The sequence below is a fragment of the Tenrec ecaudatus genome, chromosome 1, assembly GCF_050624435.1.
Source record: "Tenrec ecaudatus isolate mTenEca1 chromosome 1, mTenEca1.hap1, whole genome shotgun sequence".
Classification (NCBI taxonomy): domain Eukaryota; kingdom Metazoa; phylum Chordata; class Mammalia; order Afrosoricida; family Tenrecidae; genus Tenrec; species Tenrec ecaudatus.
Window position 1 is genome coordinate 58,118,421 of NC_134530.1, and position 72,089 is coordinate 58,190,509.

The window sequence follows — 72,089 nt, forward strand, 5'->3', positions numbered from 1 at the left end:
TTGACTCGACAGCACCTAACACTTCCATGGTCACCACTCAACTCTCAGTTGTGGCTTAGCCTTGTGTGTTTCTGCGACAGTGGAATCTATTCCACCAGCATTTCAACTACCAGCAGGGTCTTATATGGTGGATAATTTCAATGGTGCTTCCAGATGAGGACATGCTAGAAGGACATAATGGTCTACTGATAAAATATCGGCCAGTAGAAACCTTATGAATAGCAGAAATCATTGTCTGATATAGTGCTGCAGGTAAGCCCTTTGGGCTGCAAAACACACAAAATATAACTGGGAGGAGCTTCCTGTTGAAATCAGCATTGACCATGTGATGTGGATGCAGTAACGGGTTTGAGACCTCCATCTAATCAAGTAGCATGACTCAAAATGAAAAGGAATAGTTACAGACATACATTCATAATCAGAATATGGAATGCACAAAGTATGAAGGTAGGAAAACCAGAAAGTGTAGAAAATGAAAATGGCATGCATAAAAATGTATATCCTAGGCATTAGTGAACTAAGAAGAATCATTTCTTACTGGTCTATTATATGGTCTACTGTGTTGAAAATTGAAGAGAAATACATTGCTTTTGTTGTTAGAATGAATATTTCAAGAAATACCTGAAGTAGAGCATTTTCAGTGAAAAGATAATATCTACATACCTCTAATAAGCAAGACCAGTCAATATGACTACAGTTCAAATTTACGTATCAACCACTGATACCAAAGATGAATAAATTAAAGATTTTATCTGCTCCTGCAGTTTGAAATTGATCACAAATGCAATCAAGATGCTGTGATAATTACTGGTGATTGGAAGGTGAAAGTTGGAAACCAAGAATGATCAGCAGTTGGGAAATGTGGCCTTCGGGATAGAAATGATGGCTGGAGATCACAGCATAACTTTTGCATTGCCAATATCTCTTTTTCAACAATATAATTGGCAATGATTATTGTGGACTTCACTAGATGGAACACATGCAAATCAAATTGACAACATCTATGAAATGAGGCAATGGAGGGCCCAATAACTTCAGTGACAGCAAGGCTAGGGGTCAACTGTGAAACAAATGATCAATTGCTCATATAAAAGCTCAAGTTGACACTGAATTATACAAGTAGAATTTGTAGAATTGGAAAATGTCTGGTGTGTTCATTTTTTCCACAATTAGAAAAAAATGCATGACTACAAGGAAGAAGAAAATGTACTAGACTTGAATATGGTGATAATTGTATAACTCTTTTGACATATTTATTGAATTATATGACATATGAATGAAATGGTCACAAAACTGTTAAAGAGAGAGAGAGAGAGAGAGAAATCAAGTTGGAGCTGAAGAACATTAAAACAAGTCCATGAAAGCCAACTGCTACTTTGAGTACAGCCTACCGAAACTCAAGAACCACCTGAAGAATAGGTTAAAGTGTTGATGTTAATGATTGAAGACCAAGCTAGCTGTGGGATGATATCAATATCATGATACATAAAGAAAGCAAAAAGCCATTAAAAAGATAGGAAAGAAAGAAAAGACTAAAACGTATGCCATAAAAGAATCTGAAACTTGCTCTTTAACATAGACTGGCTAAAATTTAAGCAAGAAATGATGAAGTAAGAGCTCCTCTTCCCTGAGGGATAGGCCATGGAAAAGTGGGTGAGGGGAGACATTGGACAGTGTAAGACATGACAAAGTAATAATGATAATTTATGAATTATCAAAGGTTCATGGGGGAGGGGAGGGGAGAGAGAGGAGAAAAATGAGGAGCTGATGCCAAGGGCTCAAGTAGAAAGCAGATGTTTTCAGAATGATGATGGCAACAAATGCACAAATGTGCTTGACCCAATGGCTGTATGTGTGGATTGTGATAATAGTTGTACGAGCCCCCATTAAAATGAATTTTTTTAAAAAAGGAGAAATATTTATAACTACACTATAATAAAAAATCTTCAAAGGGTTCCTCAAGAAGACAAAATAAAGCATTATCATGAAATCTACAAAGACCCAGAGTTAGAAAACCAAAGGAGAAGAATAGAGTTGGTATTTCTCAAGCAGAAATAAGAAAAAAGTCAACCCTCAAGGTACAGTATTAGAGGATTCTATGGGCACATGCATTGTACTTCCAGATAGATCTTGAGATGTCCTTTTTGGTGATGAATGCAATGCCATTGCTCTTGATTGCTCCATTCCCAGTGTAGTGAACCATATGCTTCTTTGGTTAAAAATGGCCTATACCAGTCCATTTCTGCTCGCTAACATTTAGGGTATCCATCTCTATGTGCTGCATTTCATTTTTGATGACTTCCAGTAACTTGTATTTTATTGACTATGCACTTTGTAGATCATAACAAAATATGGATAGCCTTGAGAAGAATTGGCATTCCAAAGCAACTACTGTGCTTATGTGGAATTCTGTACATGGATCAAGAGGCAGCTGTGAGAACAAAACAAGGCTATACTCTATGCTTTAAAGTTAAGAAATGTGTGTCAGGCATGCATCCTCTCACCACACATATTTAATCTGTATGCTGAGCAAATAACCAGAGAAGCTGAGTTGAATGATGAAGCACGTGGCATCGGGATTAGAGGGAGGCTTATTAACAACCTGCAATATGCAGATGGCACACCTTGCTTGCTGAGTATGAGAGGACTTGAAGCACTTGCTGATGAAGGACAAGGATTGCACCCTCAGTGTGGCTTGCGACTCGATATAAAGAAGACCAAAATTCTCACAACTGGATTGTCAAGGTAAACGGGGAGAGAATTGCAGTTGTCAAGGACTTAGACTGCCTTCGCTCTCCACAGTCAATGCTCATAGAAGCAGCAGTCAAGAGATCAAAAGATGAGTTGTGTTAGGTACATCTTCTTCCCTAGACCTCCTTAAAGTTTTTAAAAGAAAGGAGGTTACTTTGAAGATTGGAGTGCTCTTGACCCAAGGTATGGTACTTTCTTCTTTTTTTTGAATCATTTTATTGAGGTTCATACAACTCTTATCACAACCCATCCATCCATCCATTGTGTCAAGCACATTTGTAAATTTGTTGCCATCATCATTCTCCAAACATTCACATCCACTCATGCTTTTCCACTCCTGATTTGTAAATTATTAATATTTTTTCATGTCTTACACTGTCCGATGACTCCTTCACCCACTTTTCTCTTGTCTGTCCCCCTGGAGGGGGCTATATGTAGATCCTTGTGATCGGTTCCCTCTTTCTACCCCACTTTCCTGTTTCTCTCCTGGTATTGCTACTCTCATTATTGGTCCTGGGGGGGGTTATCTGTCCTAGGTTCCCTGTGTTTCCAGCTCTGATCTGTGCAAGTGTACATGCTCTGGTCTAGCCAGATTTTTAAGGTAAAATTTGGAACATGATAGTGGGTGGGAGGAAGCATTTAAGAACTAGAGGAAAGCTGTATGTTTCATTGGTGCTATATAGCACCCTACTGGCTGGTCTCCTCTCCATGACCTTTATGCAAGGGGATGTCCAGTTGCCTATAGATGGGCTTTGGGTCTCCACTGCCATTCACTCCCCCTCATTCACAATGATATGATTTTTCGTCTTTGATGCCTGATACTTGATCTCATTGATACCTCGTGATCACACAGACTGGTGTGCTACTTCTATGTGGGATTTATTGCTTCTGAGCTAGATGGCCCCTTGTTTATCTTCAAGCCTTTAAGACCCCAGACACTATATCTTTTGATAGCCAAGCACCACCAGTTTTCTTCACTACATTTGCTTATGCACCCACTTTGTCTTCAATGATTGTGTCAGGAAGGTGAGCATCAAGGAATGCCAGTTTAATAGAACAGTGTTCTTGCATTGAGGGAGTACTTGAGTGGAGGCCCAATGTCCGTCTGCTCCCTTAATATTAAACCTATAAATATATGCACACAGATCTATTTCCCCATCATCATATATCATTCTATCAACATATGTACACGCCTGTATTTAGACCTCTACAGATGCCCTTTGCCTCCTCATTCTTTCCTCTATTTCCTTTTAGTTTCCTCTTGTCCCACTATCATGTTCAGACTTCATAGGGGTTTCAATAATTCCTCTCAGTTATATTGCCCTTGATGATCATGCCCTACCAGGATTCCTATACCCCCTTTACCATCGATTTTGAATCACTTGTTGTTTCCTTGTCCTTGGGTTTGTTAACACCCACTTCCTTTCCCCCACCTCCCCATCTCCCAGGTCCCCTGGATCCATAGGTCCCATTATTTTCTCCTCCAAATTGTTCATCCCACGTATCTTCTCTAGATAGACCTGCAGAATAATAATGGCATGGCATTTCCAATTGCCTCATATGCATGTGAAAAGCATTGAATGAGGAAGACCGGAGAAGAATCAATGGGTTTGCATTATGGAGCTTGAGAAGAATCTAGAAAGAGCAATGGACTGCCAAACGAATAAAAAAAAAAATCTGTCTTGGAACAAGTCCAGCAGAGTGCTCTTCAGAGGCAAGGATGGCGAGACTTTGTTTCTCGAACTTTGAACATGTTGTTAGGGAACATGAGTCCCTGGAGAATGACACCATGCTTGGTGAAGTTGCGAGGCAGTGAAACAGAGGAAGGCCCTCAACAGGATGGATCGACACAGTGACTGCGGCAATTGGCTGGACTATAAAAGCAACTGTGAGGCGGATGCAGGGCCAGGCAGTGTTTCCTTCCTTTGTACGTAGGATTGCTATGAATCAGAGCGGACTTGACAGCACCCAGCAACAACCACCCCAAAATGGGCAAAATATCGCATGATGCAGGAATCATTTAAAGAAGGTGGAAGAGTCACTGTACCAAAAAGGACTGGTCGAGTTTCCACCATTTCAGGAGGTAATATATGATCAATAGCTGATAGTACTGACATAAGGAGTCCAAGATGCGCTGAAGGCATTGTTGAAAACAAAGCCCTAGAAATGGACAGAAGAGTTCACCGACTTGTTTCGACAACTGGATGCTGTGCTGTGGTGCTCACTCACCGGTGCCAAGACATTTGGAAGACAGTTGTCCGGCTAATCGAATTTAAGACATCTCTATTTGTGCCTATTCCAAAGACGGCGATCAAACAGAGTGCAGAATTAATGAGTAATATCACAAGTAGATTTTTGCCCAAAGCAATTATAAAGGGTTAGAGCAATACAGCAAGTGGGAAGTGCCAGAAGTTTAAGCTGGCTTCGGGAGAGAATGTGGAAGGCATGCTATCAGATGGATTTTGCCTGAAACAGAGACTATCGGAGGGATCATTTATTGATATGCAGAAGCATTCCACTGTTTGGTTCATAACAAATTACACATAACATTGTGCCCCATGGGAATTTCAGGACCTTAATTGTGCTTATGTTCTATAAGTTGTGCTATAGACCAGCATTCCCCAACGTGGGCAGCGCTACCCTTGGCGGGCGCCGGAACAATCCAGATGGGGCTGAAAAAGCAGATATCTACACTTGATTTTGGATTTTGGGCTATGACACAAAAGTTTTTAAATTCCAGGGAGGAGGGGTGCTGATTTTTTTTTTAAGCTATGCCAAATAAGTTTGCTAGACACAGACCAGAAGCAATTGCTGCAGGAATAAAGGGGCCATGAAGGTTTTAAAATCAAGAGAGGTGTCCCTCGGGGTTGCATCCTTACACCTGATTTGTTCCTTCTGTTTGCTGAGCAAATCGTCCTAGAAGTTGGATTCTCTGAGGACGAATGCAGCATTGTTATGGAAGGGAGACTCATTAACAACCTGTGATATGCAGCTGACAACCTCGGTTCCTGAAAGTGAAGAGGACATGACACACTTACTGATGAAGATTAATGACAACAGCCTTCAGTGTGGATTACACCTCAACAGAGAGAAAAAAAAAAAAACAACATCCTCACAACTGGGTCAAGAATCAACAGGATAAGGATAGAAACTATTGACATTGATTTTCCTTGCATCCATACTCGATGCCATTGGAAGTCGTTGCGGTTGGGTATCGGCCTTCTCCGCTACAACCTGTCCCCCGTGGGTGACCCAGCAACAAACTGACACATGCGTGAGTGAAGTCCCAGTAGGAACCATTAGGCTATCCTCCCCAAGCCCGAGGTCCTTGTTGATACCAACCCCTCCCTTTGCCAAGCAGCAGCCCACTTGGATCCTCTGTCCCTGCAGACTCTGCCCCAAGTCAATGAAATAAATTTCTTATGAGACCCCATAGGTTAGAGACAGGATAAGATGAAATGCTTATATTGGGTTAGTGATTATGATATTGAGCTAAATTTCATCACACTCATAGAAGGCTTTTGTGTATTTGTATCAGAAAATGGATACCTCTGGAATTCACAAATGAAAGGATGACTGGGAATAAATTCAACCAATGCAGTGTGTGGAGTGGGAAGAAGGAAGGTGAGATGATTCCTTCATAGCATGAAGCTATGACATGGGTAAGCGCTGGCAACACTGAGCTGGGAAGAACTGCTGGAACAGCCTAAATGCTGGTTACAATCCAATTTCCTGTACAACAGCAGGCAGAGTGTACTGTCTACACACTCTTCCCTGTTGTCTTTCTGTTTCTCTCTAAATTCTGATGACAGTCTGCCTACCCGTGAGCTCTGCCCCTGCAGGGTCTGAGGCCGTCATGACCCGCTCAGCCTGGCAAGGAGCCCACAAGCCTCTGGATCCACAGTCAGCTTTGCTGCCTTCCACCCAGGTCGTGCAGGCCTAGAATGGACCCCGACATCTAGACTCCTTGTCTCCTGCTATAAATGAAATGATTATCCTAATGTTGGGGCTAGACATGGGCAGCGACACCTCTAATAACACACCCCCTTTCATTATCCTTGGAAGGGAGCTCTGGTGGCCTTGCTGGGTAAGTCTTGTACTGCTAACTACAAGGTTAGTGATTAAAACCCACCAACTGGTCCCCATGAAAAAATGAGATTTTCTGCTCCCATAAAGACACAATCACTGAAGACAAAACGGGTACACAAGCAAATGTAGTAAAGAAAGCTTATGGTGCCCTGTTATCAAAAGATATAGCATCTGGGGTCTGAAAGACTTAAAGGTAAACAAGCAGCCATGTAGCTCAGAAGCAACAAAGCCCACATGGAAGAAGCACACCAGCTTCTGTGATCACGAAGTGTTGATGGCATCAGGTATCAGGCATCAAAAAACAAAAAAATCTTATCATTGTGAATGAGGGGGAGTGTGGACCCAAAGCCATTCTGTAGGCAACTAGACATCCCCTTGCATAAGGGTCACGGGGAGGAGATGAGCCAGTCAGGGTGCGATGTAGCAATGACGAAACATATAACTTTTCTCTAGCTCTTTAATGCCTTTTCCCTCCCACCCCCCACTATCATGATCCCAATTCTACCTTACAAATCCAGCTAGACCAGAGGATGTATATTGGTACAGATAGGAACTGGAAACACAGGGAATCCAGGACAGATGATATCTTTAGGACCAGTGGTGAGAGTGGTGATACCTGGAAGGTGAAGGAAAGGTGGGGTAGATAGGGGGAACGGATTACAAAGATCTACATTTAATTCCCTTCCTGGGAGATAGAAACAGAAAAGTGGGTGAAGGAAGATGTCGGACAGTGTAAGACATAACATAATAATAATAATAATTTGTAAAATATCAAGGGTTTATGAGGGAGGGGAGTGGGGAGGGAGGGGGAAAATGAGGTTCTGATACCAAGGGCTCAAGTAGAAAGCAAATGTTTTGAGAATGATGATGGCAACAAATGTGCTTGACACATGAATGGATGGATGGATTGTGATAAGAGTTGTATTATCCCCCAATAAAATTATTAAAAAAAAAGATTACAGGTTGGTTTCATAATTTCTGGTTGGTACTATTGGAGAAAGATGGGGCTTTCTACTCCCATAAAGAGTTACGGTCTCAGAAACTCACAGGGGCAGTTCTTCCCTGTTCTATAGGATCACTGTGAGTCAGAACTGACTCAATGGCAATGAGTTTTTTTGGTGTGTATGGTTAAAGCACTCTGTTACTAACCAAAATATCAGTGGTTCAAATCTACCCAGAAGCACCTCAGAAGAAAGGCCCGATGATATAGTTCTGGAAAAGCAGCCACTGAGAACCCTATGGAATCCCACTCTACTGCCACGGGGTCAGGGAAAGTGCGACACTTGGGTACAAGGGTACATGGTGCTAACCTGGCTCAAGAAGACAGTCTCAGACCACGGTCCAATGGCTGGTGGAATTCACCCCATCCCAGGAAAGGCTGGAATGGTGAGGGCAATTGGGAACAGGTCATCTGAATTTGCTGATGGTCAGAAAAGGTGGGACAAACATGGACAAGAAATTCTGGTCCCATGGGACAAAGGACCAAACCAAATAAATAAACTCACTGCCATCAAGTTGATGCCGACTCATAGAGACCCTATAGGACAAGGTAGAACTGGCCTTGTGAGTGTTTGAGACTACAACTTTGTACAGGGGTAGATAGCCCCATCTTTCTCCCAAGGAATGGCTGATGGTTTTAAACTTCAGACCTTCATGATCGCGGCCTTGTGTCTAGCCACTTTGCCACCCGGGCTCCTGCTGGGAAAGGCCCATTGATCCTCATGGGGTCTTCAGTCAGATCCCTGACTTCTGTCATCCAGCTGTTTGCTGACACACCCAGCTCTGTCTGGCTAAGACTCCTGCACTTCGACGGGATTGATTAGGTTTTTATCCACTAATCCTTTCGTGTGTTCTTCTTTTGTGTGGCGCCACGGTGGAAGTCTATTTACTAATCTGCTCAATTTTAACTCAATACTGCAATCATCGTGGGAGGGGCGGGGTGGCTGTGGCTGCTGTGGGGCCCTGCAGGGAGCACATAGAGATCCCAGCTGAGCCTGCATCGGAAAGCAACTTGAGCTCAGTGGGTCTGGGGAATTTTTTTTTTTTAAGCATCTGAAATAAAGAAGGAAAGATTTTGAAAGAGACGGTGCCACTTGAATTTCCCCGTCTCAGTGGCCACATTGTGGGGATCTTGCCTGCATAACTGGGGTAATTGCCTCTGTTCTTGGTTGTTCTCAGTGGGAGTGAGCAGGGGGCCCTCCTGCTGGGCCCTCAAGGGCCAAATGAAGAAGTTCTTATCTTGTCCCTGCCACAGTCAGTAGACAAATGACAAGTCTACCAACAGGTATCCCATCACTTGTCTTTTGCCAGGGACTGGCCCCTCCACCAGTGTGTGGGTGTCAGTGTCTGTCGGCACATGCTGTCTGGCTCCAGGCCCTCAGGGAACATCAGCCAACTGGGTTCTCACAAGACATCAGGAGACTGGAAGTGGGGGGAGCGGTCTGCTAAGGCTGCAGCTCCCCAGGATCTGGTGTCCATGGGCCCATCAGGCCTGAGAGAGGGCCTTGAGCCTCCTTAGGTAACCCAGACCTTCACCCAACCCAGCCCCACTCTCCCATCTGTGGAGGCTCCCTTATCTGCTAGGTCTTTATCCCCAGCTATCCCTGAATCAGGGTCATGGTGAGCAGCTTGGCCTCTGGGATAGTTCCTCATTTTGGTCAGGGAGAGTCCAGGGCCTCTGCTCATGAGCTCTGGGGCTTCCTCAACAAGCCTGTGTGGCCACTATGCCATGTCCAGCTTCATGACTGGGCCCTGCCTTACCTCCTCCCAGGCAACACAGGAGCTTACGATAAATACAGTACATCTTCCGTTTAGACTCCCTCGGGGACCCTGGCTCTTCTACCGCTGCCTCTAGCCTGCTTGATGGATGACTCATGTTAGAGACTTGACTTAGCTGGACGCTTTCTTGTAGGGACCCAATTCTGGTGCTGCTGTGTTCAGGTTCCACAGCTGGGGACCATAAAGCTCCCCTGCTTCCTGCTCTGCCTAATAGACTGAAGGGCTGGGATTCCCCATTGGGCAAGAGGGAGGAGCCCTTTTTCCAAAGAAACAGTTCCTTAGCACTCTCCTGGTTGACCTAGCAGTGGATCCACTTGTGTCTTGCATCCAGACAATGCTGTCCACTGCCATTGGCTGGGGTCCATTGTAATCCTGGCTGACGTCTAAACACATGACCGGCATTGTTCCTGACTGCCCTCCTCCTTCGCATGTCTTTGGAAACATTGAGTTTCCTTTCCATAAGTCTGGCAGTGGCAAAAGTGATGAGGGGTGCCTGATGCCTCTATCCATACATGCCTACAGAGAAGGATTCAGGGATGGGACAGTGTCCCATTGAGCTCCCGAGTCCTGCCTGTTCCCCAGGGAGTTGAATTATGGGAATGATGACCACATGCCAGATGCAGAAAAGCTTCTGGGCAGAAAGGGTTACACTGGCTGAAAGACAAGACGCAGCAACCAAGCCCAGATCCCTCTGCCAACTTCCTTGAATGCACAGGTGAAGATAAAGGCTGGTGCTAGACTTGGGTGCTGTGCTGAAGTGGAGACGACCCCCATCCAGCCAGTGACACACGGGGAAACAGTGTATGCAGTGTGCACTCTACAACGTAGACCTTTTGTATCTCCCCTTCCCCCCGCACCAGCTTTATCTGCACCCCTCCTGCTCCCTCTGCTCTGGGAGCAGTAACCCATGACACATACTTTCAGGCTCTTCACAGCTGCCTCGCCTCACTTCCAAGTGGGGAATCATACCAGATGGGGGCAGACTGAGCTCGGCCCATATACTCACGGTGGCATTCTGGGGCCTGGCATCTTGATGCTGTGCCTTGCTGATGATGAACCACTGTGAGCTTGCCCGTGAGCGGTTGGGCTGCAGTTCCACCAGGCCTGATGCTACTCTGTGCTTGTTGTGGTTTGGTGACATTGAGGTGATTCCGACTCATAGCCATCCCGTGTACAGCAGAACGAAACGCTGTCCAGTCCTTTGCCATCCTCGCAATTCTTAGGCAGGAGCTTAAGGTTTGCAGCCCCTGTACCAATCCATCTTTTCAAGAGCCTTCCCCTTTTCACTTCCCTCTATGCTTCGAGGCATGAAACAATCATGTTTTGGACTTAGTTCTGAATTCATATTCTCTCTGTTATTCACCTTTGGCAAGTCACTTTGAGCTTTACATCCACCCCCACTTAATTGCACTTACCGTATATACTTGAGTATAAGCCAACCCGAGTATCAGCGGAGGCGCCTAATTTTATCACAAAAGCTGCGTGAAAATGTGCTAAAAATCTCAGCTTATACACAAGTATATATGGTAATAATACCTGTTATACAGGAATTCATCTTAAGCTTAACATTAAAAGATCGTCACTACAGACACAGGTAGCACAGGGCTGGTACCTAGCACTTTGTCCTTGTTAGTTGATTTCCTTTTCTATCAGTGCTCACCATTGTGATGCCAACACCTGGCTCACGTATCATCTATCGTGAGCACAGAAGGCCTATTTGTTTAATGAATAACTGGAAGGGGGAAAAAAAGCACTAGCAGACAAAGACATTAACTGAGAGCTAAGTCCCCCAACAGCCCCAGGACAAGGAAACTGTAATTTCAAGTGTGAGATTCACTCATCAGACACCCATTTCCTGAGAGCCTGCTGTGCACTAACCATAGCTCTGTGTGCTCGGGCAAAACCCGACACCAGCCAATCTGCTTCAAGGAACTGACATGCCAGCGGAGAATGGCAGTCAATATACAAATCAGAAAGTAAACCAAATAGAAAATCGTAGCTGGAAAGGGCAGAGAGGGGTGTGGGTCTCAATCTGAAGTAAAGTAGGCAGGGTAGGTCTCCATGGTCAAATAGCACTTGAAGCATAAATGAGTAGAGCCACAGCATCCGACTTGGCGGTCTCTAGGCAGATATTGTAGTACGCTAAGGAGTCTGAGGGTGGGGTGGGGGAATGGAGAATTTGAGTGGTTCAACCAGTTTCACACTCAGCTGCTAACTGGAAGGTTGGCAATTGGAGTCTTTCCAAAGGCATGTCTGAAAGACCAGCCATTGAAACTCTGATGGATCACAGTTCTGCTCTGATACCCCTGGGGCCATAATGAATCAGAGTTTACTCACCAGCAACTGGTTTGGATAAAGGGCAATTCTTGTCTGGAGTGGGCAAAAAAGGTGTAGGTACCCTCCCTGTCTCCCTGTTCCTGATAGCCCTGCACTCCTGTTAATGACCATGTGAAGACAAAGGAAAGGGAGTCAAACCTGCAGACAGTGGACAGGACAAAGAACTCAACGGTGACAGGATCAGGAGTGATTGTGGTGACCAGGAGATCGGACATCTCTTAAGAATATGTTAGGTAGCTTAGCCTAGGGAATTGGGAAGTCCATTTACGCATGCCCAGGAGAGCCAGCAAAAGACAAAAGCTGGATTTTCCCACCGGTGGGCTTGGATGGGCGTTACACCTGGAGCAGCCCACCTGGGCTGGGTGATTGCAATTCAGCCAATGGGATCGACCTGGGGTCGATCACCACACATCCCCCAGGAACCCTTGAAAAGGCAGGGACTGGAAGGGAGAGGGGCTCTTGGGCTCTTGGTCTCTTGGTCTTGTCTTGCTTGGGCGGTCTGGTGGTCTTCGTGGGAGGAGAGAGATCCTTGCGTGTCCCGGATCAGTCTCTGCCAGGCTGCATGGTCAAAGGAATCCTATGGGTGCCGTGTAAAACCTGATGCTTCTTTGAACTTTCATTAAATTCACTTGGATCACGAGCCCGGCTTCGGCGTGAAATCTTTCTCGCGTGGAGCCAAGGACTGAGGCTGAGATTTAGGCCGGAGAGAGAAACCTAACAAATACTCAGATCTCTTGGGAAGGAGCTGGAACCAGTTACTGTAAACAATGAAGGAAATGGTGGCCCCAGAAAGCCAGGGGACTTGAGGGAATCGACTTGCAAATGAATGACAGATCCCTAGTGGACCTTGCTGGTGCTGGAGACCTTCCCAGACTCATCTTCATACAGCGCATGATCCCGTCCTTCCCCAGAACTGGTGTCCAGCCCTCCATGTCAAAGGACAAATGAGACTCCAGTCCTGTCACCCAAATCTGGTACCCAGCATCTCATCCTCTTGAATATTTGGAAAATTCTTCTCCTTTGAGTCCTTCCTGGGAGCAAAAAGGACCTCTGATTAGATCTTGGCCTCTCCACCACCCTCACAGTACAGTCACAGATATGTGACCAAGATTTCACACTGAGATTCACCCAAGGCAGAACACACAGGACACTCTCATCTCTCTCACTGACATCCCCGCCCACCACCACCACACCCGTCCATCTCTATCTTCTCCCCGTCTTCATCTCCATCATCTGCATCATCTCCATCTCCACAGCCATCTCCATCTTTCTCTTCTTGGCAGTATAGTGGTTGAGGGTCATGCTCCTAGCACAGAAGTGATTCAAAAGAGGAAGCTGTCTTATCTGATATTAAGAGGTGGCAGCATGCGGTTCCCTCATCAGACTAGGTCTACAACACTACTTATGGAAATCCAGCCTCAAGCTCCAGTCTCCACTCTTCCTCACAGTTCTGTGAACTATTTTTGAATAGTTGTATGGGCATATACTTCACATATCAATCAATTTAATTGTTCAGTCATATTAGGAAATCTGTGCACTCATTAACACAATCTGTGTTAATCTGGGTAGACTAGAGACACAAATTCATAGAAACTTGTATGCGTATGAGAGAGAGTTTAATATAAAGGGTAATTGTACATTAAGAAGGCAGCCCATCCCAGTCCAGTCCAAGCCCATAAGTCTGATATTAGCCCATATGTGTGATACCAATCTATAAAATCCTCTTCAGATTCACAAAACATATGCAATGACGCTGAATGCAGGATGATGAGAGGCCAGTGGGTAGAAAGTCTTGTGGATCCAGTGGTGGTGTAATCACCTCCACGCTGGCAGGGGTCTCCTCATGGTTTCTCCAGTTCCCAGGGCTGCATCAGGGTGGGTCTATATGGCTTCTCCTCAGGGATGTCTCGCAGAGTCAGCAGAGAGAGCAAGTGTCCCATGTTTCTAAGGAGGAAAATACAGCAGTTCCCAGAATCCTCAGGAGAAGGCCATGCCCACACAGAGGTCTCATTGGCTATCTCCGGATTGACAGGCCAGACTCCACCCCTACACTCTTAATCCTCAAATTGACACCAGATTAGGTGACTACAACACAATCCACTCAGAAACTTTTCTTCCCGTATTCATTGTTGTGAGCCCCCCATTTCTCCCCATCCTCCCCTGCCATGCCCCTAGGCAATCATCAATCAAGTTTCTCTATATATAGATTTTCCCATCCTGGATTTTATATACAGAAAATTATACAAACCATAAACAGGAATCAAACAAACACCAAAATAATGACTAGACAAAACAAAAAAACTCTCAATATAAAAGAAAACAAAATATTAAACGCTGCAACAACTTTAAAATTGGTCAACAGGGAGATCAATGAGAAGGCATTATATTTTGACCGAACTCCATCTGCCATCATCGACTTTTACAATATTCTCGCTGTCTAAATGCAAGGCTATTCAGGTCCCAATTTATGTCCCTCCTTCAGATTTAGATTCGATTGTTTACAATACTTGGATCATATAGGCTGGTGTGCTTCTTCCCTGTCAACTTAGTTGATACCTCACTTAAATGGCTGCTTACTTTAAGCCAAGCCCTTAACACTCCAGATGCTATTCTTTCTGATAGGCAGGCACCATCTTTTTTGTTCATGACAGTATATTATAGCACCCATATCTTCAGTGATCAATTTATGACGGCGAGCGTCGAGCAGGGCTATATCATAAGAGCTAATTGCTGTGAACCATTTTTAGGATAGGCTCTTTCTTGAGTTATCCATCAAGAATCAGACACATCTGTACATCTCTCATGCAAGCCCATTGTATCTGGTGAGTGAGCAGTTCCCAGATGTCTGGAGGAACCCTGTCTTGATCATCTAGGGTACTTTCTTGCTCTCTGTTTATGGTTTCAGTTTCTCCTTGGCTTCAACCTATCTGGTTCCCAGCCCAGGTTTCATTCTGGAGCCTGTGCCCACTCACACTCACTTCCAAATCTCTTCTCTCTTTGGATCCTGTATTCTAAATCTGCCTGGAGCCTCCCAGTTCCCAGAAATGCTCCATCCTTCCCAGCCTGAGCTTTCCTGAGCCAAGTGATATGGATGGACATGGCTGCAAGTGACAGAATACTGTTGTTGTTGATAGTTTCCATGAACCAGTTTCCCGACTTGCGTTATCCCCTTGCACACCAGAAACTCTTTGATCTAGCACAACCAATTACAGTACATACTGCTGTGAGCCATAGACACAGTCATCAGGGGATTTTTTTTAGAAGCAGCTCACCAGGGCCTTCTTCTTAGTCTGAATTAATCTCCAAGCTCTGTTGAAACCTGTTCTGTTTCATAGCAACATGCAAGCCACCACTGATCACAAGTGTGGTGACTTGTTAAGGCACGTTGTTCAAAGATTAAACCAGGGTCTCTGACATGGGAGGTGAGAATTCTCGCAGTGAACTACCGTTAATTCCAACAAAATACTAACAATAGCATAGCAAAAACATTTACGATCTCAGAAACAGATGATCCACAGGTGATTCAATCCCTCCATTGACTTATTCATCAAGCACTAAGTCACCACGTCTGAGACCTCTTGACCTTTCCTCTTGTGTTCACAAGGCAACTGCCCCGACACTCACATCTCGCACAACTTCAGGAAAAACAGCAGGTCAGGGAAAGAAAAAAAGCAAAAGGCCTCCCCCACCCAATTTGATATTTTTAGAAAGGTAAATATATCCCAGAAGATGCTCCTGAAGTCCAATTGGCCAGAAAGAGATCGCGTGTCCACCTCTTGACCAGTGATTGACACAGGCATGAGATTACCATGATTGGCTTAGATCAGTCATGATACCTCCCTGGAAGGCTGACCCCATGCCAGAGGGAACAAAAACAAGGGGTGAGGGTCTATTCACCAGGAAGAAGAGGAATGGCTGTGAGGGAACACCCAACAGTGTCATCCTCAGATGCTGCCCTTCTACCTCGTGACCCAGTCAAGCCCCAGAATGTGGCCTTCCAGTCACTGCCCAATGATGAGGAGATGCCAGCAAGCACCAGCTCTTGGCATAGTTGAATGAGAACATGAGCCTGGCTGTCAGAAGCAGCTGGTGTGCTTTTCTGAGCTTGGGAAGGGCTGACCCAGGAGAGCCTCATCCAATTCTGCAGTAACTAAGAACTGCCGGCGTGTGTGCTGAGTTGCCCAGCCCATACATGCCAGTTGCGGATGCCCCATGTGGAAACACTCTTCATTTCAATCACGGATCACATCCCCATCAGATAAAGCCAGCTTGCTAAATCAGGCTCCCTGCACAGTCCTGATGTGTGCCCTGGCATATAAAATCAATCGCTTAAAGGCAAATCGATGAGCCAAATGAAGTCTCCAGCCTCGGGAATTAGGCTCATTGCCTCTGTCTCAATTTTTCAGATTCCAATTCAACTAACATTTAGTGAGCAACTAGATTTGCCGCCAGCAAGCTCGGTACTTTCCCATATGCTGTTTTATGAATGGTCACAAAAACACTGCACGGGAGTTCTATCATGGTCATGGTAACAGTGAGGAGGTATGTGACCACCTTCCAGCTGCCAGGGCAGGGCTGTGCCAGGAGCTGGGAATGTGTGCCTTGTTTAGTTGCTTTCAACACTCGAGAACCTTAGGGTTGGACTGAGTGCTTGCTGTGAGGGCCTGTGGCCTCTGATGTTGCAGTGGCTCAGGTGGAAACGCAGAATTTAGTTCAGTTCCCACCGCCAATCTGCCCACACTCATGGGACACAGGTATCCAGGCATCAGAGGCCCTGTAGTCAGATAGGACAAATTGGAGTTGCTGCTGCTCTGTTGTTGTTGATGATGATGATGATGATGATGATGACGATGATGATAGGGTAGTGCTGGTGGCTCAGCTGCTCTGAGTTCCTGTATCTCACATTGTGAATGTGAGATATCTCTCTGTGGTTGTACAGTAGACTGTACAGGAAGAGAGTCTATTATAACATGAGTTCATGAGAGCAGAGCATCTGCCTGGTAATTCCACTGCTGTATGGAACCCTGATTAGTGGTTATGCACTGGGCTGTTAGCCACCAGGTCACCAGTTCGAAACCACCAGCTGCCCCATTGGAGAGAAACGAAGCTTTTCTACTCCTGTAAAGAATTACTGTCTCAGCAACCCATAAGGGACAGTTGTACCTTGTCCGATCAGATTACTAGGATGAGGAATTGACTTTATAGCAATGAGACTGTTTCTTCAATTTTGTTGTTGTAATTTTAAGGAGCCCTGGGGGTGCTGTGGCAAACGTTTTTGGCTGCTAGCTGCAAGATCAGTGGTTCAAACACAACAATCCCTCAGTGGGAGAAAGATGAGGTTGCTTGTTCCCATGGGATTTACAACCTTTAAAACCCATCTAGGGAGAGTACGTTGCGAGTAGGCATGTCAAGAGTCCTGGGGGTGTAGCAAGGTTTTGCATTAGGCTGCTAACTGCAAGGTCAGCATTCAATACCACCACCAGCTTGTGGAAAGAAATAAGAAGCTTTCTACTCTTGTAGAGAATTATGGACTTAGAAACCCACAGGGACAGTTCTACTCTGTCCTGTAATGTTACCGTGAGTCAGAATTAACTCGACGATAGTGAGATGAATGGGGATGGACTCAATAGCAGTGGAGTTGGTGTGGTTTTATCCACAGCTGCAGCTCCAGTGCTAGGACAGCACTTGGCACATAAAACACCAAAGCCTGTCTCCTTCAGGTCAATTCCAATATTTTCAAATGAGTTTCAAAGGCTGTAATTATTTATGAAACGCCACATCTTCCTCCAGTGGGGTGGCTGGTGAGTTTGGATTACAGGCTTTTTGGATAGCAGCTGAGCAATTAAGCAGTGCACCACCAGGGCTTCGGAGTGGCACACAGGAAACTAAAAAACCAAACCAGTGACCAATCAGGTCAAGTTTGACTCATGACGACCGCATGTGTGTCTGAGTAGAATTGTGATCTGATGGGATTTTCAATGGCTGGTTTTCCAGTAGATTGTCACACTTTTCTCCCAAGGCACCACTGGGTGGATTCAAACGGCCTACCTTAAGATTAGCAGCCAAGCACAGTAACCATTGTCATTAACCTGCCATGCAATAAAAACCAAACCCATTGCCATTGACTCCATGCCCCCTCTTTGCGACCCTGTAGGACAAAGTACAGCTATGCTCCATTGTTTCAGAAGTTATAAATCTTTATAGGAGAAGACTTCCTCATCTTCCTCCTGAAGTGCAATCGAGGACTCAAACTGCTCACTTTGTGGTTAGCAGCCTATTCTGGACCCACTTTATCACCAGGGCTCCTCGTGCCAAGTACTAATCACTCACAAATATCTTTTGTCCATGATTCACATGCATCAATTCTTCTTAGGGATACCCTATTCACTCTCCACCCTTCATATGCATACAATACTATGACTTTGGGCTGGCACGCATTAATTTTTTAATAAAAATCCTTGCTCTTCAACACTCTAAAGAGATATTCCAAATACAAAAAAATACACATTCTTTTCAAGTCCACATGGCACATATTCGAAGATAGACCACATGCTAGGTTATAAGGTGAATCTGCATAAATTTAAGCACATTGATATCATGCAGACTTCTCTCTCTGACCGCTGTGCCATAAGGCTGGAAATCAACAAAAGGAAGACGAAGGAAACAAGAGCAAACAATTGGAGGACGAATAACCCTCTACTGCAAAAGGAGTGCGTACTGGCCCAGATCAGAGATGAAATTAGGAAACTTTTAGAAGACAACAAGAATGAGAATACGACATATCAAAACTTACGGGACACAGCAAAGGCACACATGACAAAGGAAGAGAATTATGAGTGCTATCCTGGCACAAAATTCACAGCAACTAGAGCAGAGTCAACAGGACAATCCTACTAATAGCAAAAGAAAAGAAATAAAAATCAGGGCTAAAATTCAGGAGAGGGAAAAAATTTAAAACTATGGAAAAATTAATGCTGCTAAAAGTTGGTTCTTTGAAAGGATAAACAGAATCGACAGAATGCTGGCAAACCTAACCAGAGAAAGGAGGGAACACATTTCAATATCAAGGATGAGGGATGAAAGAGGGGACATTGCAACAAAGGACTGTACGCCAATGAATTCAACAACTTGGAAGACATAGGCAAATTCTTGCTAAAACAACCCCTCCCTAGACTATCCCCGTAGCCAAAGAAGAACTAGACAAGGTTATCAAGGGATTACCATCAAAAAAATCCCCTGGACCAGATGGTTTCTCTGGAGAATTCTACCAAGCATTCATGGAAGAACTGACACCAATCCTACACAAATTCTTCCAGAACATAGACAAAGATGGTAAACTCCTGAACTCCTTCTATGAAGCTTGTATAACTCTGATACCTAAACCGGGCAAGGATCCCACAAGAATTGAGAACTACAGACCAATATCCCTATTGAACATTGATGCAAAAATCCTTAACAAAATCCTGGCCAGTGGAATACAAAAGTATATAAAACAAATAATTCACCATAGCCAAGTGGGATCCATACCATGGATGCAGGGATAGTACCATTTGTCACATTGACATGAAAAACTATAAGAACCACATGATGATATCGATAAATGTGGAAAAATCATTCGACAGCCTCCAGCACCAATTCCTGTTTAAGACACTAAAGAAGCTAAGAATGGAAGAAAAATTCCTCAAGACAATACAAGCTATCTATGAAAAACCAACAGCCAACGTGGTAGTCAATGGAGAAAAGACAAACTCAATCCCACTGAAAAGGGGACCAGACAAGCATGACTCTTGTCCCCACTCTTATTTAACATCATACTGGAGGTCTTAGCTAACAGCATAAGGCAAAGAAAAGACATAAAAGCTATTCACCTATGGAAGGAAGAGGTGAAACTGTCATTATTCACTGATGATATGATTGCATATATGGAAAACCCCAAAAGTTCCACAAGAAGAGTACTGGAAACAATAGAGAAATATGGCAGAGTGGCAGGATACAAGATCAACAACCAGAAATCTATTGGACTGCTATACACATTGGATAAGACCAAAAAAGAAGAGATTAAAAGGTGGTATCCTTCACAATAACCATGCACAGATTGAAATATCTAGGGATATACCTGACTAAAAAAACCCCAAAAGATTTATATAAGGAAAACTACCAAAACACGATTACAAGAGAACCACAGTGACCTAAACAAATAGAAGAAAATCCCATACTCCTGGGTTGGAAGACTAAATATAGTAAAGATGTCAGTTCTGCCCAAGGACCCACATAAGTTTAATGCAATACTAATAAAATTACCCCCATCTTTCTTCAAAGAAATGTAAAAACTGGTTACCAACTTCATGTAGAGAGGTAAGAAGCCCAGAATTAGCAAAGAACTCCTCAAGAAGAAGGATAGAGTGAGAGGACTTGCTTTCCCTGACTTTAGTGCATATTATACAGCCACAGTGTTCAAAACAGATGTATAATGACAGATACTCAGACCAATTTAAAAGATCTGAAAACCCAGGAATAAAATCATCAGCACATAGATAAGTGATCTTTAATAAGAGCCCTCCCCTCCCCCCCAAAATCAATTGGTAAGCAGAAGCCCTTTTCAACAGGTGGTGCTGGACAAAAAAAAAGGATCTCTACCTGAAGAAAAATGAAGCAAACCCTTATCTCACTCCATGCACAAGAATAAACTCAAGGTGGATCACAGACCTCAAGGAAAAACTCCCAACTATTAGGGCCATCAATATGGAACTGGGACCAACTTGAGAACTTTGGCGCAGGGAATACATAGGCTATCAGAAATAGGGAAGGATACAAATACAGATGAGTCACAAATTGACAAGTGGGATATACTGAAGATAAAATACCTGTGTACATTGAAAAAGTTCACCAAGAGAGTCCAGGGACTGGGAAAACATCTTTAGCAATGACACATCAGACAAAGGCCTTATTACTAAAATCTACAATACATTGCTGTCTTACAAAAAGATATAAACTAATTGCCTACTGAGGAGGTGGGCGAAGGACCTGAACAGAAGTTTCCCAAGGGCAGAAATTCGAATGGCCAATAAACATATGAGAAAATGTTCCTGACCATTAGTCATAAGAGAAATGCAAATTAAAACAACAATGAGATACCACCTAACACCCTCAAAGATAGCCCAATTTAAAAAAATAAGAAAGCAACAAGTGTTGTAGGGGCTGGGGGGAGACAACAACTCCCATCCACTGCTGGTGGACATGTTGGTATGTACAGTCACTATGGAAATCGATTTGGCGATATCTAAAACAGATGGAAATTGAGCTACCATATGACCCAGCAATCCGGCTACTGAGCATATACCTAGAAGAGGCAAGAAAAAAACCATGGCCAGACATCTGTGCTCCAGTGTTCATCGCGACATAGTTCATAATTGCAAGGACTTGGAAACAACACAAATTTTCATCAACAGACAAATGGATTTTAAAATTGTGGTACATGTATAATGGAGTACTACACATCGCAAAAAAGCAGCGATGAACGTATGAAGCACATTGCTTTATGGAAAGAACTGGAGGAAATCATGCTAAGCGAAGTAAGCCAAGCACAAAAGGACAAAGTACAACGCAAGTCCACTGAGGTAAGCTTAAAAATTGTAAAAGGGTCATAGGGAAAAAGCTACTGAATACAAACATTCTTGGGCTGAGGTCCAGGTAGTATGGCAGGGACCGGACCAAATTCGGGGATACATGTGGTAGGCAACTAAGAAGGAGCAGGGATAAAGAAAAAGAAAGAAATGGGTAGCAGGGAACAGGGCCCTAACCCACCCAAGGGGAGGGTATTGTTTATATCTCCACAGGGAAAGAGGGAGCAGACTTCAACTCAGTGCTCCAAGAGGTGAATGCAACATACTGGCAGGAAGCAGGGAATCAGTGGTGAGGTCTGAGGTGCAGGACCCAATCCCAACTATGTGGACAGTCTCCCCTCCCACCATAAGAATTAACTTCAGAGTACAGCACTGAAGCTACAGCTCAGGGAGAGAGACATGTCTGATCAGAGCACACAGGAGCAAATGAAGGGCTAGAAGAGAGAGTAGAGCACATCGCGCCCTACCACCCCTTGAGAATGATATCCCTGCTCAGAGCAGCCAATGCACAGAAAAGACCATATGGCTGGCTCCACTACAAGACACGACATCCCTCACTGACCCATAGTCCTACAGGGGACAACACTGGAGAAAGAGTATGAGAATTGCGCCTGATCTGACCCCACCACACAGAGGCAAAACACTAAGGCCATGCGACAGAATATCAAGGGGAGCAGAGCAATGAAGTCCCAAGGGAATATCAACAAAAGACTTTGGCCAGGAAACACAGGGAATCCACGGCAGATGATCCCTTCAGGACCAGTGGTGAGAGTGGCAATACCGGAAGGGTGGAGGGAAGGTGGGGTGGAAAGGGGGAACTGATTACAAAGATTTACATGTGACCTTCTCCCTGGGGGATGGACAACAGAAAAGTGGGCAAAGGGAGACGTTGGACAGGGCAAGATATGACAAAATAATAATTTATAAATTATCAAGGGCTCATGAGGGAGAGGGAGCAGGGACGGAGGGGAAAATGACGACCTGATGCCAGCGGCTTAAGTGGGGAGCAAATGTTTTGAGAATGATGAGGGAAAATGAATGTACAAATGTCCTTTATACAATTGATGTATGTATGGATTGTGATAAGAGTTGTATGAGCCCCTGATAAAATGATTAAAAAATAAAACAAATAAATAAATAAACTGGCATAGCATCATGCTCACCTTCCCGACACAATCGCTGAATACAAAGCAGGTGCATAAGCAAATGTGGTGATGGGAGCTGATGGTGCCCGGCTATCAAAAGATATAGCATCTGGGGTCTGAAAGGCTTGAAGATAAACAAGCGGCCATCTAGCTCAGAAGCCACAAAGTCCACATGGAAGAAGCACAGCAGCCTGTGTGATCATGCGTTATTGATGGGATCAGGTATCAGGCATCAAAGAACAAACATTCATATCATTGTGAATGAGGGGAGTGTGGAGTGGAGATCCAAAGCCCATCTGTAGGCAACTGGACATCCCCTTACAGAAGGGTTTCGGGGAGAACATGAGCCAATCAGGGTGCAAGGTAGCAATGATGAAACACACTTTCCTCTAGTTCTTTGTCTATCATGATCTTAATTCTACCTTACAAATCCATCTAGACCAGAGTATGTACACTGGTACAGATAGGAACTGGAAATACAGGGAATCCAGGACAGATGATCCATTCAGGACCAGTGGTGAGAGTAGCGATACCTGGATGGTGGAGGGAAGGTGGGGTAGAAAGGGGAAACAGATCACAAGGTTCTACATATAATCTCCTCCCTGGAGGACAGACAATAGAAAATGGGTGAAGGGAGACCTTGGACAGTGTAAGAGATGATAAAATAATAATAATTTATAAACTATCAAGGATTCATGAGGGAGGGGGTGGCAGGGAGGGAGGGGAAAAATGAGGAGCTGATACCAAGGGCTCAATAGAAAGAAAATTTTTTGAGAATGAAGATGGTAACAAATGTATAAATGTGCTTGACACATGGATATATGTATGGATTAAGAGTTGTATGAGCTGCCAATAAAATGATTTTTTTAAAAATCACGACTGACTCATAGTGATCCTATAGGACAGGATAGAACTGCCCCCTTTGAATTTCTGAAACTATAATTCATTATGGGATTAGAAAGCCTCATTTTTTTCTCTCACAATGTTACTGGTGACTACTGGTGGTGTGTGTGTGTGTTTACACATATATGTGTATGTGTATGCATATGTATATCTCATGAGGTGATAACAAAAGTAGATTAAATACATGTTAATAGTAGATACTAGATAGAAAACCAAGCCCACTGCTATCAAGTAGATTCTAACTCACAGCCACCCTACATATTGTTTCCAAGTTTGGAAATCTTTATGGGAGCAGACAGCTCCATCTTTCCTCTTCTTTTTAAAATCATTTTATTGGGGGCTCTTACAGCTCTTATAACAATCCATATATCCATTATGTCAGCACATTTGTACATATATTGCCATCATCCTTTCAAAACATTTTCTTTCTACTTGAGTCCTTGATATCAGCTCCTCATTTTTTTCCTCCTTCCTCCACACTCCCTTCCTCATGAACCCTTGATAATTTATAAATTATTATAATTTTCATACCTTATAACAACCACTGTCTCCATTTACTCACATTTCTGTTGTTCATCCCCCTTGAGGGCGGGGGGAAGTTATACATCAATCATTGTGATCAGTTCCCCCTTTCTCCCCACACCTTCCCCCACCCTCATGGTATCCCTACTCCCACTATTGTTCCTGAGGGATTTGTCTGTCCTGGATTCCCTGTGTCGAGAGCTCTTATGTGTACCAGTGTACCTACTCTGATGTAGCTGGATTTGTAAGGTAGAATTGAGGTCATAATAGTGGTGGGGGAGGAAGCATTAAAGAGAAACAGGAATGTTGTGTGTTCTGTCAGTGCTATACTGCACCCTGGCTGACTTGTCCCTTCCTTGTGACCCTTCTGTGAGGGGATTGTCAACAGATGGTCTTTAGGTCTCTACTCCGCCTAAGCCCCTGTGCCCACCCCGTATCACATTGATATGATTGTTTGTTCTGGGTCTTCTGATGCCTGGTACTAGTTCCCATGGACACCTCATGATCACACAGGCAGCTGTGCTTCTTCCATATGGGCTTTGTTGCTTCCTAGCTATATGGCTGCTTGCTTATCTTCAAGCCTTTAAGACTCCAGGCGCTATATCTTTTGATAGCCAGGCACCATCAGTTTTCTTCAGTACATTTGCTTATGCAGCCGATTTGTCTTCAGCAATTGTGTTGCCAGGTTATTGCAACAAAGTTTTCTTGCATTGAGGGATTACTTTAGTAGAGGCCCAATGTTCATCATAAGGTCCGTTCTAATAAGATCTGTCTGCTACCTTATTATTTGATATACAATATATGTACATAGAACTATGTTCTGATCATTAAATATAAAGATATTTACATATGTACATGCCTGTGTTTATACTTCTATAAATGTCCTTTGCCTTCTAATTCTTTCCTCTATTTCCTTTTACTTTCTTCCTGTCCCTCTATCATGTTTGACATTCATTTGGCTCCCAGTAATTCCTCTTGGCTACATTGCACTTCATCGAGTCCCACCAGGCATCCTACCACCTACCTTTCCCCCACCTCCTCGCTCCCTTATGCCCCCAGAAACATCTAAAGGAGGGATTGGTGAGTCTGATGTGCCAAACTGGTAGTAAGCAATCCAACATGTACCAGACAGTGCCATGAGGTTTCTCCATAGATATCAATAGTAAATTAAAATATATCAATATAATTAATGCTTGATATATAGATATGGATATGGAAATAGATTATAGAGATTTATATTCCGCCACTGTTGTAAATCCTTAAGGCAGCAGATAACCTCGTCTATCTCCTTTGAGTTCACACCGCTGCCCCTGCTCCTAGCAGTCCCCCTCATAACTCACTCATTGTGCCATTAGGGCTCCAAAAACATAAATGTGGTGGAATATATCTGCATCTGTGTGTATTTGTGTGTGCGTGCATTCTTCTCTTGTCATCACCTCATTAAGAAATGACATTTTAACAGTGAAATTTGGGAGGACATAATAGCAAAGTACGACCCCTTTTCAGGAACAAATGTTGGGAAGCTTCAATTAACATTGAAAAAATACACAAAAGGTTGTACTTTAGGACGTTTTGACCACAGAACAATTACAGTGTGAAGTTTTATCATGTCACACGATCATTTTTCCTGATATGTTTATAAACTGAAGAAGAACCTATCATCAAAACAGAGTGACAATATTAATGACAGAAAACACTCAGTGAGTATGCCCTGTGACCTCTATTTACTGGCAAACCTTGCCTCATTTAGCTGGGGGGTTACATATGGGGTTGCCAATTGCAAGGTCTGGAGCTCGAAAGTACCATCAGCTCTGAAGGAGAGAGATGAGATTTTCCACTCTTATTAAGAGTCGACAGCCTCAAAAGCCTGGGAGACCAATTCTACTTTGTCCTGTCGGGTTGTTGCTATAAGTCAGAATCGAATCGATGGCAGTGTGTTTGGTTTTGAGGGAGGTGGCAACTGTGATGAACTCAGATTTGGGGAGCTTGAAGTTCCTGTCTTCTCCTCCACTAGAGGCTGCCCACTCATCTGACCCACTGAAAGCCACAGGAAGGGGCCTCAGTGGCTCACACCCAAGTAGCACTTGCTGGAGACCACTTTAGCTCATCCGTATCTGAAGAGGGGTTCAGGTCAGGATGTCCCTGGTCCCACTACCCACAAATTGCACCAAGCCCCACTGCCCTCCATTGCTGTCCACCCACAGAACAGGAGAGCCTGGCAGCTCTTTCCAGGACCTACAGAACAGAGACCATGGAGGCCCACAACCCTCCCAACACCAGTATATCACTCCAGGGAATCCTGAGGTCAGAGCAGGTACTTATTAAAGAAAAGCTGATCTAATCGCTAGTAAAAAGGTACCACAATGGGCTTATTGATTTTTATTTTTTTTAAAAAGGTTACATTTTTAAGAAGAAAAATACCAATTCCACAAGCAATCTCTAGTCAGATTCTGGGTCCTTGAGATAGCTCACGGCAATTCTGGTAAATAGATACATATATATTGAAAAGGATTTTTTTCATATAGACATACAAGCGAGTGACTAAAATCAATTGGAAATAGTAACAGAGAGCAATTCATTTTGTTAAGTGCTATAAAAATGCCAAAGCAGGCAACCTCCTCCTCAGGTTCCAGGACCCCGGGATGTTCGTTTTTTTCTAAAACTGACATCTATTAGGAGGAAAACACAAATAACGAGGGGTGGAAAAAGATCAACACCATTTTTTTTAAAGGTCCTAAAGAATGGTCCTAGGATGGCAATGACTGAATCCCATTGACTGTGCAGCAGTCTCCTTTTTCTTCCCTTTCTTGGGTTGTGGCCATCATGACCCGTGGTCTCTTTGTGGAGAACCTTCTGGACCGAACAGTGTCCTCCTTGGGATTCAAAGATGAACCTTGCAACCACAATGCTCAGCCAGTCAACATGCTTAGGTTCTGGGTACTAGTAAAGGCTCCAGCAGAAAGTATGTGGGACACTCAGCTTGGATGAGTGAGGGCTTGCAAAGGAACTATTTATCAAGGGTGGAGTCTCTGGGTAGAATAAATAACTAAGCACTCAGCTATTAATGGAAAGGCTGAGAGTTTGAATCCACCCGAGGTGGCCAAATCAACCTTTGAAGGACCATTAGAACCCCTATATAGCACAGTTCCACGCTGAAATTCATGGCATTCCCATGAGTCAGACTGGACTCAGCAGCCACTGGTTTGGGTTCATTTACATAATGGTGGGCAGGGCATCACAAACTACCAGGGAACATGGCCTTCCTGGGCTCCTCATCCAGGCCGGATGAAGGAAAGGAGCAGTTAGAGGGACCTAGAGAAAGAGCGATGGCTTGCTTTCAAGGGTCTAGGCAGTTCATGATGACCCCACATACTGGAGAGCAGGAGAAAAACCCGCTTCTCCTTTCATGGGATCCCCTACTGGATTGGAGTTCCCAAATAGCCACACCCAACCGGAAGTCAGAGGGTAAAAATCCAGCTGCCCACACAGGTCAGCCTCCCAGGCCTAGAGCCAGGGGTCTTGGAATAAAGCGTGTCTAACTAGGCATTGAGGCTTTTGAGTTATATTGACACTGAAGAAATTAGCTATTAACGGCTACTGTTAGTTGCTGTCTAGTTTACCTTGAACCATGAAAAACAGAGAACACTATACATCTGCTCTATCCCCACAATCAGTTGCAGATCATTCAGTTGTGATCTATAGAATTTTCATTGGCAGATGTCCATAACGAGATTGCCAGGCCTTTCTTAAGCTGCCATGCTCTGGAAGCTCCACTTGGTCAGCATGCACTCTTCCACTGACATACATGGGGTGTATCGCCTAGGAATCAAATCCAAGTCTCCCGCATGGAAGCTGAGCATTCTACCACTGAACCACCAATGCCCTGTAGATGCTAATATGTTCTTTAAAATGGATGTGTGGCTTGGATTTAACTAGAAGGCTATTTCTCATTGGTTATTTCTGGCTGAATTGAGAGATGGGCTTAAAATGTACATCGGATCTAGTATTGTGTGGACACCACACAGGTTGTCCTCAAGCCTGTCTGACAGGGAATAATTCCACGTTTCTGCAGAAAAGGATCATTCCAGACCTAACCATTCACATCTATTAGAAGTTTGGGGACTTAGAGGCACCCTAAGAAATTGAGAACTGTAAGGGCCTCCCCATGCCCTTGAGAGCAAGATGGTCATTGTAACAGTCAGAGAGCATGAGCAGAGCAACCAGATGTTCAGGTCAAGGCCACAATAGGTTGAGTGTCAGCTAAACCCAAAGGATGTGGGGGGGGGGGGGGAGGGCGAGGACTCCCATGGCCATTAAAGAGATGCTTGAGGGACAAACAGGTCATGAGAATTTAGGGACCCAGAGAATTCAGAGTTGGATGTCAAAGCCAGACCATATGCCCCGATTCCCATCTTTTTCTTCTCTCTGTCTTTCATACACATATTGGTTTGGCCTTGAAAGCAGAAAAGACACTGAAGCACCAGGGATCAGTGGGTGCCATAGCTAACTTTGGGAGATATAACAGTACTCACAGAGCCTTTAAACTAGTTTGGTCTTAATTCACCAACCTGTGTCTGCCTCTTCTAAGCCTCATCAACTCCAGCTGACTCTGCCTGGCTCCCATTGCGGTCAAGTCAATCCTGACTCACCGAGAGCATCTTTATGAGAGGAACCACGCACTTCAACCACTGCACTACCAGGGTGCCTGCTGAACTCCCAGAATGACTTCCAAAATAAATCAACAAACTTGTTTAGCCATCCCCCAAACCCGCAGACACACACTGTATGTATGTATGTGTATATATATATATATATATATATATATATATATATATATATTCTGCTATTTCAGTGTTTAATATGAGAACACAGAGATGCAATTCATTAAGCAAACTAGGATTCAAAGACAGTTTTCTGATTCCAGACCTAATTCCTTCTTTATTATTCCACAACTCCCATTATAATCAGAAGAAGACTGACTCCATCTCCTCTGGGAATTATTGCTTTGAGTGCCCAGGCAAATTATGCTAGTCGGGAGGCATGCACTGTTCCCAGACTGCTGAATGGCAGAGCAGACCTTTGGCCCTCTTGTCTTTACATGTCGTTCAAGATGGGGACTGGTATTTCTGAGAGACAAGTGAAGGAGGGGCACTTCTGCATTTGTCTTTGGAGGAGCAAAGCAGCAGCTCTCTCTGACCCAGTATTCCACTGTTCCTTTCAACTTGGGAACCAAGCTGACAGGTCCCCAGGATCCATGCCTCCTCCATCCATTCACACCCCCAGAGAGGGCTCCTGGGAAAAACGAGGCCAACGCTAGTTGGTGTAGACACAGAAGTCCTGATGGACAGATCTAATGGAAAGCAGGTGGATTGGGCCAGGCCTCTCCTGGACCAGACCTGAGACAAGGATTAGACACAAGTCGTTTATATGTGGAGGCAGTGGTGATTTGGGGGGATAGAATTCTTTTCTTTGTTGAGAAAGACTGGGGTTCAATTCCCCATCATTTCATCTCATGCATAGCAACCGGAGTTCCCAGACTAAGATGGACCAGGAAGAAAGGCCTGAGAGAACTGCTTCCTAAAATCAGTCAATTAAAAACCCTACAGAAGCCAATCGTTTGAAATGTAACCAATCCTGAAGATGACATAAGTAGAACTGACTGGCCACTGAGTCTATTGTGTATCGGATTCCTGTGAGTTGGGGGCCAACTGGATGGGAGCAGACAACAAATTATTCGGGAGGTGAGCCCAGATAAAGGAGTGGGAAGGTAATATAGAGACGGAAAGAAGCTGCTGCAGATTACGTGGGCAACTGGGATCTCTGGCACACTGCAGAGAGAATTACCCCGCCTGAAGGTGAATAAGCTAGGGCATTCATTCATCTACTTGTCCCTCGTTGGAGGCTATTTCTTGGGGTGTTAACTCCCAGACAGTCCCGCCCTCCAGAGAGCACGGCTGGGCAGAGAGAAGCGGGGACTTACTCTAGAAAGGCATTGCAAAGACGGGAATTATGTGGGTGGAGAGGGTAAAGGTTGAGTATCTATTTTCTGCTACCCCAGAGTGAGTTCATACCAGGTCAGTTAGGAAGTGAAGGAGAAGAAAGACAGAGAGACGGGGAGACTATGAGGAACATGGTGGGGTCCATCTGTCCATCTGGAGACACTGGACAGGAAATTCTTGTCGTTGCCTTCCTGGCACCCGATTTTGTGTGTATGGGAGAAGGTGGTAGCACTCTTTAGGCCAGGAGCCTGGCATAGCAGCACATGAGCGCTGATGTGTGAAGCACTTGGGACAGAGGCTGGCATTTAGTGCTCAATAACTGACTCGACTTTAACTGATCCTTACCATCGAGAAAACATCCAAAGCTCCATCCTCAGCCATAATGACAAGATCACTCGGAATTCTCTGATCCTGGGCTTGGGAATCCTGGGAGACTTCTGACTTAGTAAGTTGAATACACTTCAAGCCCTTGGATAGCTGGCTTGGACAACACCTACTTCCTTCCCACAATAATCACTCCTGTTGAGTGAGGCCTAGCTGCTGCTGGGGCGTGCTGCCCAGGGTTGATTCTCCTGCTGGGTCTGGAGCACCGTGTGCTGCAGCCCCGGCCATGGATCCAGGTGTAGGACTCTGAGCTCTATTACCTGGGCCCTGCGGGGATGGACATTCAGCCTGGCCTTTGCTGAAGACTGCTCCAAAGGGACGATGCTCATCTCCCTTCTAGTGTCGCCAACCACTGGATATCTCAGCTGTTCATATCACCCTACCACAGCCAGTCTTGCCTGGAATCCCCGAAGTATGAAACTGAATTTAGGACATGGGCAGTTAACAGAGGTCACAAAAGCTCCCATGCCCAATCCCCAAACCGGAGGCACACAAGCAGGAAGGAGAGGGATCAGCAATGGCAAAAGTTTGGCAAAGAGTGCGTTAAATGGCACGATAAACCCAGAGTTGAAACCTCCTCACCCAGTGCTACAGTTGCTCCAGGCAACCAGGCTCTGCCAGATCTCAAGACCCAAGGGGAGCAGGAACATCCTGATGGAATGAGACAGTCCAGATAATTCTGGAACCTGCTCTGGACTCTGGGAGACTGACCTCAGTACTCTCTGCAAGGACAAGGCCCCAGGATTCAAAGGTCCTGGCAGGGTGATAGCATCAGGGGACATCTACCTGGGGCACCCCAAGGGAGCTGGGAAGACGGGAAGCCCAGCATGAGCATCTGAACACCTCTGGCCTCTTCCTCTGATCCCATCTCTGAGGCTCCCAGAGAAGGGCTCTATCTATTTCAGTACCCCAGGTGCTACCAGCCCTACCCCTCCTCTCAGTCTCTCTTGAATTACACCTGGTAAGACCCAGCGAGCTCTCCCTCTGGCATTTGGACCACCTCTGCTTTGTCTCCAAGGTCCTTCCTGTAGCCCTGAGCTGGCCTACAGTTGGCTTTTCCTAGGGTTGCCCCTTTCCTTAGGGATCAGTTGCTTCCAGCAAGAGCTCTTCCCAGGCCAGGGAAGGCATGGAGGCAGGCAGGGTAAATGTGGGCCATTGTTGGAGAGCATCGTTTCCAACTCTGTGGCTCTTCGGCTGCTCAGATTTTTGAATTCATATTTGCTGCTGCTAGTCTTTGGAAATTCACCCGCATTCGCAGGGACATGATAATAGACAGAAATGAGCTATGCAGTGAGCTGTTGGGGAAATGCAAGGGGTGATGGATTCTCTTAGGGGCACGTGGCCACCAGGAGGCGGGGCCCATACCTACTGCATTTAGCATCTTTATTAAGGATCTGGTTGAAAGAACATGAACAGCGTGCTTCATCATCCTGTTTTATAACATTTAAACTTTTTTTTTAACAAATAATACATATGTATTACAGAGAAGCCAGAGGAAAATTAAGAAAACTCACTCTTTATCCCACCACTGTGGAACAACCACTTAAAAAAAACAGACACACTTTTTTTGACATTTAAAACATACATGTTTTCACACTTAAATATGCATATAAAAATATATGTCCTGCAGGAATTCTGGACCAATGGTTTTCTTTTTAAAACTGGAGGATGAAAGCTTTGATATAAACCAGTTTTGATCCTGGAAGGGTTAGACACTGGCCTTCACCTTTGGAGTTGACTGTTTATTTTGGGCAAACCCTCTGAAAGGTTATTTGTTACAAAATGTTAAGCAAATCCCACTGCAGCTCTGGGGGAAATGATCAGATATGGAGCCATGGTACAGAGGCACTGTCTTCTTGGAGGCCGCGAGGCAGGCCCGCCTCATCCTTAAGGAGAAAGGTGCTTTGCACCATTGTGCAGCCTGGGAAGAAACATGCAGAAGTGCCGGTGGGCAAACCTGAGAGGGGAGATGCCTGCTTCCTATCAACGGGTCCCGTAGCAGGTGGATCAAGTCTCTGAGGCCCAGCTAGTGCAGAAGGTCTGTGTCATGTTTGGTAAAGGGGAGAGCATGCCAGACAGGACCCCAAAGGGGAACCCCCAAATTGGGTCTGGACTTGTGTGCTCCAAACAGTCATTTCTGAAAGGACTTGTTAGTTTTTCTTAGAGGTGGGGGGGTGGGCTTCCTTTCAGTTCCTTAGAGGTAGGGGGGCTTCCTTTCTTAGAGGTGGGGGGGCTTCCTTTCCTATCCCCAAAGTTAAGGTTCATTAGGACTCGCATCTCCCAGGCAAGAGAGCCAGGCTCAATTCCTAACCAATGCACCACCAACCCTCTGCCCCCCAGCTCTCAGCGTCTTGTGCATCTCTGATTTGGAATGGGTTTCTGCAGGATTTCAGACTGAGATGGACCAGGACCATCATCCGGAAAGAAGGCACGGTGATCTCCATCAGAACAAGCATGTTAGATCCCCGTTAAACCCTAGAGAACACAGAAGGCTTAGCCTGCTTGCAGGAGGTTGGGAAAACAGCAAGCTGGGAATGACGAAGAACACAAGCTCTCGCAGGTTTCAGGGACAGAGGTAAAGAGGTGGTTCTCCTTAGGCCAGCCTGAGGGCTAGCTCAGGAGGGTGGGAAGTCACCATCCCAGGTCGGAACAGGATGTGGGGACAATCTCCTGGTGCTTTCTGCGGAGTGGGAGCAGGGCGATGTGAGCAAGCAGTGCCCTGGGGACCCCTGAGGAGTGGCCCTGGCAGGAAGCTCTATTCCTGTAACGAAGCAGTGCCGGGTCTTTGAAGGTGCTGGACACTGCAGAGGAGCCGTGGTGGTCAACCAGTAACTAACTGGTTGGGGGTTTCAAGCCAGCTCTGGCTGGAAAAGATGTGCCCATCTATTTAAAGGATACAGCCCAAGAAACCTTACAGGGCAGTTTTTCTCCTGCCTAAAAGGGTTGGCTCGGAGTCAGAACAGACTAGATGGCAGTGGGTTTAGATAAGGTGTAGGGTCGGGGTGGAGCTCAGGGCTGCAAACAGAGCTTATTGAAACTGTAAGTCTGTCAGTGGAGTGGGTCAAACGTTGTAAAGATTATGAGGGCTTTCTACCTAGACTTGAACTCTATCCATTTCCTCCTTCACACAAAGCCCTGATTTTGTTAGAGCATCCCTCCGCCATACAGCATGTGCTGCAGGGAAGACCCCTTGCCCATAGCTCAAAAGCAAACACGGCCATGGAGTGAATGCTGCCTCTGAGAGACACACCCCTGCCCCTGGGGGTTTCCGACGCTGTAACTGTCTAAGGGTTTAGAAAGCTCAGTCTTTCTCCTGTACCCCTATCTAGGGATTGAATTTTCTAAGCTGTTCAATACATGGTATTCTACATGGGCTCCAGGGGTGAGCTCCTGGCCCACGTTGACCAAATCAGCTAGAAGAGGGGGGACCTCGTATACAATGGAGCAGAACCCTGCCTGGTGCCGCACCACCCTCACGATTGTTCTTGTGCTTGGGCCCATTGTGGCGGCCACGGAGTCGTCCAGCTTGGCTAGGGCCTGCCTCTTTTCCCTGCCACGTTGCTTTGCCAAAACTTTTCATTTTTCCCCCCATGCACTCTTACTAAACCTTTAACACAATTAGATTTTTAATTCATGGGCCCATTAAAGGATAGTAAAAACAATTGGTTAATAATACACAATGAGTCTGTGATCGCTAACGAAATACTTTCTAGCATCTGTTGTTAGGTGCCATTGATGGGGTTCTGACTTGTCGGGACCCGAGATCACAAAATAGAAGGAAACAGCTCCCAGTCCTGCGCCACCCTCACCATCACTGATGTGCAAGCGCGTCGTGGCAGCCACGGGGTCAGTCCGTCTCATCGAGTGTGGTCCTGTTTTTCACCGCCTCTCTTCTGGCCACAGTCCTCTCTTGGAATGATATCGGTCTTGCCTGCTTTCACGTTGTCTGGTACAATGTTTCCTTTGGAAATTGCCAGGAAGGCCCTGGATCTCCCTACAGCTCAGTCCAAGGCATACATATTCCATCCGCTCCACGCTTCCTTTTGTGTCTCAGAAACCTGTAGGGCCACCAGAGTCAGCACTGGATTCCAGACCTGCTCCCAGCAAGAGGTTGCCTGAAGTGATTTATCTAGCGCCTCTCTTTCCCTCTCTGTCCCAAGGGAGGCTACTAATTGTACCTCTGCCAGGGCATTGCACTGTGCGGAGCATAACAAACCGTGGAGACCGTTGAGGAGGATGGGAATTCCAGAGCACTTCACTGCGCTCATGAAGAACTTGTGAACGGATCAAGAGGCAGTTGTATGAACTGCCTGCATGTTTGGACTGCATGTTTTAAACTCAGGAAGGCTGTGCATCGAGGTTAATCCTCTCACCATACTTAATCAATCTTATGCTGAGACAATCACCAGAGAAGCTGGATTATATGAGGAGTGTGGCATCAGGATTAGAGGAAGGCTTGTTAACAACCTGTGATATGCAATGATGCAACCTTGCTTGCTGAAAATGAGCATCACTTGAAGTACTTGCCGAAGAAGATCGGGGATTGCAGCCTTCAGGATGGATTACAACACAATGTAAAAGAGATAAATTTCCTCTTACCTGGGTCAGCATTATGACACATGGAGAAAAAATTGAAGTTGTCAAGGATTTTGTCTTGCTTGGCGCCACAATCAGTGCTCATGGAAGCAGCCATCAAGCGAAAAAAGGTGCACTGCATTAGATAAGTCTGCTGCACAAGGTCTCTTTTGGGTATTGAAAAGCAAAGATGTTACGTTGAGGACTAAGGCGTGCCTGATCCAAGTCATGGTATTCTCCATTGCCTGCTATGTGTATGAAAATTGTACATTGAATGAGGAAGACCAAAGAGGAGATGCATTTGAAGTATGCTTATGGAGAAGAATATTGGTAGTACTACACAGTTCTAAAATGACAAGCAGGCCTGTCTTGGAAGAAGTATGGCAGGGGTGCTCCCTAAAGGCAAGGAGAGCAAGGCTTTGTCTCACATACTTTGGGCATGTTGTCAGGAGGGACCAGTCCCTGGAGAAGGATGCCATGCCTGGTCATGTGGAGGGGCAGCAAAGGCTTCCTTCACTTGGAGGAAGGTCTTCCATGCGACGATTGACCCAGTGGCTCGAGCCTGGGATCAGCTGTGAGGACGGCCAAGGACTGGGCAGTGTGTCCTCCTGTTGTACATAGGTCCCTCTGGGTCGGAACCGACTAGATGGCACCGAACATCATCCACAACAACATGTTGCTCCTTCAGAGAGGGCATCACAAAGTCACATGTTCAGATGTGCCCATCACTATTCCCGGCACATTTCGGGTATGCTTCCCTGCAAGATCAGGCTTCAAACACACCAGCTGCTGAGAGAGAACAATGAGGCTCCTGCAAAGATGTCTAGTCTCAGGGACCCTGGGGAGCAGTTCTACTCTGACCTGCAGGGGTCAGCCAGAGTAGGTAGTGGATAGCAGAGGCTCTGCTGTTTCCGTGGTAGAATTCTTACTCTCCTTGCACAAACCCAGCCTTGAGTCTGGGCTACGGCATCTCCTGTGTAGCCACCACCTCTAAGTAATGATGCGGAACAGGTTTCAGCGGAGCTTCCAGACTAAGATAGAAAAGGAGGAAACGTCTGGCAAACTATTTCTGAATATCAGTCCATGAAAACCCACGTATCCGCCTTCTGCCATCAAGGCGATTTTGACTCATAACCTCATCTTTCTCCTGGGAAAGAGTTGAACCTCTGACCTTGCAGTTAGCAGCCCAGTGCTTACCTATCAGGGATTCAAATGACCCCCCCCCAAAAAAAAATATTGACAATGGTCCCAGCCACAGGGGGGTCTGGCAGGAGTCAAGAACTGACCTGGTGGCCTCTAACAATAAGTACCAATAAACCTCAGTGACCTGAACCACCAGGGCTGGAGCAGACATCCTAGAAGAAGGAAAATCAGATGAAAACAGGCAAGATAGGTCCGATTCAGGTTCACCCTCTCAGAAACAGGGGAGGGGCCTGATGTGTGGAAAGTCCAGCTGAGCTGCCTTGGGGCCTCCAGGGCAGCCAGAAAGGAGGGGCGCTGGCCCCCACCCGGCTTCATTTTCATAATCAGTGTTTGCTTAACATGGACGGAGAGATTTTTCTCTCTGAAAGTTCAGTCTGTAGTTTCCGTGCCCCCAGTGGCCTCTGGAATCCCGCTCTGCTCAGGCGAGAGCGCTCTTTTCAGGCTGTCAGCAGGGGAAAGATGACAAGGCTTTAATGAAGTGAAGTCATCATTTTTTCATGGCGCACAAGGCTGCAGGCCTGCGGCTCGGCTGGGAAGGGAAGGAGATGATGGTTTCTTTTGCCTCTGTCTCCTCCCTGATCCCCTCCACCCCCTGCCCTTCAGCCTGTCCCCCACCCCCCGGAGCTTCTTCACACCAACAAGCCCATGCATCTGGGCTCCTCCAGGCCACTGCGTGCACAGCCCAAGAGGGTCCGGGGCCTGGCGCCGTTAACACCCAGATGCAGCGCTTGCGGATTCTTGACTCAGCTGGGAGCTCCGTCTCCTCCCTGCCCCCAAGAGGATGGATCTGTGGATTTTCACCCTGTGATTCAACCAGCAGCTAATATTAACATGGCTTAAATCATCGAGACTCCCAGAAGTCAAGTGTTGTGTTTTTTTTCCCCGCTAGTTCTCCTACAAATGAGCCACCAAATTTAGCCAGAAATGCTTTCTGTTTAAATAAAAACTAGGCATCCATTTGGAAAAATGTCTTTCAAGGTCTAGTTAATATCTGATTCCCTAACCTCCTCCCACAGTCCTGTATAATTCAAAAGCCTCAGTGAAAGACAATACTCATGGGCTGATAGGAATTCACATCTCTGGGAGGGGAGAGAAGGCTTCTCTCGGTCCCCAGGATTGCTTTAGATGCAACTGTGAGCATCTTGGGGAAATCTGCCAGCTGTGGGGCAAAGGCAGAGGACTCGGATGAGATCCGGAGTGTGCCCAAGGCTAGTGCTTCTCCGAGTCCAACCTGTATCACAATCCCCTGGGGGGCTCGGTACAATACAGATCAAAACCCCAGCTCAAGAATTTCTGATTCTGTAGGTCTAGGTGCATTCCACTGCTAGCCTTATGGCTTGAGGCTTGAGGTCCCACCCAGGGAACCTCAGAAGAAAGTCCTGGCACTCTACTTTCAAAATCATCAGTCATTGAAAACCCAGTTCTCCTCTGACGCATGAGTTTGCCATGAGCCTGACTATCCGACAAGGGCTTCATGTGGCCCTGCAGAAACTACATGGAGCGCTCCCACTCCCACGCCTGCGGGGTTGGCATGAGTCAGAATTGACTGGACATTGTTCTTTTCCAAGTGCGTCTCTTTTAATCAGAGAGGGAACCCTGTACTAACTCATCTCAAGCTGGACTATTGGGACCCAGCTCTCCCGAAGCTTGGAACCATGGCTGTGGCCCATACGGAGTTGTCCGTGGAAGACATACGGAGTTGTCCGTAGACGTGTGGGCCAGGACATGTGCTCTAGAGACAGAGCAGGCTTGCGCTCCTGATCTTCCATTTGTTGACTCTGTGACTTTGAGCACACGGGTCCTCTGAGCCCCAATTTCTTCATCTGTAAATACGAATCAGAATAAAACCTACTTCATGGGCTTACGATGAAGAATAAATGAGCTAAGACATGTAAGATACTGTATTATTGAACTATTGCTACTGTAGCTAATGAGCACAAAGTCGGTGCTAATTGAGCTGCATACAGCTGCAATGCATTCTGAAATCTTGGAGACCAGAAGTGAAAAATGAGTCTTATGGACTTAAAATACAGGTGTGGTCAGATCACTTTCTTCTGGAGGTTCCTCAGAATCTGGTGGATGCCAGCCTCCCTTGGCATTCCTGGGCTTGTGGTGTGACCACATCACTGCGATCTCTGCTTCCAGTTTCACATTGCCTTCTTTGCTGTAGTTCAAGCTCCTTTTGCCTCTCTCATGCCCTAAGGATGCTGTGGTTACCTTGACAGCTCACCCAATAGTCAAGAATAATCTCTGCATCTCAGGGGCTTCATTTCATCATACCAGCCAAGGTTTAGGGAATTAGGACCTGGGTAAGTTTCAGGGCAATCATTCACCCTCATGCAGGTGCTTAATGGAGTGCCCAACCTATAAAGTAAAACATGCATGGCCACGGAGAAGCTTCTAAGCCACAGTGACCCTACGGAACAGAGTAAAACCCTCCCTGGGGGGCTCACAGACTCTCTTTGTAAGAGTAGAAAGCCTCAACTTTCTCCCATGGAGAGGTTTGTGGTTTCGAACTGCCAAAATCGTGGTTATCAGCCCAGGGCAGAATCCCCTAGGACCTCCATACCTTACTGCCACTACTGTTCATGTTGATTTTTAATTACGAATGCATTTTCTATCCCCAGTTCCGCCAAACATTAAACCTTATGATTGCCACACAGTCAACACAAGGTTGGTTCCAAAGAGTACAATTTTGTGAGGCGTGGATAAAAAACACTCAGAACATTTCGCCATTTATACCATCTTTAAAATTCTTCCTTCCCAATATAAGCTTCTGGCAAGAGGTAGGGATTCTCAGTGGGGTGCAATGGAAGCCCCTCCAGGTGAACTTGTAACTAACAACTTATCAGAGCACTATGAGGCTCTAATGCGCCCTAAGCATGGCTTCCGCTGGCGATTACGTCTGAGATTCCTTTCAAGATATGACTGATCCCTGTTCTCCTCCTAACTATCAAGAGCTGGGAAAGCCCCACCCCACCCCACCCCACCCCCAGCCCCTGTGGCTCTTACCCCAGGGCACAACTTTGAATGAAAATGGCCACTGGCCTCATCTGTCCACATCTGTCTGCGTGTGTCCACAGAGCACTTCCACAGGTTCTTATTAGGTGGCATTTCTACCTGAGCCCCTCCTGGAGCCTCCATGCACTGCTTGTTGTCTCCCTTGGCCACTGGGCACGGATGAAAGTCCCAGGTGCAATGAACACACGGAGTCAAAGCATGGGTTCAGCTCTAGTCAAGAAGTGGTCAATGTTGACCCAAGTTCAATGTGATCCCAAAAGCAGGACCACAGAGCCTCCAAGGCCAAGGAAAGAAAGTTGGCTGACAGAGACATCTTGGGGTGCACTAGTCTAGACAGGAGCTAGGGCTCAGGCCGTGGAAATAGCCAAGGTGATAAATGAATAAAAAGGCTGGAATGGGAATGGGACTCAGGAAAGAAGGGATGCTATGATGGAATTCTGGGTCTTTAGGGTCTAGGGTCTCTTCTGGAGGGCCAGTCCTTGCCTTCCAAAAGTTTCAAGACCACAGACATTCACATTCTCCATCCCTTGAACATTCAGAGTTTCAAAATGCCCAAGACCTTTCGCTATGGGCAACCTAGGCCCAGCAAGCTCCCTGACACTGAAGGTGACCAGTGCTCGGCTACACTATACCAACCATTCTTAGACCCTCTCTCTCCAAAATGGACAGCCTCTTGATCCCTATGGGACTTGCTCACCGTGAGGCACCCCTTGGTCCACCAGATGCTTTCAAACTGAGCTTAAGGTTCCCAGACTGCTCATTATCTTCTAGAGGCTGAGGGTTGGGATCATGGAGACTCCATCTTGAGTCACCTAGCTCAGGCCCAGAGGTGTCATGTCAACTGAGGTCTGCTTTGAGGACTGAGGAAATTCACCCTGTGACATTCAAGGGAGCTCTGCCTGGCTCCAATCTTTGCTTTCCCCTTATCTCTATTGACACTTCCATAGTGGGTTCTTTTTATGCCTTCTGCTCTCAAAGCCTTGTCACCTACTCTCTCTTTGACTACACTCCAACCCTCACCACCATCTCCCAGTTTCTCACCTCCAGCGCCACAGAAACATCAGGGCCCTTAACAAGGGACGCCCAACTCGGCACCCGTCTTTATGCCTCCTTCTCCTTCTTGAGAGGAAAAAAGCAGGGTCAGTAGAGCATGGGTTAAGTGTTGGGCTCTTGAGTCTTGCATCAGAGTTCAAGATCAAGCTCTGTCTCTTAGTCACTGTGAAACCATTAGGTAAATGACTTCATGTACAGTGTGGGACAGCTTTATTATCTTCTTCCTCACTGGGATGCTGAGAATTAAGGGACCTGGCACAGGTGAAACTCCATGTCTAGCCCAGGGATGTGTCCTGAATAGCGGCAGCCGTGATGATTATTTGTATGCAAAAAGCACAACATGCACGCCAATGCAAAGGAGTGTTGGGAACATGCGCTCTGAAGTGCTGACTGTGTCGTTCCTTAGCTCTGGGACTTGGGGCAGTCACTTAACCTCCTTGGCCTTCAGTTTCTTCATCTGGAAAATGAGGGCATGCCAGTGGCTCTCCGTGTAAAGTTGTCAGCAGGCCATCTGGGCCACAGTGAGCTCTCAGTAAAGTGGAGCTCTTGTTGGTGGCGAGTCCCTGACTGGGGCAAATGGCTAAGCCTCTGCGTCTAGCGGGGAGGGTGGCGATTTGAGTCCACCACAGGAAGCTCAGAAGAAAAGTCTAGCAATCTACGTTTTACAAGTCAGTCACTGAAAACCCTTCTGGAGCAACTGAGTGGGAGTTGACCCAACCCCAGCTGGCCATCCTGGCTGGAGTGTTAAAGCAGGAGCCTGCCTTCTGGCTCCTTCTCCAAGGCCAACCTCTAACACACGTAACTGGGCCCCAGTCCATCCATTGAGCATACCTGCCCCTACCCACCTCCCCATTCATGGCTCTTGTACCTTCAACATCTCCCTCCCCTCTGGATCATTTTTCTGAGCTTTCAAACAGATTCCCATATCCGCACCCAAAGAAAGCCCTCTTGCAAGCTCATTTGATTAAACTGCTACCTGATTCTCCTCCTGTTTTCACTGATGGGTGTTTGGGAAGGGTCATCCGCTCTTGGCTGCAGGCTTCATTTGCTGACAATGGGACTGTTTCGAACAGTTACCGTTTCCCACCAGATGTCTGGCGTCTCATAGGGACGTCTGAGGCTAATGAAGTCCTCGAGTGTTTGCAAGCTCTCGGTTGAGATGTTTGTTTTCTGCCTGATGAGTTTATTTGGGCAGTCCAGTATCCCATCCACTCCCCATCTGCCAGTTTGCCATACTTGTGTGTTGCTGCGGTGCGGAGAGCTGTACCACTGGTGTTTCGAATGCCAGCAGGGTCGACTGGAGTGTACAGGTCTCAGTGAAGCTTCCAGACCAAGAACAGCCTAGCACTCTACTTCCGAGAATCCGCCGATGTAAACCCTGTGGATCACAAGCAAATACTGCTGTGCTGAACAGTGAGCCCCTAGGGGCGAAGGTTCCCCATAACACCGTGGCCACACAATTCGCTGGAAAAGTGCTCTGGTCCATTGAATAGCAGGATCGGGCAGTGAGTCCGAGCTGACTTAAGAGCAACTAACAACAGCAACAACCACATCAAGTAGTGAGGGTAGTCAGTGGGGGTAGCAATTTATATTGGTAGTTACGGCAACAGGTCTGGGTGGCTGGATTCAACTCCAAGACAACTTCCCTCCCACGGCCCTCTGTGGAACCCTCTGAAGACGAAGCGGTCTGTTGAATGACTCCCAGGGTGGGGCTGGCTGGCGTGGAGGTGACACAGAAGGCAGTGGGAATGGCTAGGGAAAGGCAGACCCTGAGAAGGGATCTGAGTTCGATCGTGCACAAAGCAGAGATGACACAGCCCTCACAGCTGTCTAGCAAAATTCTAAGGCGGGACAAAAGGTCCCTGATACCTGTCACTTGGACAAAGGATGAGGACCAGGTCAAAGGAATCGCTGCTCATTGTTGGGCTGGGCAGGGCAGGGGTGGAGATTTTTGATCAAGAAGGAGGGTCTATATTTACCTTCTTCCGAAGAAGCAAAGAGCCCCATCCTAGGCTAGCACAGACCCAAACACCAGATGTCCACTAATGTGACAGGCTCCCCTGGGCACCGTCCCAGCGTGGGCACCACCATCTTGGTGAGCTTGCCCCTGAAGGACCCCTGCCAGGCCCTTGTCCCGGGGCTGAAGCATCAAGTCCTGGTATTCTGGGAGATGAACCACTTCACAGGCGCTCAGCGAGGAGAACTTTCTCTGCCCAGCCTGATCCCTGCTTACAAGACCCAGGAGTCTCCCTAGTTTCAAGACTGCTTCTAAAACCCAACCGGCTTGTGCTCTCTATGGTTTGCAATGGCAGGTTCTGGGGGAATTAGATCCCTGGGCCTTTCTGCCAAAGGTCCTCTGAGTGGAGTTGAATCTCCAACCTTTCAGGGAGCAGGAAAGTGTGCTAACTCTGTATCACCAAAGACTGCCGCATGGACAGGACGCAACGGAGACTTCTGAGTAACCTTGGGAGGCTTTGCCCTCCCCAGTCCCGCCCCATAGCAGGACTTACACACCCTCACTCCCCTTTCGAATGATCTGTGCCTGTGTCCCCTCCCACCACACTGCGACTTCAGAGCACATTTCATTGTTCTTTGACCAGCCCCTGGAACTGGCACAGGGTCTGACCTATAGGATCTTAATGACTATGTTTTGAATCGAAACAGAAATAAACAACTCTTTTGCTCTAATCCGTGGGCATAACACAAGCATGCACTGAGGGAGTGCTTACTACATGCTGGATCTTCTTTGCATCATTTTATAGACACTGGTTCATCTTATTCCCACAAAAGTACTACGAGTAGCTACCTCTGTCATCCCCGTTATAAGGGTGGGGGATCAAGTCCCAGCGAGATCCATTAACTTCCTTCATGGCTGGCAAGTGAGGGAGCCAGGATTTGAACCCGAGCCATCTGACACCTGAAGTTGAGCACTTCACTTCCACATTAAGTGGCTTCTTAAAATATTTAAGCCAAGTTTTCTCACTGGGATTGCCAAATGCACCTGTGAGCAGATTAGTAAGAATGCATTCGATGCCGGGGAGATTGCATTCTGGTTTGAAATGGGTTATTGCTCCCAGGAGGCCACAGGGCTCTGGTTGGAGGCTGCAAGGGGGAGGAGCGAGAGCAGAGAGAAGAGGGCAGAGGACAAAGGAGCCTCTAGTCAGAGTCAGATTAATAAAGAACAGGCAGCAGGCCCAGGGGCCGTGCACACGGAGCGAGAGAGGAGACAAGCTTCAGACCCCTCAGGCCCCGAGGGATGCTCATGAAAGACGCTAAAGATGAGACACAGGCATGTTTCCACTGGTGTCAGGTCCTCCCCAGAGAGGCTGGTGCTTTAGATGGTCCTTGCAAAGGCTGGGCCACATCAGGGGACTGACAATGGCTGACAGTTGGTTCTGGTGTCATTGTCTGCGGGGACAGGTTAGACATGGGCTGGAATGGCTAATATGCACTCATCCAGTAGGTGTGCAGAGCGAAGTGTTGAGAGCCGCCGAGCACTGTGATTTCAGAGGGTCCCACCAGCTGACAGCTGGAATTAAACCCCAAACCAAACTCCCTGCCCTCTAGGTGATTCTGACTCCTAGGGACTCCATGGTTAGATGCATGTCAACTCGATGGCACCTGTGTGACAGCCGAGGTCGTGTCCAAACTCATACCTACACCTTATCCTCGTCCCAGGATACACAGTGAAAAGCAGTTCATTGTCCAAGGGATGTTGAGTCATTTTGTTCATTTTCTGACCCTATGACCTAGACGACGGGTTGGCACACTTTGGAGACGGAAGAGCCGATCCCTCGCAACAATTTAACAATTATTTGAGAGCCATAAAAATATATATACACATATGTATGTTTTTACTTTAATCATTTTATTGGGGGCTTGTAAAACTCTTGTCACTATCCATCCATCCATCCATCCATCCATTGTGTCAAGCACATTTGTACATTTGTTGCCATCATCATTCTCAAACATGTTCTTTCTACTTGAGCTCTTGGTTTCAGCTCCTCATTTTTCCCCTCCCTCCCCGCTCCCCCTTCCCTCATGAACCCTTGATAATTTATAAATTTTTATTATTTTGTCATATCTTACACTATCCGACGTCTCCCTTCACCTAGCTTTCTGTTGTTCATCCCCTAGGAAGGAGGTTATATGTAGATCCTTATGATTGGTTCCCCTTTCCATTCCACCCTCCATCCACCCTCCCAGTATTGTCACTCTCAAATGAAATCACCCGGATCTGAATATCTTTATTTTCTTCCCCTTTTGCTGAGGACCACGTGACTCCTGCCTCACTGGGAGTCACAAAGGCACCCCTGGCTGATGGGTGCGTATAGTTTTTACGTTCCTGGTTTATTGCTTCCCTCTCGGATTTAAGCTGCACATGTGTGGGCCTCTGCTCTGCTGTGTTCCTTGGTGTGTCCCGAGGACACTGAGCAGTGACAGTTACGTACTCAAAACGAAAGGAAAACTTAAAATAACAGCCACAAAGTTGCAGTCCAGCTGATCTTTGACCCATGGCAACCCGCTGCGCATCCCTGTGGAACTGCACTCCATAAAACTTTTTCAGTGGCTGATATGTTGCAAGTAGATGGCCAGGCCTTTCTTCCGTGGACCTTCTGAGTGGATTGGAATCATTAGAGCAAGCTATTAACATCACCCAGGAACCCCAGCCATGTAAACCAAAAACCCAAACCCTAAAACCGTCTCATCAGTCCGCACTCAGAGCAACCCTATAGGACATAAGCAGCCCCTGGAAAGATTTCCAAAGTTGTAAATTATTATAGAAGCAGCTTGCCTCACAGTTCGCCCACAGAGTAGCTGGTGGGTTTGAATTGCTAGCCTTCTGGTAAGTAGTCCAACATTTAATCAACTGCGCTACCAGGGATTCTCCCAGTAATGTAGATATTCAATATATTTTTTGTTAAGCACATTTATAAAAAATATAAGCTCAACTACATATTAACTTGGTGTTACATTGGGAAGTTACTGTATTTAATCTCAATTTCCCCAGCCCCACGGTTGGCAGTTTGAAACCACCAGCAGCTCTGAGGGAGAAAGATATGACTTTCGGCTCCCATAAACAGTTATGGTCTAAGAAACCCACAGCGGGTCGCGATGAGTCAGTATTGACTAGATGGCAGTGAGTCTAGTTTTTGGAGAAACTGGGGACAAGAACAGGACCTGCCATATACGTTGGTGTGAAGATTTGATAAGGTAATATCTGCAGGACCCTGCCAAGTAGAAAGCCTTTTATCATGATCCTCATTGTAGGGAAAGTACACCCAAGGCCCCTCCCCCCCCCCCCCCCCCGCAGTACCCTGGTCTTTAGATGACAAGAGAAACAAAAACAGCAAGCAGGTTCAAGTGTGCGAGGAGAACCAGCCAGGGCACTGATTCTCTAAGTGTGGTCGCTGGAGCAGCAGTCTCTGCATCACCTGGGAGCTTGTCTGAAGTGCGCATTCTTGGGCCAGCTTCAGACCTACTGAATCAGAAATGCTTCAGGTGGAGCCCAGGAATCTGTGTTTTAACAAGACTTCATGATGCAGCGGATGCACACGAGGTTCAGAATTGCAGCTCTAGATCGAGGAGCAAAAGAGAAAGGCGAGCTTCCTGGCTGGAAAGCCTAATAGTTTCTTGTGTTCACAATAGATTCATAAAGAAGGCAGAGGGGGCATCTGGGCCCTCGAGGTCCAGCACCAACAAGGCTCTCATTTTGTAGCCACCAGCCTGGCCTTGGCCTCCATCCGCCGCAGGGCAGGTGCCTTTGGCTGTGGGAAGAGTAGTGTTTGCCCGGGCGCCATTATGAGCCTGTTCGCTGCTCAGCAGGACATGCACCTGCACGGCTGAGCCCTGCAGCACGAAGCAGGGCTGAACACGAGTGCTAAGCTGCCGTGGGGCCAAGTTGTCCTGGGCATCCATGTATGCTGGGGATCCGGGGGAGAGGTGGAGAGAGCTGTGTGGTGATGAAGTCCCCCTGGGCCCTGGGAACAGTTGGTGGAACAGCAGCCACAGGCCACTGTAAGGGTCTGCTTAGTAACTAGCCCCCCGCTGCTACCACAGTCCTGGGAAGAGTTGTGGGAGAGAGATTTGCAGCTCTACCTGGAAGCAGGTGATGTCATGGGGAGGTCTCTGGCTGTCAGGTTGTGATGGCAATCCCCATCCTCCCTGTCCCCCCGGGCCACCTGGGGCCAATGCAGAGATGCATGCGGGCACTCCCTTAGTCCTGCTTCTCTTCAAGCCAGTCCCGGCTACAAATCCGAATAACTGGGAAAGTATTTAAAAACACCACTGCCCAAGTTCTGCCCTGCGGATTCTGATTCAGCTCATCTGGAGTAGGACTCAGATATTAGCATGCTTATTTTATTTTATTTTATTTTATTTTCTAAGCTTCCCTGGTGATGCCATTGTCCAGCCAGGGTCCAGAGCTACTGCTCTAACCATTTCCATTTCTTCTCAGAAGCACAAATATGCCATCTTGACTATAGGTCGCTCCAGTCTCTGGTCATCTGTCTGTACCTCCATTTCTCTACCTCCTTAAGGGAATCCTGAGCAGTCAAACCAGGAGCCCTGGGGCTGTAGTGGTAACTCCTTAGGCTGCAATCCACATGGTGGACAGTTTGGAACCACCCACAGCTCCTCAGGAGACCAACTGGGCTTTCTACTCCTGTAAACAGTTATGGTCTCAGAAAGCCACAGGGGCACCATGAGTCAGCACTGACTCACTGGCAGTAATCAGTGGAACCAACTGAGAAATTATACCCAGCAGAAAGCACATGGAGCCCAGAATGTCAACTCATGACCTTTTAAAGTCAAGTGGAGAGTGTAGCCAAGATGTAAAGCTGGTAAATCCTTTGTCGGTGAATTAGAAACAGTCTATGCACTGGGCACTAAGCACACTGATAGGTTAGGGATCATGTCAGCTAGACAATCCTGGGTAAGGGTAGGGGTGGAGGCCAATTGATCAATTGTGTTGCAGCCTAATGACACCTCCTTGATGCCATAAGCCTTTTTGTATAACACAGAGAGACGGAGAAGAGTCGGGTCCTCTTTGGTCTTTCGCCTTCTGCTGGAGCCGGATCTTGAGTCTGGTCCCTCAGTTCCCTGTTTTGTCTCCTACTGATCCCAGGAGCTATGAGTGGTGGATTCATTTGGCCAACCTCAGACCTCTGGATCCACCAGCCTGTGCCCACTGTCCTCCTTACTTCATCATTCTGCTTCCTGTTCATCAGTTTCCACAAGTCAGGAGAAGCCTGACATAAACTCAACTGGACGTAGCTATCTCTACAACAGTGTAAACCCATTCTTCCTTCACACACACACACACACACACACACACACACACACACACACACACACACACACACCACTGCTCTTTGCTTCCCTCCAGAATCCAAGCGAATACACACACATACATGCCAAACAATTCCCCAAAGGGGAAAACCCACAAAGCCAATCCGTGAGGTTGTTTGGTACTGGATGCATAGTCAAATGTATCCTCTCTACAGGCAGACTGAACAGAAGATGTGCTCAGAGGGTTCACGCCAAGTGTACTCCATCTTTGTCACCCATCAGATAAATCATTTCCCCTTCTCTGGGGACAAATGGATGAGAGGATGGAAAGGAATAAGCAGAGTTCCCTTTACTTGTCCCTCATGGAGAGTGCAACAGAAATGTCGTCCTCCCATAGAAAAAGGAGTCATGGGGCATAAATGTTCCTGCCTAACACCTGGGCATTTATATTAGGATCGCTGGCTTTCTTTCCAAATATCCAACAGTGTGTGTCTTTGTGTGCATGTGTCTGGGAGAATATTTGTATTAAGACAGGTGGCTGTGCATGCCTGTGTATCCACGTGGCTCCATCAGTGTCGCACAGCCAGAACTGCCTTCCCTCTGGCCTCCACCCCTCAGATCTTGCCCGCTCCCCTACCTTTCTGCGGGTTCCCTGTGCCTGTTGGCCATACAACCTGAGGGGGATTTGCGGTGCCCATAACCGTCACTGTGCTCAGAGGACATGATGCTTTCAGTGGTGACGGTCACTTTCTTCTTTCTGCTATGATGATCGTCACTGACAATACCAGGAGGAAATGCCCATGACAATGGTCTTTGCCAAGATGGGGCCTCTCTGGATGGTTTATCCCAGGATTCCAGTTCACAAGCCCTGGAAGGAATGAGAATAGGGAAGAAGGGACCAAGGTTCTCACAAACCCTTGCTACAGACTCAGCTTTGTGTTTCCCGTGTGGGGGGTAGGCTCAGTCCTCAGCTAAGTCTGCAGCCGGGGCTTAATCCTCTTGCATGCGGTGTCTCCATAAGAGCCTGGATGCCGCTCCCTAGTCTGGGACTTGACCTTCCTCAGCCTTGGAGCTTCTTCTTTCCGCCAAGGCTTCCCATTGAACCCTGCTAGGGACCCCCAGGAGCTGGGTCTTCCAAAGTTTGAGAGCACTAACTTGGAATCAGCTGGAATAGGGATGGAGACTCTACTCTGCTGCAGAATAACTATGTAACTCTGGCTGGGCAAGTCTCCTCTCTGCGCCTTTTTCTTCGTCTGTGAAATGGGAGTCTTCATCGTGGTGATGATTCATACCTGTTAAGGATTCATCACACAGTAAGAATTTCTAAGAATTGTGGATGCGTCCTATTCATTGTCTATTTTCATTGTGTATCTATGATCTGAGAGTTTCCGTTGGATAGGAATCTATGCATGACTCATTGGGCCCGGTCTCATGACTGCCAGTAGATTGTTAGTTAATCAAAAGGCAGGCTCGTAAGGATCCCCGCCCAGGTTTGCCTGCGTGGCTCTTGGGAGGCTTCAGCTACCCGAGTCCCAAGCTGGTTATTTCCAAGTAACCACCTTCCGTTTTTTTCCCAGATGGGCTTCTCCCGGGGGCAGCTCACAACACAACATCAAGAGCAAGCCAGAGAGCAAGAGCAAGCAAGCAAGACGCAAGTCATCAGCTCCTGTCACCAAATCCAAAAGGGATGGCCTCTCTCTTTTGTCGCATTCTGGTCTCTAGAAACAAATGGCTGGGTCCAAGACACCCGTGGCACGACTACCAGGAGGTGGGAGTCACTGGGAGCCATGACAGATGCTGCCTGCTACTGCTGTCTGGGTATGTGGCTGTGTGTATATCTCTGTGTGTTTGTACATCTGTGAATCTGTCTGTGGGTGTTGTGTGCCCTCTCGGCAACACAATGTGGCAGACATTGTTAATGTTCTCCTTTATCATCATTCTACAGATGAGGAAACTGAGTCCCAGCAATTACCCGAGGTCAAACACGTGGTGTATGAAGAAGCCCAGTAGCTGGCTCCAGAGTCTGGATTCCTAACCATTAAATCAAAGCGCCCAGAGGACAACGGAAGCTGCAGTGTCGCACGGTAAGTGATGACTCTGTTCGCTCCTGTGACGTCAAGTTCCTTTCCCTCGTGGTCCTCCTCCAGCTGCACTTCACTCAGCACCTTTCCCTTGAGCAACCAGTGGAAACCTCCATCCAGCCATGTTTTCAGCTTGTCACAAGCTGAGTGTTTGCTCTCAGCCAAGCCATGTGTTTTATTTCCAACTTCTGACTGGCTGTAGGACAGACTGGCAGCCAATCTAAGATGAGAGGGGGCAGCATAAAAGGGGCTCTAGCCTGCACAACGAATTCCATTTTAGGAGGTGTTGAGATCGTGCAGGTGAACTTCCCACAAAATAGATCCTTCTGCTCAGTGGGGATGGGTCAAGAAAGAGGTTCAGATGAGGGATGAAGGTAGTAGCCTTAGGCTGTTCCTCATATGGACTGGGTAGTGAGAGAGAGCTGTTCTAGGCATGCTAGAAATGCCTGAGGGCTCAGATGTAGCACGTGACTCGGTGCCCACTGCTGCTAGGCAATATTGATCCCATTCTAGAAATTGTGCAAGCCCTCTCCCCTTCTCCCATCTCCTGCTCGCTGGTGTAATGGAAACAACATCCCTCTTAGACATGGTGGGAATGAGTGGAAATAATTCCATTCTTCCTTCAACCCCACACTTCCACCTTCCTGTCAGTGGAGGAGAGATTGCTGTCACTATTGACAAAGTAAGAGTCTGAAACCCCTTGGTAAACATGCTCTAAGGCAGTGGTTCTCAACCTTCCTCATGCCATGACCCTTGAATACAGTTCCTCATGTGGTGGTGACCCCCAACCGTAACATTATTTTTGTTGCTACTTCATCACTGTCATTTTTCCACTTTTAGGAATTTTAATGTAAATATCTGATATGCAGGATGTATTTTCATTGCTACAAATTGAACATGATTAAACATGATTAAAGCAGAGTGATTAATCACAAAACAATATGTAATTATATATTGTGAAATATTTCTGTGTTTCCCCTTGGTCTTTGGTGACCCCATTGAAAGGGTTGTTCGACCCCCAAAGTGGTTGCAACCCACAGGCCGAGAACCGCTGGGTTGGTTGTACACTAGAGTGTAAAAGTCCTTCACGGGTGAGGGCAATGAATGGACAGATGTGCTTTACACAATTGATGTATGTATGGATTGTGATAAGAGTTCTATGGGCCCCAATAAAATGATTTTTTAAAAAGTCCTTCAAAGGTGTGGTCTTCCTCTTGGCCATTCTCTCTGCATCTCATTCAAAGTCTCCTATAAAGACACAGATCTACCTTCAACTAGACTAGGAATGAGACTTAGAAGACCATTCCCGTTTCATGTCCAAACTGTTTTCAAGTTCAATTTCACCAGTTACAAAGTTGTTGTTTTCATTGCCTTCAAGCTTACACATACAATTCAGAATTGGTTTAGGACTTTGAGGGTAGAGGAGTGTGATTAATTACGACACTCACAAACTGCAACATTAAGCAGCGATAAAGGGCTTGCTAGGGTCACCTTCCTTGCAAACAGCAGAGAGAGGATGCACGACTATGTCCAACCAGACCTCCCATGCATTTTACAGTGTTCTCCATTCTTCCTTTCACTACTGCGGTGGTGGATAGAAGACACCACAGAGGTGTCTGAGGAAACGCCATCTCTTCTCCAAAGCTCGTCTTCTCTTAGAGACAGACATACAGACACAGAGACACAATTCCTAAGAGGAGGAGGGAGCCAATAAAGTGCCTAAGTCAGGAACGTAGGCATAAGCTCTCTTTGGTAGATCAGATTGTTGTTTATCAAATATTGACTCTTCCCTCTTGACCTTCACTGGTATGGAGCTTGGTTCTTAAATTTCTTAGCACCTGGAACCCAAACCATACAACTCATGCCAATCCGTGAGTTTCAATAGTTGAGAAAGAAGAGAGAGAGAGAAAGGTAGGTGGTCAGGTCTTTCATCCAGGATGCCTCTATGGGCTTGAACTACCAAACTGTTCAGTTACCCACCAAGAGCATTAATATTTGCACTATCCAGGGACTCATAGTCAGTGGAAGTAGCAATGGGTGGAGGTAACAGTGAAAGAAACAAAACCTATATCTTAAGGGGAATCTTGTCCTAAACAACATGATCAAAGTAGTCTCCTTGTACCAAAGGAATGGGAGAGATAGGCAACTGGCTTGAATCAAACTCATGACCAATCCCAATACCCGCCTTGATCAGCCCAGCCCCAACTGGCCTGTAGAAGTGAAAGCAAAATGCAGATGCTCACTGCTATTGAACATTGAGTTTGGGGCTGACTTGTTATACAGAGAAGAGACCCTGGTGGCAGAGTGAGCTACACAATGAACGGCTGTCAGCGATTTGAACCCACAGCCACTCCATGGGGGAAAGATGCGGCTGTCTACTCCCATTCAGATTTAAAGTCTCAGAAACCCAAAGGGGCAGTTCTGCCCTCTCTGGTCGCTATGAATTGGAGTTGACTCGATGACAGTAAGCTGAGTGTGATACAGAAGGATTGTGGTAATAGCTAGTTAATACATGATTTAATATTATCATAGAAGAGAAAAAACCAGTAACGCCTGGGTGGTCAAGGAAGACATCAGAGAGAAAAGAGCGCATGAAGTCCTGTATGGTGTTCTGGATTCGGAGGCTCTACCTGTTAGCTCAACGCATCAAGTCTGTTCTTGAGATGATGTCTAATCCAAGTAGGATATATGCAAGGTTGTGCCTTTAACTTTCATGGACTTTATTGTTCTTCAACTTCAACTTGCATATGAACAATTGATAGTTTGTTCTGAAGTTGGCCCCTGACCTTGTTCTGACTGATGATCTTGAGCTTTTCCATCCTCTTTCCAAAGATGCAGTCAACTTGATTCCTGTTTATTCAATCTGATGAAGTCCACCCATATACTATAAAAAGGTGAAGCTGTCCCTTTGAGAATGAAAGCGCTCTTGACCCAAGTTTTATCTATTGCGTCATATTCTTGTGGAAGCTGGAAATGAAGAAGAAAGATTGAAAAAGAATCGAGTTAGCGTGTTGACAACGAATATTGAAAGTACCATAGATTGTCAGAAGAACAAAGAAACCTATCTTGGAAGAGATGCAGCCAGAATAGAATGCTCCTTAGACGTGAGGATGAAGAGATGTGTATCTTAAGTCCTCTGGACATGGTATCAGGAAGGACCAGTCCCTGGAGAAGGACGCCATGCTTGGTACTGAAGATTGTTGGCAAAAAAAAAAAAAAAAGAGCAAGATTCTCAACGAGATAGACTGACACAGTTACTACAAAAATGGGCTCAAATTTGGCACTATTGTGAGTACGGTGCAGGACCAGGCAGTGTTTTGTTCTGTTGTTCATAGGGTTGCTATGAATTGTAACTGGCTCATAGCACCTAACAATAACACCACCTACCCAGTTGTTATCAGTTCAATTCCAATTCATGGCAGCCCTGTGTCTGTCAGAGTAGCACTGTCTCCATGGACTTTGAGTGATTGATTTTTTGATGTCTCACCAGGCAGTTCTTACAAGGATAAAGAGCCCTGATGACTCAGTAGGCTAAATGTTGGACTGTTAACCAGAAGGCCAGTGGTTGGAACCCAGCAGCCACTCCACGGGAGAGAGGTGAGGCCGTCGGCTTTCAGAAAGAGTTTCAGCCTTGGACACCCACAGGAGCAGTTCTACTGTCGGACGGGGTCACTGTGAGTCAGAGTCGGCTCCATGGCAGCTTTCTTACACGGTACTCAGTCAGAGTGGACTTGAGTTGCCGACCTCCGTCAGTCAGGTAGGAAGACCGTGTGAGCAGGGTCTCCGAGGGAGCGCGCTGGGGCATGTGCTGAGACATGTAGCTGCTACAGAGCATAACATGCATCTTCACCTGTCTGTGAAGGACGGAGTGAGGCCCGGATAAATCCCATTTGACAAGTCCCGAGTGTCACGTCTCTTTAATCTGAAGACATTTTTTTTCCACTTAAAAAAAAATCCCCAATGATTTAATCTTCTTGTATAATTATGATGTTAGGTCTATCTCGAGTGAAACGTGGATGTGAATTTTATCTACGGCTTAAGACATAATTGTGGGATGAGAAATTCAAACACCCAAGAAAAGCACCGCTATCGGCACCTCCTTGCCCGGAGGTGAAGTGGGGCCCGCACCGCAGAGCACGCCTGGTGCTTCCTCCGGCGGCGTCTCTTCTGGGAGCAGATCATCCCCACCATTTTGATGAGGTTATTTGCCTAATTTAGGAAATCATTACCAAGAGGCTAAGTGGGCCTTTTCTACGGCACACTCGCTCAGCCACGGGTTGAGGAGGTGCACGCAAGTCATGGTCCAAGCCAACCTTCTAGAACAGGGTTCCCGCACACTCGGGCAAATGGTAGTTTCGTGGATTGTTTAAAAATGGTACTTTACAAAACAGCAGAGGGGAGTGGATGGAAGAGGGGGAAAAGAGGAGCTGATACCAAGGGCTCAAATAGAAAGTAAATGTCTAGAAAATGATGATGGCAACTTTTGTACACATAGGCTTGATACAATTGATGAAATAAGAGCTGTAAGAGCCCCCAATAAAATGATTTAATTTTTAAAAATACTAATTTTTAAAAAGCCCAGTAGTCAAATATACAAGGAACTTTGTTTGCACAATGGTCAAGGACTGAACTGCTAACCCAGAGTTTGTTGGTTTGCACCTACCAGGGCCTGTGCAGGGGAAAACCCTGGTGATCTATTCCCACAAAGACCGTTGTTGTTAGGTGTCGTCACTGCAGGTGACCTTATGTACAGCGACACGCTGCCTGGTCCTGTGGCATCCTCGCCATTGTTTGGTTTGAGCCCTGTGTTGCAGCCCCGGTGCCAATCTGACTTGTCAAGTTGTCATTCACTTTTTCGCTGCCCCTGTGCTTTACCAAGCACGATTTGTTTGTTTTTCTCCAGGGACTAGTTTCTCCTGATAGCATGTCCAAAGCATCCTTGCATCTAAGGAGCATCCTGATTGTACTTCTTCCAAGACAGGCCTCTTTGTTCTCTTGGAAGTCCATTGAATACTTTCAATATTCTTGGTCAGCACCATAATCCAGTGTGTCGATTCTTCAAGTGGTGGTCCACAAAGAGTGCAGCCCAGGTTTACTGTGCCATATCGACCCCGCAGCACACATCAACAAGAAGTACAGCCAGACAGACATGGGAAACCAAGGATTCCAGAAAGTGAGAGTCAGCGTTTCTCCCACAGGGCTTGTCTGAGCATTTTCCCAAGAGAACACATGCACACACTTAATCGCCAAGAGGGGATATTTGGTTCAGGGTCCACATCAGAGCATTTCATGCTAAATTGCCCATCCTCCACCCCTTCCTCCCCCCGCCCCCATGAGGCATCTGATAAGTGTAGAGCTAGCTCCTGGATCACATTTTTTAAAGCTACTTAATCATAGCTGTGGCCCCACTAGACCCCTGTGTGTCAGGCTGTTCTAACCATGAGCGAAAGTCCGCCCGCTCACTGTTCCTCCCACTGACTTGAACTCTGTAGTGAGACTCTACCTTCTGCCTGCAAGGGTTCTCTCTTCCCAGGTCAGGTTGCCTTGATGTTATCTCCTCATCCACTGTTTATAGGACGAACAGGTGGCCAAGTAAAGGAGGGAAACAGAAACAACATACATGCACGTGTCTCCACCAGGTACGGAATTGTCTGATCTTGAGCAAGTTTCTCAGTTTCTTTGAGGCTCAGTCTCCTCATCCATCAAGAGGACATGAGAAGTCGTGCACATTACAGGCAGATCACTTGGAGGCTGACACATGGAGACGCTCGAGAAATGGAAACTTCTCCTGTTCTGGACTCCTATCTGCCAGTTTCTGAGCCTTCATTCACCCACAACCATTTCAATAAGCATCTTTGTTTCTCTGGGCAGCATACACCTGGCTTTCAGTCAATTCCAACTCAAACTGACCCAGGATAACAGAGTCGAATGGTCCTATGGGATCTCCAAAGCTAAAATATGTAACAGATACAAGCTGCAGAGAAACTGGCAGGTTTGGTGAGCAGCTGACCTTTTGGTGAGCAGCTGAATGCTTAACCACTGTGCCATGGGGGCTCGCCCGGGCTGCACAGCCTTGTTGAATCCAATTCTCGTCAACATGATTGACACTGACTCCCACCCTCTGAGGAGCCCTGGTGGCTTTGTGAGCCACACATTGAGCTGTTGGCCACAAGATCCCAACCTGCCAGCTTCTCCACAGGACAAAGATGAGACTCTCTGCTCCCACAAGGATGCTAAGTCTCAAGGGTTCATTCTACTCTGGCCTATAGGGTCACAATGAGTTGGAGTCAACTCAATGTCCCCGAGTGTGTTTGTTTGTTTGTTTGATTTACTCCTACTCTCAAACTGCCAGGCAGTCGCAGCAAAGAAACCTCAGCTCAAAGTCCTTGGGACAGCAGGGCCACCAGTATCTCAGGTTAAGAAGAATAGAGAGAGTCCTGGTTTGGCCCATCAATTCAGGACCAGGGGCTCCCGTGTACATGCTACCCCCTATCAGATGCTCTCGCGGCCGCTCTGCAGCTGGTGGTTTTGTCTGGAAACGGTGGTGTCTCCAAAGTCCCTGTCATTTCTAGCAGGATGTCCCTGGAGTTTAAGCTGCCTGGGAGGGAGGATCCGAAATGTGCATTCCTAGGCAAAGGGCCCATTGAGGAGGCCCTCTCCCTTCCTGCCTCCTGCTGGTGTTCCAAAGTGAAAAGGGACATTTCAAAAGCATAGCAGCTTGTTCAAGAGCAAGAGAAGACTTTCAGAGGAAGCCAAAACTCTGCCCTCTGCTTTCTCCTTAAATCTAAATGAGAAACATTTGTTTTTCTGGGATTTTACGTCCTTGACTCTAAAGGGCTCCCTCCCTAAATCATAATCACCAAAGTTTTAAAAGGTCTTGTTCTTCTCTTGCCCTGGCCCTGCCGCTCTCCAGAGGTCAGCGTGGTCTTCTAGATTCGGCAGGTTAATTTTTTTCAGAGAACACTGAGAGTCTGCTCCCAATCACTCATCTTCCCCCAGGAATTCAAATCACACAACGGAAGCCAAGCTCGGTGTTCGATATCTGAAAGAGCTTTGCCAATGCCACAGATGTGAAATACATTACCGCAGCAGCTGAGATCATTCGTTCATTTATCCATTCCGTACATGTTTATTGAATGCCTGCTATGTGTCTGGCACGGAGCTAGGTCCTAGGGATGAAATGACAACAAGGACAACAGCAACAAAAACAGCCGACTCTTATTGAATGTCTACTGCTTGCCTGCCACTCTTTGAATCCTGTAATCTTCACAACCCTGTGACATAGTACTATTTTTTCACTTTGTATGCATTTCGGGTTCTCTAGAAAGACAGAACTAAAAATAGAGAGTGAGCAGGAAAGAATTACTTTCAGGGATTGGCTCCCGTCGTGATGGGGGCATGCGAGTCCAACATCTGGGAGGCTGGACACTCCTGCAGGTTTGGGTCCCCAAATCCAGAGGTCGAGCACCAGGAAAAAGAAGCATGGGAATTTTCTAAGGAATTGTCTATTTATAGTCAGAAAGCAGAGCACACTCCCGGGGAAACTTCCCTTTTGCTTTAAAGACCTTCGCCTGATTGGATAAGATCCACCCACACTTATGGAGGGTCTTTTGCTTGACATGTGAGTAACTGATTTAATCTCATGCATCTGCTGCATAACAGAAACTAGACTACTGTGGACACTTAAAACGAACTGTCACTTGCACAAAGCAACTAAGGCATAAGCGAGTGACAGAACTCACCCAGGGTCGTGTTACTAGTAAGGGCAGAGGCAGGGCTAGGGCCCAGCAATTTGGCTCCCAAACCAGTGAATTTATGCACTACAGGTCCCTGTCACTCAATAGTGATGAACACAAGTTTTGCCCTCAGTCTAGTAGGAGAGGGACGCGAGTGGCCAGACCATGTTAATAGGGTGTGATACCTGCTATGTACAATCAGGGCATCAGAGGGAAGAGGGAAAACTGTGAGTCCCACGTTCCTTCTGAGGAGCTCTGTCTTGGTGCCTCTCCAAATGCAATGTGTGGAGTAGTCCATTGTGCCCATGTACCAAGTTTATTTTATCCATTCTTCCATGGGTAAATTCAATTGTTTCCATCGTTTTGCTCTTGTGAATACTGTTGGGATGGGCATGGGTCTGCATATATCTATTCATGTCACAGCTCTCAATTCTTCTAGATGGGTTAAAACAAAATGTGTCTGAATTGTTGAACATAAAACGGGTGATCTGCTCTGTAAACCTTCACACAGCTTACACTGAAGTGTTAAAAATATTAATGTGTGGCGCCATAGGATTTCGAAGAAGATCCCCTTGCTAACAGATAGTAGCTGTAGGGCAGGTTTGGCACACTGTTTCTGTAAAGGGCCTGGTCATAAATATCCTGGGCTGTGAGAGTCAGGCAGTCTCACTTCAACTACTCTACTTTGTTGCTACAATGCAAAGTCACCATAGATGATATGCAAATGAATGGACATAAATGCGTTCCAAAAAAATCATATTTATAGAAAGTGGTAGCAGGCCAATTTGGTCCATGGGCCATCAGAAAGAAGTCAAAATGGAAGAACAACATCTTCTGGCTCTCCAAAGCATTGAGATGAAAACTCGGCTACAAATCCCAAGGGCCAGGAAACTGTCCTACCGCCTGTACCCAGAGACAGATGTCAAATATGGTAATTGACCAAGCCTCAAGGAGACAAGAGGAGAAACTGGTCCCCATGCTGAGTGAGGATTTGGGGCTTGAGGTTTTGATCATCCCGAAGAAAGATCTCAGCAGAGAAAAGTGAGGGATAATAGTTTCCAGCCAGTCTTTGGGCATGAGTTAGGCACGCTCTGGATTCCGCTGAAATACACGCCCTTAAAGGACAGAGATCTTTGGCTGTTTGTTGTTGTTTCATCATTGTATCACGAACACCTAGGACAGAGCCTGGCACATAATAATCACTCAACAAATATTTGTAGAATGAATGAATCTGAAATTAATAAATAACATTAATTGAATTGTTCCCCCCTCCAACTGATGGAATCCTAATGTATACGCATGTGGATGTAATCCCATTGGGTAATACGATTTTCTTTATTAGATTAATTAAGCCATAACTGTATAGGGCATGTCCTAAACCTAACCACTGCTGAGTTATAAAGAACAGGACAAAGAGACAAACAAGAACAATGGATGGAGATATGGCCCAGTGACTGAGGATTACGGGTTAGTGGGAAGCCTGGTGGTACAATGGGCTACTAGTTGGTCTACTAAATAGAACGTCAGCAGTTTGAAACCACCAGCTCTCTGCAAGAGGAAGATGAAGCTTTCTTCTCCCGTAAAGAATTGCCATGTCAGAAGCACACGGGGGAAGTTCCACTCTGTCAGATAGGGTTGCTAAGAGTTGGAATCAGCTCAATGGCAGTTGGTTGGTTGGTTGGTTGAGTAACTGAAAGACACAATGAAAGGCTTTCCCTAAAAGACTCTAAATAGGAATTCCTGGCCCCCTGAACTGTGAGAAAAAATGCTTTTATTCTTTAAAGCCAAGGACTTGTGGTATTTCTATTACAGCGGCATTAAGAAACTAAGGCAGTAAAGTCCTTCTTCCTGACTCCAGCACCATGTCTAGCTTTCTGTTTCTTGAGGTGCAAGAACAGACTGTGTGAAGCATTTCCTCATCTCGGCTTTCTCTAGCCCTACTTTGTTGGAGACACCAGTCGGTGGCTTCCTCCGGTGAACTTGAGCTTGCCAGTGGCTGAGCCTGGATTCTCCATGGTCCACAGTGGAAGGAAGAAGACCATGTGATTCCAGGAGCAGTGTTTGGAGTGATACAGCCTTGAGCGAAAGGACGTTGAGGTTTGCCAGCAACCACTGGACAGGCAACATAAGTTCTTCCAAGAAATGAGTCAGGACTTCATCTCGACACAGTGGCTCCAACCAGGGGCTTGAACAGAAGCACCATTATGAGGCCAGCATGGGGTTGGACAGCATTTCATTCCATTACACATAAAGTTGCTATGAGTCGGAACCCACTAGATGGCACCTAGCAACAAAATCTAATATTGAAAATGTTGGGGGAGTCAAATTTACCCCGATCTCGGGACCAGCATGCTCACTGGCAAGTTCTCACCATTAGGACATCCTAACGAGGACAGCTGGTCAGTCTCCTCCTGATGCCAAGTTTAGTTGCTAATATCTTAAATAAGACATCAGTGCTGCCCTCAGATCCCAATGCATCCTGCTCCAGTGCCACCCCGAGTGCTGCCTCACAGGCGGTAACTCATGTAACCCTCATACTGACTCTGGGAGAGCAGCACCTCTAGAATCAGCCACCTTCAACAGGCCGGAGAGTGACGTCTTGACACTACATGGTTTGTCCAGTGTCACGCCTTAGTAAATGGCAGAGCAAGGACTGAAAGCTGCGTGTGTCTCGTGTGGTTCTTCTGGAAGCTTGCCCCTCGATCGCATCTGTTTCTCAAACAGAGACTACCCTCACTTTCTAATAAAGGACTCTGGGGGCCAGAGAAGTGACATCAGTGCAAGATCAGGCTGGGAGTGGCTGAGCCAGTACTCACTCTGGGGTCTGCCTGGCCTCTAGCTCATTCATTCTAACCCCTTTTACAAAAAGTAGGTAATTTTCACTCAGTCCCTGAGTGGTCACCTCCTAGGCTAACACCAGAGTTAGAGTCAGCCAAAAAGTGAACAGACCAACGGAGGCCACCTAAATCTCCTGCCTGGGCTGTAATGGGTTGAATAGTGTCCCCCAAAATCCATAGCCACCAAAAGGCCCCGATGTGATCCTGTTTGGAAATAGTGTTTGCAGATGTCATTATAGCTAAGATGATTTTGTGTTGGAGTAGGGTGGCCCTTGAGTCCAATGACTGGGATCAAAGAGGTGGAGAGCACACACAGAGAAACAGGGAGGAAGATCCGTGATCACAGAGACAGGGTTTAGAGTGAGAAAGCTACAAGCCAAGGAAAGCCGAGCTTTGCAGCAACCACTGACCACCACGATAGAGGCATGCATAGGTCCTCCAGAAGGAGACAAGCCCACTGCCGCTTTGGTTTCAGCCTTTTGACCTCTGAAGTTGTGAGAGAATGAACTTCTGTTCTTCTAAGCCGCACAGTTTGGGGTGGTTTTTAATGACAGCCCTTCACTTTTTCAACATTCCGTTTCAAATACGGTGATGTGCTTTTCTTAACTCTGATCAGAAAGTGTCCATTTCCTTTCATCCCTCCTAAGACAGATGCTGGAGGACGCTCTTGGGGGAATGTTGGGAGAATCTGAGTCCCCATTGTTGAGAGACTCCATAAACTGAGTCCTTACTGAGGCAGAGTCTCAAGGACCTGGAAGGGGTGGGGTGGGCAGTGGGTAGCTGCTGCCGAAACAGTCCCCTGAGCCTCATCCTACAAGCCTCTGACTCTCAGCTTTCTGTTCCTCATCGTCTGCTTCCTCTTCCTCCTCCTCCTCCTCCTCTTCCGCCTCCTCCTCCTCTTCCTCCTCCTCCTCCTCCTCCTCCTCCTCCTCTTCCTCCTCCTCCTCTTCCTCCTCTTCCTCCTCCTCTTCCTCCTCTTCTTCCTCCTCCTCCTCCTCCTCTTCCTCCTCCTCCCCCTTTTCTTTTTCACGTTCTCTTCCTCACCTCAACAGTGTCCTCTCAGACTCAACATTGGGCCATTTGCAGTTAGCATTTCTGTCAGGGCACTGATTGCTCATAAAAGCTGTACAATTGTCTATTGGGAATAAAAAACAAAAATCAAGTACTCCAATTGGCCAGTCACTGTGACAGGCCTTGTCGTCATACAGGCAAGGGAATAGAAAAGACTGTCACCAGCAGACTGGCTTCCATACCACCCACACCAGCTCCCCAAGGCAGCATCTACTCGCCTTTTCAAAGTTGCTTCTCTGTCCTGGACCAGTCCCAGTGTGTGCATCACTATGCCAGTCCTCTTCCCATTTCCTTGCATGCTCAACAAGCTATACCTAGTACTGCCAGGGTCCCGCTCCACCCCTGGCCATGGCCATCCCTGGGAAATGTGCTTGTTCATTTATCTACAGGGAGATGCCACAAGGCTGGAAGTAGATGAGTCTGGGACAGTAGGCGTTGAGGGTAAAGTACCAGAGGGTAATAGAGATTCAGAAATCAGGCAGGAGAACACATGTAAAGCTGTGGGCACAGCATTGTCCAGCAGGGTTTAAACATCAGGGACAACTCAGGAGCATTGAGCAAGAGTTTGCTGACCACCAGGCAGGAAGCTGTCACCAGGGAGGTCAGCCTGCATGAAGCAAACCCCCAGCCAAGCCGTAGTCCTGTCTAGGTCTGTCCAGCCGTCCTGTCTAGGTCTGGACAACTGGAAAAATTGCTGGAAATTTATTTCAAAAGGGGCTCAAAACCAAAGCCTAGTTGAATGGTGTCAAGTATGTCAGGGAGCTTGAAGTCTCCAAAGGAACTCACATTGGTGACATTGGTAACATTTCAGGGGCTCCGAGTCATCTCTGGATTCCTAAGGCAAACTGGAAGGTAATGTAAGAGTGATCATTGGCCCCAGCCTGGCCCCACCCCAGCTTAGATATTTCCTACTTTTCCCTCAAATTGGCTAAAAGTCTGTGGGAAGATGTCTTTGGGACATAAGAAATTGTGCCTTTAGTTGAGGCCACCAAGGCACTCAGCTGTAAGAAGACCAGAGAAACAATGAAGACGGGAGGGACCCTCTTTCTTACTCGGTTTCCAGCACCCATCTTGTTTCCTCTGGGGTCTGTTGGCTCCCATTGGAATAAAAATGATGCCACCCTTGTGGTCCAGATCTTTCTTTTAGATAACCTTTCCCTATCTGGAGAAATAGAATATCCATTCATATTATGAAACAGAATTTTTAAACAAAATCATGGGCTTTTCTCTGATTCAACCACGTTGGGTCGTATTCCTACCCCTGAACCAACAACTGTGCCTGGAAGAATGTGTTGTGCAGATGTGAATGAGACCATGTTACTTGCTTAAGACAATCGGAACCCATTCCTGGAGCTTCAAGTGGGTTAAACCCATCCAACATGGTCAAACGGGAGATGGGAGACCCTTTTAAGAAGAAGGAAGGGAAATGGTTGCTGGGGAGGTAATGTCCGCCAAAGCTCGCAAGTATTGAGCACCTACTATGTGACCAAAACTATATGCTCATGCAAATCCTCATTTAATTATTCACTTCAAAATGCATCTCCGATACTATTTAACCCAGTGAGTCTAGCTGCTCTAGGGGGTACATAGCAGAATCCCTTGGGGGCAGCATGAGGTTTCTACATCTAATGAAAATGAGTGATAGGTTTTTAAAGATTGTGAAACACTGCTCAACTATATCACAGCAGTCTTGCTCTGGGGTCAGACAGATTTGAGTCAGAAGAACACTGCTTGTGCTTCAGCATTCGGATTGGGGGCTGGGAACCTTATCAAAGCCTCAGACGTGGCATCTGTAAAGTGGTGTAAAAGAATCTCTCTCAGAAGGGTGATGTTAAATATAAAGTGAGATCACGCACTGGTATGCTCCGCCCATTTCTAGAATGAAGTGCTCAGCAACTGGTGGTCCTATTAGTTGAGAGTCAGCCTCACGCGCCACTAAGAGGAAAAACCAACCACACAGCCCAACTCCCTCGTTTTTGTGGATGAGAAATCCAGTCACAATTAGAGCATAACAAACCGTGGTCCAGGATGAATGATTGATTGAATGACCAGTTCAAGACCCTTAATCCTGGGCCTGTATCTCCCATCATACTGTGCCTTGCTGTCCTACCAGATCCTGTGCTCCCCGTCCCCACCCCCACAGCACCCAGTGTTGCATCCAGCATAGCACGGACGGCCAATGCGCATCTTGAGTATCTGCCGTGCTGGAGGCAGGGCGATGGACCCTGTGACTTACCAAAGACTTCCAGAAAACACATTTCAAAGAATTCAGCATCAATACCCGACTACCTTCTGCCCATTCTCTTCAGCCCAGTCCTGTTCGCGGCTATCAGTAATTGATTTGAGCAAAAACTGCTGAGATATCACTCAGCTTTTTAAACCACTGCTGCTGCAGCAATAACAAACAGGAGCTGGCTCTCCCTGTGCTGGCGAAAGAGCTTCGATTGGGTGAACCTGTTACTAGGAGATGAGGCTCCCTTAACAAGCATCCCTCTGTAGGTCTCTTTCTGATTGGACTTTCAGACACAGGACCAGTGCATCTTTGAAGGCCTCTCTCCACCGGCCTTTATGTTCCCACTGCACGCACAGATATACACAAACACGCGTACACACACGTACACATGTGTGATTCTCACAGCTTGGTAGGTAGACACTCCTTCCCAGATGAACTACCACCAAATCCCAGCTGGCGCTCAGGAAACATAGGCTCTTACCAAACGAATGGTATGGGCACTGTCCAGTGCCACTCTAGCTGCTGCTGGTCTCCCTGGTCTCTGCTGTCAGCTCCTGCTGCCGTCGCCAGTAGGCTTCCAGGAGCTCGTGCAGGTTGAGCGGCCAGTGCCTTTCTTTGGATCTCTTTATAAACCTCTTAACTGCTTCTTTTCTCTGCAATGCCTCGTTGGATACAGTGGAAACTTGCCCACCATCCCGCACATGAACTCCTTGGAATGCATTAGGTAAACCTATGACTACTGGATGATACGTTCTTAAATGCACCGCACTACGAGACGTTTCATGGGGCTTTTCGATGTTCTGTGTAACCAGTGGCCTCTGGCTCTCACCGAGACCATGAATCATTGGGCTCGCTCCCCCTCGCCCTCCGTTCCCTCCGTTTTCCACATGTGCTCCTTAGGGTCGTACTTTCCATGAAGCGCAGGCATGTACACCTTTGCCTCGGGCTCTGTATCCAGGGATGCGGCTAAGACAGTTGTTTTACACAGTGACCGGGAGCACAGACCCTCGGAATGGGATTTAAGCCTGGGTACCTCACCAGTCACAGGCCATAAGGATTGCATTGCTAGCAGGAAGTGGAGGCAGGATAACCGCTGACGTGCGATGGCAGTACCATTGCGGCATCTTGCGCCGAACGCTGCCTACAATACGCAGTCAGGGTGAAAATGGTGTGGGCGCTTGAATTTGGGGGAGACTGTAACACTAAGAATTGCAGCGTGACGTGGTCTTTTGTCAACTGCATGAATGGTCGAGGGGAAGGAAAAATGAAGAAGCAGAAAGGCTCACGGCAGCCAACTATTGGTTTCAGCCCCACTGTGAAAGCCAGACCATCTCTACAGAAGCTTTGAAGAGACGTTCATGTTCTGCAGCCACGAGGCAGACTGGGCAAATATCTGGCCCAGGATCTAATGGAAACAGGAGCAGTACTGCAAAGCTGATGTCACAAACAGACTTGCTAGGTCTCCTATTCCGAAACCAAGGCCCTGATGGCAAGAGGAAGGAATCCTGAGATGTAGCGTGGGAACAAACATGGGATCTTAAACCGTTAGCTTCCCCTGAATGATCTAGGTTGTCAGAAAGATCCCCCTAGTTTCCCTAGTAATTCACCTGAGGCAGATTCTTAAAAATAGGACCTGCCCCTCACCCCTTTACACGGCTTCTAGACAAATAACGGAGACCCCGTTGGGTAGGAAGATGGACGATTTGGGTACGAAGACTGAGGTGATACTGATAACACATTTTCTAAAATGCTATCACGCTCCTTCCGCTCAGCTGGGGACCACCAGAAGGCAGGTATCAATGGATTTCTGGCTGTAGTCTCTCTCCCCTTGAGACTCCAGTGGGTTTTTGAATCATAAGTATTCATCTGCATAGTGCAACTTTTAGGGACCAGGAAAGTTTGCTTTCATCCACCCCCCCCACCCCCACCCGCTCTGCTGTAGATAGGTTTCTTCCTTGGATTGAGCATTGCCATTTTTTAAATGCACAACCTCGCGATGCACCAGCACAAACAATACTGCCTCGTGAGCCAGGCAGGCCCCTCGCTGGATGAGTCCCGGTTGTTGAACCGGAGCGTGCACATCGTGAGAAAGTGGCCAACTCCCACAGACCCTGCCGTGCGGTCTCACCTGCTGTTTTTGAATCTTCAACAATCCTGAAACCAAACAGATGTGATGATGAAATATACAATTTTGGAGATGCTGGCAGCTAATTAAAACTTCAGAATGCCGTGAAAGTAGGTCTATAGAACGGATACACATCTATCTCAGAGATTTCCAGCCTCTCTTTCTCACCTTCAGTCTTATCAAATTCTACATGGTTCACTCGGAAGTACCCATAGAGTACCTACTATGCGAGCCAGGACCCCGGGGATTGCAGTGGTTAAAGCCCTCAGTTCAAGCACAGCCGCTGCTCAGCGGAAGAAAGGCATGGCCAGCTACTGCTGTGAAAATGTATAGACTTGGGGACCCGACAGTCGTTCTGCTCTGTCCCATGGGGGTGCGATGAGTTGGAATTGACTCCCCAGCAGTGAGTTCAACTGCGAGTCACCACTTTCTGCTGGATGCCAGCGGTGAAGACACGCAGACAAGTGAAGAGAGAGACCAGGAAAACTGAGTTCTATTGTGTGGCTTTCCACCCTGTGTCTGTCAGTGGGGTAAAGTGTGCTCGCTGACGGGGTGCTGCGATACTGGAAGCTTTGCCACTGGTGTTCCAAATGCCAGCAGGGCGAACAGGTTTTAGCTGCGCTTCCAGACGAAGAACACACGAGAAGGAAAGAAGAGGTGGCTCATTTCTGAAGAAAAAAAAAAAATAGTCACCGCAAACCTTATAAATAACAGTGGGATATTGTCTGGGATACTGCCAGACAGAACCTAACAGCAATAATAACATGACGGTTCTTTGATAAAACAAAAAAGCAACTTGAGGAATTAAGGTGCCTGTCGGGGGAACTGAGGGGAAGTCTGCATGGTCAAGAGGAGTTGAGAGAGCTGTGCTTTTGAAAGAAGGGAGTCTGCCTTCTTGCTCCCTCATCTTGATCCTGAGTTGTAGTCTACTGCTCCGGATCCCAAGTTCTGTCGTGTTCCTCGTACATGAGTTTGTGAGTCCTGTGAGATGGCGCAGCCATTTGCTGAACACAAACGGAGGAGAGAAGAGTACTGAGGGAAGTGGTGGCCTCAGATTATTTAATGATCGGCTCACTGCCCTCATGACTGGTTTAAGTGTAAAAGGAAAAAAAAAGGCGATGTACTGAAAGGTAGTTTATTATTTGATACAATTAATAATTAAATAAGAACATAAAAGTGGTGCGTAAACCTAGATTAGGGTATAAGAAAGAGTTTTAAACTATTCATGACAAAATATTAAATAATAGTTGACAAAAAACAATAAAATTGTTACTGAAAATATTTCCATATTGCTTCTGGATGGGCATCGGTACTTGGAATATTCTTCACTTGTCTCCGAACATCATCGGCAGTGTGATCGATCCTGAGCCACCTTTCACTGTAGGAGAAGGAGCCCGTTCCGGAAGAAGTCGGTCAATTACACTGTAGCCATTGTGATTGCTGTTCGAGAAACAGCTAGGCGACTTCTCTTCTCCGAACATACTATGTTCATCTTTGAAAACCTCCTCTCTGTTTCTGCTGAACTTAGAGCAATTGTTCTGACGACTGTTTGTAGCTCGTTGAACACTTTCAGGAATTGCCCAATTCACTCATAAGAGCTCATGGGAATTGGGGGCACAATTCAAAGATGAAACAAAAGATGGTATCTCTTCCTCTGATTATTTCGCACTGTTTCTCATAACTTTGTTGACTGAAGTAACAAATTCAAGGATCTGAGAATGTAGTGTTTCATCAAAAAGATAATGGATTTTATGAAATGATTTAAAAAGTACTACAAGCATGTTGCTGTTGTCATTAGGTGCCTGTGTTAGACAGGGTTCTCTAGCAAAACAAAACCAGAATGCTAATAATTTTATATATACTTATACAGATAGATAGATATATAACATAAGAAATAAACAGTGAATTAAATTATAAAGCACTACCAATGGCTCAGTGCAACTCACTCCCATGAGACAGTTGTGAGACACAGGTAGTCCTTCAAGTATTGAGGGCTGCCGGGTAGTCCTCCATGAAGCAATTCAGGCTATCTGGGCACAGGCAGCAAACAGCAAGGCAGGTCACCAACAGTCAGCCAGATGATGGGGTCCAACAGTCCCCAGCTCAAAAGATGTAATTCCAATGGTGTGGCGAAGCAGGTCTTGAAAGAATCTCAAATTACAGCGACACAGTCCATGAGTTAGGTGTCCCACAGTTAGTGTAACTTGTCAATTGAGGCACAAAATAAGAAAGGCAGCCGCACACTGGTCCAATGGTCAAAGAGCGAGAGACAAGAAAGGCAAGGCTCACCGAGCCATTTATCTCTCTGCCCTTCAATCAATCCTACATGTGTTTATCGGCCAGCTTGGCACAATAAACTAAATAAGTCATCTCCAGCCCATAGTGACCCTATGCTCAACAGAACGAAACACTGCACAGTCCTGCGCCTTCCTCACAGTTGTTCCTGTGCCTGAGCCCATCGATGCTGCCACTGCGTCAATTCATCTCGTTGAGGGCACAGTTCCATTTAACTTTTTATACGTGTGGGTGGAATGAACATTATTATGAGTGCTTACAATACAGTGCTGAATGTGCAGATGAACATTAAAAGAGAGTAAGGAATGTGAATTTGTGATTTCCAAGTTGGGCAGCTACTCAGCCACCCACCTTAAAGAGAACTCTGGTTACCAGTGCCATTTTAACAATTCATTCACCAAACGCAATCAAAACTTAGGTATTGGTTCTGTTGAATTAGTACGAACCGGCGGAAGCCCACCACTGGAAATGGAGTGGGTTGGCAGCTTGGAGAATGTGGGAATGTGGAATATATCTGACCTCTACCTCACAGGAGATGTTGTCTTACATCCTGTGGACATATTGCCAGAGGAAACCAACCCCTGGTGAAGGACATCATACTTGGTCAAAAAGAGGGGCAGTGAAAGAGAGGGAAACCCTCAAGGACAAGGTTCGGTCCGGTGGCTGCAATATCGGACTCAAGCTCCCATTATGAGGATGGCGCATGACCAGGCAGGACTTTGTTCTGTTGTGCCAAGGGGTGCTACGGGCTGCAAATGTGTGGATGCCACCTAACCACACCCTCATAGGCACTATGGGCGCTGAGCTGGTTCTGATACTTGAAGTTCTTGTACAAGGGCTAACCTGGGGAACAACACGGGGGTTGGTGCACTGAGGGAGCGCAGCAGTTTGTCACAGTGCAGTCGTTTGTGTGTTGCTATGGTGCCGGAATGATACATCCCAGCAGGGTCACCCCTAGTTACCAGATGAAAACACACTAGCAAGAAAGAGCTGGCGATACCCTTCCAGAAAAATACTAGTAAGCACTCAGAGGTACCCTAAAGTCTGAAGACTTCCTACTGGAAAAGAAGCGACAGCTGATCGATGCCTCGGCTGTGTGTGCCTCAGGAAGACAGCACACACTGGTTTACTGAGGACGAAAGAGCAGAAAGAAAGGCCCAGAAATCTACCTTTGTTAACTGGCCAAGGAAAACACGGACCATTGTCCAAGCCTTCAACATTGGGGCCATTCCAAATCGGGTCCTTTTCTGGTCTGGTGTTTTCCACCTCAGCTCGGACCTCCCTCACCTCACACTGCAGTCATTGCAGAAGCCTTGGTTCCAACCCATTCGCAGACTCTGCCAGGCTCCCCACTTGCAAAGGCACCTACGAGGGAACTGCAGAAAGTTCCTGGAAGAATAGAATCAAGGGATAAAGGCATTTTTCCCACCATGTTTTGGAAATCCCCTTGTATGTTATATCTCTCTTGTATGCTAATTTCCTGGAAGGTGTCCCAGTTGCCTATAGAAGCCTTCAAATCACCTGATCAACACCCCACGGAGAAGTCAACACTTTTTGAAATGGTGATACCACCATAAAACTATGTTTATGAATTATACTTTATGGTATAAATGTATATTTATAAATGATCTACCTGTGTATTATGATTGATAAATGATATACCTGTTTATTATGTTCATAATATGTGTTATGAACATAAATGCATATTATGAAAATAACACGTATTATGAGCATGATATATATGATGAAGATAATAGGCCTTGTGTACATTTCACAAAATTAGTAGACCATTTTGAAGAATAATATAGAAAGTTGAAAAATGCAAAGTACACTGCTATATGTAAAATATTGTACCATTAATTAAAATAATGTGTGCAATGTAATTGCAAATGCTTCATTACATCTAAAAATCTTAGTTTAGCACTTTTTAATAGAATCATTTGTAGGTCAGGTTGAAAGTATAAGGTTTTAGTGATTTCACTGTCTGACAATGAGACTACCCAAAAGTATGGAGGGCAACCTGGAAGAAGTACCTATTGGCTGCATAATACTCCTGCTTCAGTCCTATCTACCCATCTGGTGGAGAACTTTGTAGCCATTTGGCTAGTAAATGTTTATATTCCACATACCAACCAATAGTTTTTGAAAACAAATCTAGAGGTATGGCTTTTTTATATACTGATATTTTAAAGAAACGTGTCAAACATCCTTTCAAATTCCTTATTTGGAAGATTTCTTTTAACACTTCGGAAAATCCTGTTTCCAAGTTTTTATGGTGCTCAGATATGACAGTTCTTTATTGCACATAATATAATCATATAATGGTGGAAACACTTCCAAACTTGTTTTAAAATGTTCCCTCTTTATTGTAAATTCTTTTCAAAAGAGAGTTCCTTTCTCATTCGTTTTTAAAAATGTCACTTTAACCTTAAAGGGGCAGAACATAATTATTTACTTTAAAAAAAAACTACAGTCTTCGCTTTTTAGAAAAGAAAATGATCTTTCTCATTACTAAGGTTAAAGAGATATCCAGACGCTCTCAGTGACGCCCACATCACTTCCTTCTCATGACAAAATATTGAAGGAGCCTGCCAGTTAAAATATTGCCAATTGCCCGACCCAAACCAAAGCCACTTCCTCTAAGGCGGTCCCGACGCCTATTCAGCACATGGGACAGAATAGAAGAGTCCCATCAGATTTTAAAGGCTGCAAATCTTCCCTGGAGCAGGAAACGGCCATATCTTACTCCTGTAGAGTGGCTGGTGGATCCAAACCACTGACCTTTTGGTTAGCAGCTGAGCTGTTTAAGCCAAGGCACGAGCAGGCATCCAGTTTTCATCTGCCAGCTCAAGCCAGCAGCAATGAAGCTCACCAAGTTTGGAGTGAATGAGAGTATAGTCTGGACAGTGGGCTGTCTAGAGGGACTCTCCTTCTTTCCTTGGGAATCCCCCGGCACCCTAGGGATCCCCAGGCACCCTAGGGACCAGCATCATCCCATCATTAATGGCTACACACGTCGCCACGGAATCGATTAAGCATCATGGCGACCCCGACCCTGTGTGTACAGAGTAGGGCTGCTCCCTAGGGCTTTCTTAGCTGTAACCTTTGTAGAAGAAGATCATCAGGCCTTTCTTCCCCAGTGCCCTGCATGGTTCGAACTTTAGATCAATAGTTGAGAAGGGAAAAAAAGTGTATATATATATATATATATATATATATATATACACATTTTTTTCCCTTCTCAACTATATATTGGAGAAGATCACAAACCAGTCACACCACCTGGGAATCATCGGCTCTGACTCACAGCGACCCTATGAGACACTGCCCGGCCCCATGCCATCTCCATAATCATTGCTGCAACCACCGTGTCGGTCCATCTGGCGAAGGGTCTTCCTCTCTCTTTGGTTGCTCATCTACCAAGCATGATGTCCCTTTTTTTAGGCTTCTTCCTGAGAACACATCCACTAAATAATAATAAAGCTTAATTCCTTTGTTATCTGTAAAATAGGACTAAATGCAAACAGAGCGTCATTTTCTTCCCACACCTCCTCGGCCATCTGGCATTTTGGAGAGCACTGATCTGCAGTGATTAAGTTCTGACGATCAGCCAATTTCCTCGCCACCTCTCCCCTCGTTCTCTCGCTCAATGCCCCGTCCACAGTTCTGAGCGCTCCGTCTTAAATTGCGTGCTACTCGGTACCAGGCAATGACCTACTTGCTGTGCGTGGGGTGATTCATCCCGTGGAATAAGAGTAATGATTATCCATTTTTTTCAGTTGAAAACACTGAGACACAAAGAAGCACAATAACTAAACTGAGGTTATCGAGCTTGGGCGCGTTGATGTCGGTATTCACACCCCAGCTATTTGGTTCCAGACTACACGCTAAAGCATTGTGCTGTATGATCGCGCCTCTTTTTATAAAGTGGTGCAAAGGTCTGCATATATTCCACGCTCTTTCGTTCTTTCAAAACTCTGCGCATACTCCTCCTTCTGTTGAAACCAACCCTTCAAGGTTGAATGCAAATCACAGAAT